The sequence below is a fragment of the Aethalodelphis obliquidens genome, unplaced genomic scaffold (assembly GCF_003676395.1).
Source record: "Aethalodelphis obliquidens isolate GAN/ISIS:26980383/991018 unplaced genomic scaffold, ASM367639v1 scaffold4, whole genome shotgun sequence".
NCBI classification, from domain to species: Eukaryota; Metazoa; Chordata; class Mammalia; order Artiodactyla; family Delphinidae; genus Aethalodelphis; species Aethalodelphis obliquidens.
Genome location: NW_020837948.1, coordinates 27,525,665 through 27,597,753, shown reverse-complemented (window position 1 = coordinate 27,597,753; position 72,089 = coordinate 27,525,665).

Sequence of the window (72,089 nt, the reverse complement as noted above, 5' to 3'; positions counted from 1 at the left end):
GCCAGGGTTCAGGAAAATTCGTGTGGATTTCAGCTTTTCAAGAAAATAATTCCAGATTGAGACCCAGAAAATTTAACAGAAGTTATTGGCTCTCTTATCCAATTCCTTGACAATAATTATTGAAGATAAATTAGTTCTGCTTGCTTTTGTCTTCTTTTTCCAAGAGATTTTCCCATTCTCACTGCTAGAAAATGTATTAGGAAGCAATAAGAAAAAAACCAAAGGATGAACAAAGCTTCATTGGGTAACTGGGAAATAACTCTAAAATTCTTACAGAGAGCTACCACAGTGAATGAAAAGAATAAATAAACCACAGCTAACATAAAAAACAGCACCTCTATTAAACATAACTGTACCATGGAGCTATTGTGCTATACACTTTCTTTCCTCTTAAAAGAAATTTATGTTAAAACAGAGTTTTAGAAGTCTAACGAAGTCCTTATAAACACAACTACTCTCCAGAAATTTAGAATCCATGTCAATTTTTGAAGTTTTAGTTTTTATTCTGTAGCTTAGTACCAAAAGCATCCTCTATACCGGCTCTCACGACCTTTATTAGTCTTCCTAGGAAGTCTCTGTTTTGGGGGCCTCAGAGCAAGTGGTAACTGGTAATGCTACTTCTCTAGTTTATAGCCCATTGCCCTTCTAGTAAAAATGGTCAGGCATTATCAAATACACTTAGTTCTATTAAGTCATATAGCAACAAACAATACAACCAGGACAAATTCAGATGTAAACAAAAGTAGTATAAAAGAAACTAAGAGTTTTATGGAGCTCAGCTTGTTTATTTTATTTAGGTACTATTGCACAAATGATGACACAAAAACATTCTCAACTTTGAATGAATTGGACTCTGGGAGCTGGAACATTGTTAATGTCATATAAAGACTGTATTCACTTTATGTTTAGGTGTGTAGGGGTCAGCTATCCTATATTGTTTAGTACATAGATCTCCAGATTAAGAGTAGTTGCAAAGATCTGCATTTGGACATGATGTAAATCATGAGATCCTTGCTATATTGGCTTCTTTCACTTAGTAATATGCATTTAAGTTTCTTCCATCTCTTTCTATGTCTTGATAGCTCATTTCTTTTTAGCACTGAATAATATTCCATTGTCTGGATGCAGCACAGTTTATTTATCCATCCACCTACTGAAGACATATTGGTTGCTTCCAAGTTTTGGCAATTATGAATAATCTGCTGTAAACGTCTGTGTGCAGGTTTTTGTGAACGTGAATTTTCAGTTCCTTTGGATAAATACCAAAAAGCATAACTGCAGGATCTTATGGGAAGAGTATATTTAGTTTTGTTAGAAACCACCAAACTGTCTTCCAAAATGGCTGTACCATTTTCCATTCTCATCAGCAATGAATGAGAGTTCTGTTGCTGTACATCTTCACTAGAATTTGGGCTTGTCTAGTGTTCTGGATTTTGGCCATTCTAGTAGGTATATAGTTATATCTCATTGTTTTAATTTTCATTTCCGTGATGACATATGATATGGAGAATCTTTCATATGCTTGTTTGCCATCTGTATATCTTTTTTCAACTATATTTTTATCTTGAAAAGCATCCTTGTATTTTAAAACTACTGACCTAGGCATATTTAAAACTACTAAGCTAGGTAATACTACTTAGATATTAGAGTTAGACAGTGCCCACGATTCAGTTACTTAATTCATGGGTCAGAAAGGTGTTAGTGTTAGAGAGATGAGACCAACAGTGGCTGTGGAGGACAGTTGATCATGTTCTTGGGACATGCCAAGTCCTTTGACACAGTGGTAGGCTGCAGGCTTATTGTTACCTCATTCCTCCTGGGAGGGGGTCTCTTGGCCATATGGAGGAAAGGGATAAAAATTCTGCTAGAAAATAGGATTAGGACATTCTGAAGAAGACCATCACTACTAACATGGGAAATGCTCGTTTCCTGCCATAGAAAATTTCACTTCGAAGTTGCTAAAGCCTCCATCAGTGATGTATAGGCTCTGAAGGGCCTACCCTTGCCCCTCAGAACTGAATGTTAAGAGTTCGGATCCTGACAGTGATGCCAGTGGAAGGTGGGGAGCAGAAGGTGCACGTAACTTCTGGAGGGGGAGAGAGATTAAGAAGGAGCAGAGATTCATAAATTTCCAGCTGAGATTGAATTTAATGAGCTGAAAGGTGATTTGACTGAAAAAGTAAAGAAAACTTTGCACCAACCTCTGAACTCTAAGATTTTAGTACCATCTAGTAGCACTGTGATAGAGTAATATTTTCAAAATGTTAACTGACATTCCTCCTCCCTTTCAAGCAGATAGCAGCCTACACACATCGCCACAGGGAAGAAATGCAGAGCAGAAAGCCCATCAATTTTAAGTCTCTTTCTGAATTGTAGGTTTAAAAATCCTTGGGCTTTAAGGTAACGTGGACAAAAATATTCTCAATAAATCTGTACTAGATAGCCAAAAGTTTAAGGAGAGTGGGTCTTCTCCTGGAGATTTAAAAATAAATTCCCAGGTAAAGGAAAGAAAGGACTAGAGGGAAACTGTTGAGAAAAGAGATCTGGGTGGGTCCCAAAGAGGTGTTCTGGTAGTCATTAGAGCTGTTCATCCCAGGTATCCCATTATATCCAGTCTCTAATTCCATCCAATATATCGCCCCTACTCGAGGAAACATAGTAGGATTGCATTTCTCAGTCCTCTTCAAATTGCACGTGCCCGTATGACTTACACTGACAAGTACAGTGTGAGTGGGAGTGATATATGTAACTTTAAGAGCCACGGTGTGACTTGCCACCTTCCCTTCCCACTGGAGTGGTTTTTGTGGGAGCGTATCTTAAGAGGAAGCCTCCATCAGCCTGAGTCCCTGAGTGGGTACAGGAGCAGAGCTTCCCTAACAACCTGCGTGGGACACAGAATGATTGAGAAGCTGACATCTGTTGTGTTAAGCAGTTGAGGTTTGGGATGTGTGTGTGTGTGTGTGTGTGTGTGTGTGTTAGATTTCAGCAGGCCTTAAAAATAGAGCCTTAAGTTTCTATCAGAAGTCTAGCTGATGGAGTGCGTAGACTCTGAGGTCAGATTTCCTGGGTTGGAATCCCAGCTCTGCCACTGACCAGCTATGCAGTCTTGGGCAAGTTAATTGCCTTTCTGTACCTGAGTTTCCTTATTTGGGAGCAAAATAAAGAATACTTAAATGGGAAGAATAATAATATTCTGCACAGTGTTATGAGGATTAAATAAGTTAATATTTGTAAAGTGTTAAAGACAGTTTTTGGCACACAGATAACATATAAATGTTAGTTTTCTCCCTCTCTCCCTCTTTCTCTCCCTCCCTCTCACGTCAGGCCTTCCCTAAGAGATAATCCATGACAAAGAAATGAGCAAAATACTAACCTGCAAGGATTTTAGATAGTAGCTTAATTCATTTGAAGTTTAAGAAAAGTATCAAATGAGAGCCTTAATTAGAATAATAGGAGGCCTCCTTTCATCATAACTGCTTAAGTGCATTGATTGTAGTTATATCTGTGCCCCTGTGAGGTAACTAGTCTTTTAATATTACCCGACTTCCAAATAACTAGCTTCATACGAGTTCCCCTCCCCAGTCATGCTCTTCCCGCCCCCCTCTTCCCCAGGCAAGGGACCACCAAACATTCAGGAAGAGAGCTAACTAATTAACTTTTCAACTTGGTTTCATCTTCTTACCCACAGCGAATCTAGAAACATCTCTATGCTATCTGGGTGAGTGCTGCAGGTTTTAAAGCCACCTTTTAATATATTCACTTGATTTTAAAGACAAAAACCTCCCTGGAACATTTAACCACGGGCACCACTTTTGCTTTTCTCAGTGGCTGCTCCCTGAACTTATCTGAAGCTGCTGTTAGAGGTAGTTGGGGTATATTTCCAAAGATTCAAGTTCTGTGCCAGACCATTAAGCCTTTGAGGTCCAAGAAAAACCACAAAGGACTGCTGGTGTCGGGACTGAGGGAGAAACAATCTTTGAAATGTAGGAGAGGATAAAAAGCAAAGCCTCTGCGGATGTATGTCTTTCCCAATCAGATAAAAATACAACCCAAGTGGACAATAAAGGCGGGCTTTGCAAAGCTGCTGCCCCATGGGGTGGAAAAGTAGTCGGGGGAGGATCACAGAAAGGGGGATAAAAACCATCCTGGTGCATTGAAACCTAAGCCTGGTGTTTAATTATAGTGTTACCACAAAGTTCTTTCCAGTCCGTGTTGGTGACCAAAAAGGAACAGAGTGACAAGAGCGCACAGGTGGACATTTTAGAGGATTCTGGGTACAGAAGCTCTGTTCTCTGTTTAGAAAGTCTCTCAAAACCCTCAGTTCTAAATCACAGGTTTCATCTGCATGGCTCGTCAAAATATCACAAATTTCAGTTTTTCCTCCAGGATGCTGACGAGAACATTCAACCAGAAATAAGGTCACTGGCAAAGTGATTCAGGGTTTATTGGATTCTTAAGGTTGTTTTCCAGCGATATTTATAAGAGAAATGTAGTTTTGGAAAGAAAAATATGTTGTGAATTGATGGTAGTTCTTTCTGGCCCCAGATCTTTATTAAGGCAAAAGCATTGCTGCAATACAGAAGAATTTGAGTCTCAGCTTTAACTTTTTTTCACATAAAAATGCACCAACCACAGTGTTCTGTAGAAAGACCTGGAGTTTTTAATGCCTTTAGTTTTGTGGTTTCCTGATTTACATAGGGCATTGTGCATAAATATGCAGCGCCCCACTTCCTTGATAAGGATAGCCTTTCCTATTTTATGGGCCTGCATACATGGTACTGAATTTCTCCACAAGAGTCCAAATTTATGTTGAAGGCTGATCCAAGGAAAATTGACTTGAAAGGATTTCTCCAAAAGTAGCAGAAGTGCCACTTTAATTGTAGTTTCTGATAGATGAGCTGAGTAGATAAGGTCATAAGACATATATTAATGACAATGATATGGGCACTTTTATTAAAAATCAGGAAATTATAGACCACAGAGAACACTATCCATTTATCATGACTTTTCGTATAGAATTGTCTATTTACTTCCACTCAAGAGATTTGTCATGATTCAAAATGTCTTCAAAAACAACTTTAGGAGATGGCCTATACATTTTCCATAGTCTCAGCCTTGCTTTCTGAGTATGGGCATGTGAAACACAGATCTTTTTTTTTTCAATTTCTTAAATTTAAAAAATTTTTAAATTTTTAATTTATTTATTTTTGGCTGCATTGGGTCTTTGTTGTTGCATGCAGGCTTTCTCTAGTTGTGGTGGGCCGGGGCTACTCTTCGTCGCAGGGCGCGGGCTTCTCATTGTGGTGGCTTCTCTTGTTGTGGAGCATGGGCTCTAGGCGCGCGGGCTTCAGTAGTTGTGGCTTGCGGGCTCTAAAGCACAGGCTCGGTAGTTGTGGTGCATGGGCTTAGTTGCTCCAAGGCATGGGGGATTTTCCTGGATCAGGGCTTGAACCTGTGTCCCCTGCATTGGCAGGCAGACTCTTAACCACTGTGCCATCAGGGAAGCCCAAACACAGAAATTTTTTAATGGAGTCTAGTCAGAACTGTATATGACTTCATTTTGCCCAATTCCATGTTTCGTCTCAGCTCTTATTATAATTCCTTTGGGTAAGATATTGTTCAAGCTCTTCGTAAAAGTTTTACATCATACTTACTTTCCTTTCATCATCCTTCGTTCCTTCTTTGATCTCTTCCTACTCCTTTTCCTCATCCACTGCATTTAATGCTGCTGTTGAGTACCTTCTAAAATAATAAAATTCCAGACTAAGAATCTTCCATCTTTTTAAGTCTCATTGTGGACTCATGACATAGCAGCGGTGGTATGGAGGCTATTAGAGTAGATTTATGCATCAAACAAAAGCTTGTAGGCAAGTGTCTGAGGTCAGTAGTGTTGGGAAACCTAAAACACACCATCTGCATCCAAAGAATTTACGGACAAGTATGTTGTAAAGACAGGATAGTAGGAGAGTAGGGTAAATTGTTCAAAATCCTACACGGCTTTCTCCCTTATAAAGAGTTACCTTGGGCTTCCCTGGTTGCACAGTTGTTAAGAATCCATCTGCCAGTGCAGGGGACACGGGTTCGAGCCCTGATGCGGGAAGATCCCATATGCCGCAAAGCAGCTAAGCCCGTGCGCCACAACTACTGAGCCTGCGCTCTAGAGCCCGTGAGCCACAACTGCTGAGCCCATGTGCCACAACTACTGAAGCCCGTGCGCCTAGAGCCCGTGCTCTGCACAAGAGAAGCCACCGCAATGAGAAGCCCATGCAATGCAATGAAGAGTAGCCCCTGCTCACTGCAACCAGAGAAAAGGGCATGTGCAGCAATGAAGACCCAATGCAGCCAAAAATAAAATAAAAATAAATAAAATAAAATTTGAAAAAGTTACCTCACTCCACCCATAACCAAAAGGGTGGAGAGTTTAAATGTTTCATTTCTTTCTGTCTGTTTGAAATTTCTTTGTTTCTAAACAGAAATGATCTTTCAGCAAGTGGGAGTTTATATTAAATTCATTCTATTCATAATGCATTAGAAATCTAAAATATAATTTTCCTAAACCACATTGGGAGAAATATTGAAAACCAGACATGGGATGATATGAAAATAGTATTTGAGTGAAAGAATCACCATGGGAGACTGGTGTGCATGCGTATGACATTTCTCATTTGACCAGAGTTGACTGTAGAAACTGTTAAATTGGGTTTACATGGTGCAACCAGAACAACAGTTTAAAAACCAGTTGGATTTAATGCTTTTTTTTTTTTTTAACTGAGTTTATTTTTTAAGCAAATAGACGGGTTAAAAGGGTCAGGGTGGTTGTGTGATGCACGGAAAACACCTCCAGACCAGACCCATAGTGAGGTTTGGGCACATGGCCCTTAACTCGACCCCATGTAACTTTGACCGCACTTTTGGTTTTTTTTTTGTTTTTTTTTTTTGCGGTACGCAGGTGTCTCACTGCTGTGGCCTCCCCCACTGCGGAGCACAGGACCCGGACATGCAGGCCCAGCGGCCATGGCTCACGGGCCCAGCTGCTCCACGGCATGTGGGGTCCTCCCGGACCGGGGCACGAACCTGTGTCCCCTGCATCGGCAGGCAGACTCCCAACCACTGCGCCACCAGGGAAGCCCCTGACTGCACTTTTGATTTCCCTTTAGTTCTTTGAGGTTGTTTGTGTTTTTCATGATACTCTGTATTGATGAAGCAACTCGAAACATATTTGCCACAGTAAGATAGTTTTCCTTAACCAATTTACTTTTCCAGCATGGTATTTTTTTGTCATCTGCTTAAAGAACCCTATTGTTTTTAAGGCTAAGCCTCTTACCCTGGCTTTCAATGATTTATGGAACTATCTATGATAAATGTCTGGGGAGGGAGTTAGAGACTCAGCACTCATTCTTATGCTTTTTCTGCTTTTTCCTGTGTGGCAGAGGAACTACTTTGACACCTGTGTTTTAGACAGAGTGACCTTTTGCCTAGTAGTCACACAATGCAAGATTTAGAAAGAAGAAGAGAGGCAGAAGCTATTTTATTCTTACTCTGACACTAGACTATGGGTTTTACAGAGATGAGTTTTTTAATGGTCTCTGTTTTTGTTTGCTATTCACCTGCCACAGGCGTGTGGAGGAACTATGAAGTGCTGCTGGTTTTCTGCATGTTCTTAGCCTCTGGACGTGAGTTTCTGACTCTGTCCAATCCATTCCGTAATTTGTAAGCTCTTAATTTCCTGTACTACTGTATTCTTTTCTGTTTTAAATACATAGAACGGCTTCTCTTTTTCTAACTGAACCCTGACTATGTAATATAAACCCTCCTCTAATGAAGATGTCTAAAACCAAAGGTAAAACATGGACTTAACTCCACATGACGGTGGACTATCTTGTCTCTCCCTTTTTTCTACCCATTCAAATCCATCTAAGTCTGTCTCCATGCAACATTCCCTGCTTCTGAATCCCCACTAAATCCATATTTCTTAACTCTTCCAGTGGTAGTAGCCTGCAGAGAACAATTTCTCGGTTTCAATTTTATTCCTCTTTTGTATTGTTCCTTTTTCTTTATCACATTTGTCTCTTTAGTATCCCTCTTTAAATTGTAAGCTCCAAGAGAATCAGTCTATTTAAAATTTTTTTCCTTCTGATTGCTTTATAGAGACAACACAGTATGACATATATAATGTAATTATAATACTAAAAAAAAAGAAAAAGAAAAAAAAACCCTTTGTGGTTTTGTTTTCTAATCGTGAAAGTTATATATACTTATGATACACATATATAAGAAAGTAACAGACAATATTCTTAATTTTCTAATTCAGAAAGGATCACTATTAACATATCAGTTAATAATCAATTTATTCATGAATATTTAAGTATAACTTGAATTAGGAATAGCAATAAAGTTTTGTATTTCATTTTTTTCTACTAACATCGTAAAACAAATATTTTGCCATCATTATAAACTTCACATAAGCATTGAGATGGTTTTATAGCACTTTACTGTACACGTGCCATCATTTATTTAACAAATCCTCTATTGCTGAATATTTAGGTTGTTTCTACATTTTTAACTACAAATAATGTTGTAGTAAAAATAATTGCACAAAAATCTTCTTAGCATCACAAAAAAAATTCTCAGCATATTATTTCCTTAAGATTAGAGATATTTAGGGGTTATCTATTAAAATACATCTATTAAAATATGTCTATTAAAAATAAATAGTATTATAAGTGACTTGTAGAGAGCTATGAGAGTGCAGAGGAGAAAGCAAAGAATTCTTGGTAGGGTGGCTTTCCTCAGATATTGATTTAGTAAATAGTAAATAAATAAATGATTCAATGAATGAGCAAGACAATCCTGTTGCAAATCCCTTTCATGTACGGCACATAAATAAAATAGTTGAATGCTGTATTTAGAAATGTGCTTGATATTAACATGTGTCATTTATACCTACACAATTAGTTTTACTCTATCCTGAATCTACTATTGATTTTGAAGCTTCTCTTGCATAAAAAGTTGATCAAAGTCTAGTACATATTAGCACTATCAAATAACGAATCCAGTCAAGGACGTTATCTCACCACTCATTTTAATTTAAGAACAAATCACTTAAGCTCAGTGAAATCCAGACTAGGGTAGATACTGAGGGCCCTAGAACGACAAGTAGGTGGCACTTTGGCCTTGTGGTCTGCCTGAGTAGAACAGATTGCCTGCCGGAAAAGCAGGAAGGGCAGCACCATGGTGTGTTGATGTGGGCAAATGCAAATGTTCTGGGCTAAAATGGAATTACTTTGCAACTTAATCATTTTAGGGGCCTGCTCTCTGGACTCTAACCTAGATGAGCAATATAATGAGATAATTTCTCAATTGAGGGAGTTGCAGTCGGTAAACAAAGACAGCTATTTCCAAGTTAGCCTCTAGGCAGTCAATTCCCAGAATTGGCATTTAGCATATCAGATACTGATAGTTTCTTTTTACCATATTGGTGCTTTTAAAAATGGAAAACCACATCAACTACCAATCTAATATGGCAGAAAATAAAGGTCAAATTTCATATAATAAAGGAAATCAATTTGTTCTGCCGACAATCCCTAGAACTTCGGCACTCAGGATGTTGAAAGATAGCTGCGTGATGAAAAACATGAGAGGGAGAAGCTTCTTAAAAGTTACAACTAATCTGATAAGCAAGATTTCTTTAAAAAAATGTTCCAGAAGGAAAAAATAAAAACCATGTTCCAGAAGGAAATCCTGAAGGAAGCAAAGCACAGCATAAAATAATCTTGGTTTAGGTAATGAAGTTAGGGTTCACCTTGCAGAAACTTGTAGACAGCCTTCTCTTTTGTTTGGCATGAGTGATTAATAGCTGGTTCGACCCATAATTTGTCATCTCACACGCTGGGCTCTGGGCACACTGATGTATGTGCAGCCAACACAGCTCTTACCTTGGCACCGGATCTTGACAGGAACAGTACCCAAGACAGAGCATATATTCTATTGGTGCGCCGCTCTGGGTGACCTAGGAGTAGGAAAATGGTAGATCTTCCAAAATGCCGTAACAGTGGGTCACAAATGAGAAGTTCACTCTTGAAGACAATAATAGGAGATATTTTTAAAGACTGCTTAATATGAATCTGGCACTGTTTTAAGTACTTTGCATGTATTAACTCATTTAGTCCTCACAACAACCATAAGAGAGAGCCACTGTTATGATCTCCTACAGATGAGGAAACTAACTCATAGAGATAGAACTCAAGGAACCTTCCCAAGTCACAGAGCTGAAATTTCTGGGATGCAGCACAACACTCTTTTCCTTAGAAATCTCTCTAAACCTTTACCAATCTGGCTTCAACCATCTTCGCTGTCTCATCCCCTGTTACTACACAGTACACTCTATCCTAGGAACTCAGATGACATGCCATTTCCAAAATCTGTTTTGTCCCACCCTGTCCACATCTATCTGACATACTCCTTCACTCTTTCACTGCCTGGCAAGCTTCAACTTCAGAGTTCAACTGAAATATCTCCTATTTCTAAAGTGGTCATAGATGTCTCCTTTGCAGGAGAGCAGAATTATTCTCTCCTCTGTTCTCCGATGCCTTTCTTCCTTGCCCTGATTAGCACTTACCATGTTGAATTATTTGTCATTTTGAATATCTCTATCTTTCAAGTGGCATTCCTTCAGAACAGGAGCAAGAACAATGTGCTACTCATTTTGTAAAAGTTGCCCCATCTGTGGCAGAATGTGTGGTATCAAATATGTACTTGATAGGCTTATGTTGAGTTAATAATAGCAAATAAATGGTTAGCAACACAAATGGATTACCAAACACCAGAAGAGTGGGAACATTACCAGACAAATTAGGAATAAATGGTACTTATTTACTTAAACTTAAAGGTAATACCTGTGTTTCTCATCTAATTACTTTATATATATATATATATATATACACACACACAGATATACATATATACATATGTGTGTGTATATATACATATATATATATGTATATATACACACACACACACACACACACACATATACATATGTATATATCTGGAGTTAGTACCCAAAATTGGCCTCAAACCATTCTTCCCAGAATGCATTCCCCTGACTTTTGCTTAATTGCTACCTTCAACTTTTGCTGATACTTTCAGCAATCCATGTCCCTCTGGTGTAGTCATTTTCCATATTGATCATTGACCATGAGGCCAGAAGAACAGCTACTGGTGAAGGCTCAGCACTCAGTCCTCATCCTTCTCTCCCTCACTGGCCTCTGCTTCTCTGTGCAGTTTATTTCATCCTTCCATGAATATTCATGGCACCTTCTATGAGACATCATTCTATGGGTTTGGTGCAGAGATTAGAACAAGAAAGACACAGTTCCCTACCTCATGGGGTGGGGGGAGTGGGCATTGGAAAAGTGCACAAGTAGCCACTGTTTTGAGGTCTTGGTTTCTCCGTCTCCACTCTTGGTGAGATCAGTTGCCAAGAGTACGAACTTTGCTTGTGATCTGTAAGTGTGAAGGGGTTAGGAGAGCGTCTGGTGTGGCTGGTGTAGCAAGCAAAATCAGAGGGAAGCAGTGTGAGAGGGGCCTGCCTAGCAAGGAGAAAATAAGGAAAAATTCAGCCAGAATCTAGCTAAGCTCTCTTCTAAATGGAAATACTCATCATTTTGAGAACAGCGACAAACAAAATGCAGCAAAGAAAACTAAATACAATAACAAACAGCATTTATCGTACAATACTGTTCTAAATATTTTGCAAATATTACCTCATAAAACACTATTAGATAAACAGTAGTAGTATTCCTATTTTACAGGTGAAAAGACTGAAGTACAAAGAAGAGATGTAAGTAAATGAATGATGAAGGTAGGATTTAACAAAGGTAGAACAAGAGTCCTTGTCCTGAATTATCAAATGATATTGTCTCTTAACAAAATACTTCTTTAAGTAAAAGCAGATGTAAATTATCTTACTACATTACAGGAAATCAAGGACATTTTATATGCCTTGAAAAATGGTTCAGCTAAATTTTAGTTACTATGCGTTGATTTTCTGGAATATGGATACTTGAAGTATTTCAGCTTTGCTTCCTCTCCCATGTCTTTTGCTCTGCTGATATGACTTATAGGAAAGGAAACAAAGGAGAAAAACTAATTGCACCATTTCGTAGAGGTCTAACCACTCAGTACTCCTCCATGTCCTGCTGCCAGGCAAATTTTTAAAATTGATACCATATATAAAAAACAATTTTGTGTGAAAATTTGTAGAATTTATTAATAGAATTCTGGATGGTCACTAGGGTGGATTATGGGGCGAGGAGGTGGTGAAGCTGAAGACTGTCCTCACATGGGAAACAGGCACTGAGGTTGGGACATAGCAGCTGTAGTAGGGAGTTGGGGAGAGTTCCAAAGACTCTAAGCAGATGGGCATTTACTATAGAATAAATGTAACTACAGAGAAAAATCAGTCTTAATAATGGTTTAGCAAACGGGCCAACCAACTTTCTCTGTAAAGGGCCATGTGGTAAATATTTTAAGGTTCTGGAACACATGTTCTCAACTCGTGGGGACAACTGCTTAACTCTGCCACTGTAGCACACATGCAACTGAGAAAATGCTTGAATGAATGAGAGCGGCTGTGTTCCAATAAGACTTTATTAAAACAGATAGTGGACCAGATTTGGCCTGTGGGCCATAGTCTCTGGGACCTTGGTTTAGGACCATAGGTGAACGAAACACTTGCCACTGAAGAGTATAACTTGTCTGCCTACCATTTATTGTGCTTCTCTTAAACAGTGCTGAATAAAAAGACATTGGTCAGGGTTCAAAGAAGAACTTCTCTGATTGGAATTCTGAGAAGTTCTACTTTGAAGAAAGGTATCAGGCCAGGTGCTGGAAGTAAATATAAAAATGAAGAAGAATGGCCTAAAGTCCAAGAAGAGGTATTGGGAAGCAGATAAGGAAGGAACTTTCTCTTTTGAGGGCTCAGGGCCTAGGATCCTGACTGTCAGTTGTAGGAGACAGGGAAGATGCATAGCAATGGCTTCATGATTTAAGGCCTAAAGACCTGATCCATGATTCTTAGAGGAGAAAAATGGAGGAGCCTCCATTGCTAGCTGCAGTGCCATCCCAAGTCTGTCCCAGGATCAAAGGGAGATAGGATAGAGGCCAGGAAATTTTCTGAGACTTAAGTGTCTGGTAAAATATGAGGCTGGCCTAACTTAACTACCTTAGGATACATAGTATGTAGACTTATTGGTTTCTATATTTTTATACTTTATCTTTCTTTCACTTTTAAGTATTTTCCTCATTTTTTTTTTCCAAAAAAAGATTCTTTTGGAAAGACTTCAAGTTTCATCTTCCCTAAACATATCTTTGCCTAGTCTCCTCTCTGTCTACTACCACTGCCTGCATTCAGGTCCTCAGGTTTCTAGCCTGGATTATTGGAACAGGTTCATAGCTGATCTTGTTGCCTCTGGCCAGAGACTTGGATGACCTCCTCCACTCTGTAATCTATCTAATATGCGAAATCTGACCACTTCTTGCTTCAAGACCTTCAGTGACTCCCCACTATGTACAGAAAAGAGCTCAAAGTTATTAAAGTGAAAGAGAGGTGCCTCACTATTTTGCCTTCGTCTACTTCTCCAGAATTCCTTTGCCACTGACTACTTTGAACTTCCTATTTGAGTAACATCAAATGGTTTTTAGTTTCTTTCCATGCTGAGCTCTTTCTTACCTCTGTACATTTGGGCATGCCAACATCCTCACTTCTTGACATGTCTGCCTGACTCTCATCCATCATTTAAGACTCAGAATCCATTAGTTTCTCACAGTCAGTGCACATTTCTATCATTGTGTTAAAGCATTATTTCCTTACCTTCACCTCAAGTGGATTGTGAGCAGGACCTATATTCTTATGTCTGTGGCATAGGGCCTGGCATATACTATATATGTCACAAATCAGTCACAAATGAATATGTATCTGTGATAACTAGGTGAACAGAATGCTTTTATGGATGAGATTCACAACAGGGAAAGAGGAAAGAAGTCAAAACTTGGAACAGAGAAAATAGATTGAGCTTGGATACTAACTGCTTTCAATCTAGGATGAACTATGGATTAACAATAGATGCAGGGTATATAAGTAAATAAAATACAAGTCCTTCCACATAGCTTCTTCCTATTTTTTTTTTTTGGGGGGGAAAAATAGCATTTAATATAAGAGTCTGTATGCTGCAGTTTAAGGAGATTTTGGCATCTGTATTAGTCCTGAGCAACACAGGTACTTAGAGGAATGTACTCCTAATTTTCCCCCTGTCTTAATGCTGTTAACTTTTAATGTTAACCTCTGCCTTGGGTCTGCAGGCATTCAAAATAATTTGTTTGGGCATTTTAATGTGCAGAAAAAGTATATATGGACTCATTTCAAAAAGCCTAATCCTTAAGCCTTTTCTGCTTATCTGTAGCACTTATCTGTAGCTGTTGCCGTGCTAGATCATTACCATGGTGATAGTTGGTGGTGCTATCCGTAAAGTTTCCTGTGTAATTCAATAAAAATATCAATAATGACTATTTGTTATTGTTTATGTCTGACATCATGCTAAGCACTTCACATGCATTATTCCAATTAATCATAATAGCTCTATGATGCAAATTAGGAGTCTGAGGCCCGGGACCACCCAGCGGCAGAGCCAAGATTCTGACTCCGGTGACTGTGCTCTTTATCATCACACTGTACATTTGCTCTAATTTATTAATTCCCTTAGGTTTTCCTCTTTCAGATGGCTTTAGTTAACACAGCCACTGTGAGATCTGCACACATACTGGAAATAGCATGAGCTGCTAATCCCAACCCTCCACTGACTAAGTCAGTTTCTCGTTTCAAGCTCAGGCTCAAAGCATAGACACTTTTATGCGATTTCCGACGGCAAGCAGGTGAAAGGAAGAATTCAAAACCATGTCCTTTGTTGGGAGAAACACATCAAGTAGTTGGGAGGAAATGGGGCTGCCTTTCTGACATAGTTCTATTCAGCCCATAGTGTAGTCTCTTAGAGAGCAGCACTGAAGTCTTTCCCATAATTGCCTGCCTGGAAAGTGGAAAATTGGAATGTGTGATGTCACAGCAAATGCGGGCATGCCGAAGCCAATATTCCACAACAGTGAAATGGCTCAGGGATTAGCTAGGCATCCTCAACCCATTTTCACATTTAGTTTTTCTTCAAAAGGATATTGTATAAAATATAAAACAATAACCCACATCTTAGTTTAAAGTGCTTTCTTCTGACAGTGCTTATTAGCACATGATTAGAGTTGAAAACAGAAAATAATCCTTCTTCAGTTGCTGAACTGCAGTGTGAGATGCAGTCAGGTAACCTACCCCAGGACTAACCAAGGCACAAGTATTTATTAAGCATCTATTAGCAGCCCAGCATGAATTTTTGTACTTTGGATATCAAAAGAGTACTGAGAACAAGGTTTTAGCTTAATCTGAGCAATACACAAGTCAAAACAATGCATTTCAGTGCTTAAATAGCTTGTAGAAACTATGGCAATTGAGAAGACAGATGAATGACAGCTGGACTGGTCGGGCATAGTGGGCAATTGCTCTCACTGCCCACAATCTACTTATTTTTTTCTAACAACATGATGCAGATTTTGCTCTGAGGAATCATACATCCCCCAATCTAAGGCCGTTTAGTTTGGGTGATGACTGAGACGGGAATGGGCACATAACTGACTATAGCCAATGAGATTTTTAAAAAATTCCTAGATTGCTGGTAGCTGAAGCCAGCCTAATACATGAACTTTTCAGTTAGGTGAAAAAATAATTTCCTTTTCCTTAAACCAGTTTGCATTGGGTTGCTTGCTACTTGCAACCAAAAGATTCCTAACTTGGGTTTTTCTGCTTCTAGATAGAGTATAGTAGACGTCTGCTTCTAAGTAAGATACAGTAGATGCTAACGGGGTAATGTTCCCACTGCAACAACTTGAAATAAATAGATAAATTGTGAAATTCATAATTTCTGATTGCATGAGAGAGCTGTAGCAGGAACAGAGATGAGGTAAACCATAACTTCTGAGAGGGGAGAAGTAAGCTGACTACCTCCAGTCATTTTTCAACCTGAGTCATCTGCCAATTTGGGGCATGACTCAAGGACTAGTCTTGCTGATGCAGCAGGGCTCTGCTGGGGGTAAGAGTAACCACCTAAGCTTTTAGCAGTTTAATGGGGCTGATGTGACAATTTGGAAACTTGAAGGGACTCAGACATTTGTTTTTCCCAGACAAGTTCTGGAGCTGCAGGGGAGCTAAGCTAAAAGCTTCTAAAATACAGAGGAAAGTATCTAGAGTTTCTTGGTGCTTAGGAGCTAAGATCTGCCAGTGAGAGAGCTTTCATCAACATCTGTCAGGAGCTCAAAACATTTGCTCGGGGGCTGGATATATTGACTGAAACTTACAAAGAGCAGAGGTGGAAACCATTTACTGTTCTGGGTCTCAGTAGGCAGAAGCCTGTCAGGGTTCTATTAAAAAATCTGAGCGGTTTATGCCCTTGGAGCCGTGAAAATCAGAAATGGACTGAATATTATAAATATTGAAATCTAGTTTTGTCCCTAATAAATTTCTAAATGGGTTAAGATGATCATATTTCACTATGTTTGCTTAATTGTGGAGAGAACACTCTACGGTGAAAGATAAAATGATCTGTACCCTCTATGATTCTTTTTTTATTGAAATATAGTTGATTTAAAATATTGTGTTAGTTTCAGGTGTACGGCAAAGTCATTCAGTTATATATATTCAGATTATTTTCCACTGTAAGTTATTACAAGATATTGAATATAGTTCCCCATGCTACACAGTAAATCCTTGTTGCTCATCTATTTTATGAATAGTAGTTTGTATCCCTAGTCCTAATTTACCCCTCCTCCCTATTCCTCTTAGGTAGCCATAAATTTGTTTTCTATGTCTGTGAGTCTATTTCTCTTTTGTATTGATATATAGATTCATTTGTATTTAGATTGATTTAGATTTGATTTAGATTTAGATTCATTTGATTTAGATTTAGATTTAGATTCCACATATAAGCGATATCATATAATATTTGTCTTTCTCTGACTTACTTCACTTAGTATGATATTCTCTAAGTCCATCCATGTTGATGTAAATGGCAATATTTCATTCTTTTTTATGGCTGAGTAATATTCCCTTATATATATATAACTTCTTCTTAAACCAGTCATATGTTGATGGGCACTTGAATTGTTTCCATCTCTTGGCTATCATAAATAGTGCTGTTATGAACATTGGGGTACATGTATCTTTTCCAATTAGAGTTTTCATCTTTTCTGGATATGTGCCCAGGAGTGGAATTGCTGGTTCATATGCTAGCTCTATTTTCAGTTTTAAAAGGAACTTCCATACTATTTTCCATAGTGGTTGGCACCAGTTTACATTGCCATCAACAGTGCAAGAGGGTTCCCTTTTCTCCACACCCTCTCCGGCATTTATTGTTTGTAGACTTTTTGTTGATGGCCATTCTGACCAGTATGAGATGATACCTCATTGTGGTTTTGATTTGCATTTCTCTAATAATTAGATATGTTGATTATCTTTTCATGTGCCTGTTGGCCATCTGGATATCTTTTTTGGAGAAATGTCTATTTAGGTCTTCTGCCCATTTTTTTTATTGAGTTGCTTGTTTTTTGGATATTGAGTTGCATGAGCTGTTTGTATATTTTGGATATTAACCCCTTGTCAGTCGCAGCATTTGCAAATATTTTCTTCCATTCCATAGGTTATTTTTTCATTTTGTTGATGGTTTCCTTTGCTGTGCAGAAGCTTTTAAGTGTGATTAGGTCCCATTTATTTATTTTTGCTTTTATTTCTTTTGCCTTGAAAGTCTGACCTAAGAAAATATAGCTGTGATTTATGTCCAAGAATGTTTTGCCTATGTTCTTTTCTAGGATTTTTATGGTATCATGTTTTATATTTAGGTGTTTGAACCATTCTGAAGTTATTTTTGTATGTGGTGTGAGGGAGTGTTCTAATTTCATCAATTTACATGTAGCTGTCCAGCTTTCCCAACACTACTTGTTGAAGAGATTGTCTTTTCTCCATTGTATATTCTTGTCTCCTTTGTCATAAATTAATTGACCATAGGTATGTGGGTTTATTTCTGGGCTCTCTATTCTGTTCCACTGACCTGTATATCTGTTTTTGTGCCAATACCATGCTGTTTTGATTACTGTAGCTTTGTAATATTGTCTGAAGTCTGGAAGGGTTATGCCTCCAGCTTTGCTCTGTTTCCTCAGGATTGCTTTGGCAATTCTGGGTCTTTGTGGTTCCATATAAATTTTAGGATTATTTCTTCTAGTTCTGTGAAAAATATCCAAGTATTTTGATAGGGATCACATTAAATCTGTGGATTGCTTTGGGGGTAGTACAGCCATTTTAGCAGTATTCTTCTAATCCAAGAGCATGAGATATTTTTCCATTTCTTTGACTCGTCTTCAGTTTTCAGTTTCCTTTATCAATGTTTTATAGTTTTTGTATAGGTCTTTTACCTCCTTGGTTGAGTTTATTCCTAGGTATTTTTTTTGATGTGATTTTAAATGGGAGTGTTATTTTATTTATTTATTTATTTTACTTTCTATTTCTGATATTTCATCATTAGTGTAAAGAAATGCAACATATTTCTGTATATTAATCTTGTATCCTGCTGCCTTGCTGAATTCACTAATTAGTTATAATAGATTTTGTGTGGAGCCTTTAGAGGTCTCTATAGAGAGTATCATGTCTTCTGCAATTAATGACAATTTTACCTCTTCCCTTCCAATTTGGATACATTTTATTTCTTTTTCTTATCTGATTGCTGTGGCTATGACTTCCAATACTGTGTTGAATAGAAGTGATGAAAGTGAGCATCCTTGTCTTCTTCCTGAATTTAGCAGGAAGGCTCTCAGTTTTTTACCATTGAGTATTATGTTGGCTGTGGGTTTGTCATAAATGGCTTTTATTACGTTGAGGTGTATTCCCTCTGTACCCACATAGGTGAGAGTTTTTTAAAAAGTTTTTTGGCCACGCTTCACAGCATGTGGGATTTTTGTTCCGCAATCAGGGATTGAACCTGCACCCCCTGCATTGGAAGTGCAGAGTCTTAACCACTGGACAGCCAGGGAAGTCCTTGGTGAGAGTTTTTATCATGAATGGATATTCAATTTTATCAAATTCTTTTTTTCCATTTATTGAGATGATCCTATGGTTTTATCTTTTCTTTTGTTAATGTGGTGTGTAACATTCATTGATTTGTGTATCTTGAATAATCTATGATAAGTCTATTCATTATATCTGGCATACAATTAAAAATTAATAGCAGGGGGCTTCCCTGGTGGTGCAGTGGTTGACAGTCCACCTGCCGAAGCAGGGTACATGGGTTTGTGCCCTGGTCTCGGGTGATTCCACATGCCATGGAACGGCTGGGCCTGTGAGCCATGGCCACTGAGCCTGCACATCCAGAGCCTGTGCTCCGCAATGGGAGAGGCCACAACAGTGAGAGGCCCGCATACCACAAAAAAAAAAAAAAAGAAATTAATAGCCCCATGAAGAGGCAAGGTAATATGACCAATGATTAAGAGAAGAGCCAGAAAATACATGTCAGTCCTCTGATGATCACAGTAACAGAGTTAGCACACAAAGTATTTTAAATAACTATTGGTTTGGCCAAAAAGTTCATTTGGGGTTTTCCAGAAGATGTTATGGAAAAACCCAAACGAACCTTTTGGCCAACCCAATGCAAACAATATATTAAAGAAATTAGAGGAAAGGACCCAATACATAAAGCGTATCTTAAAAAATCACATAATCATCCTAGAACTAAACAACAACAACAAAAACAAACCTGAAACTCTCTGGATACAATAGAACACAGAATTAGTTAGTTTAAAGCAGGTCAATAGAAAACATCCAAATTGACACACAGAGGAAAAGAAATGGAAAGAACAGAATAGAGGGCAAAAGACATATGGAATTTACTTAAAAATATATAGTATATACCATATGTGTAAAAGGAGTCCTAAAAGGAGAACACAGAATAGTATAGCAATAATATTTAATAAGATAGTGATTAAAAATTTTCAAAATTTAAAAACATCATCAACCCAAATATTCAAGAATTTAGCAAATCCAAAGTAGGAAAAATAACTGTGCATACACAATTAATCTGGTAAAACAAAACAAAACAAAAACTAAAAAGAAGGAAAATAATCTTACAAGCATTCAGAGAAGAAAGTCCCATTACTTTCAAAGAAAATAAAGTTAGATTGTTAACTGACATCTTTACAAACACAATGGAAGCCAGAAGCAGCGGAATAATATGTTTAAAGTGCTAAATGAAAATAACTGCCAAACTAGAATTATGTATGCTGAAAGAATATACTTCAGAATAGCACAATGTTTTTAGAGAAAGACTGAGAGAACTTTTCTTCAATAAGCCTGCAGTTAAAGAAAATAAGACTTAGAATTTATAAGGCAGAATGATGATCACAAACAGAAACAGAGAAATGTAGGAGTGAATAAAAAATAGCAGAAAGGATAAAAGATAAAATATGTTAAATATATTGATAGATATATTAATATATGCATATTCATTATGTATGAATATTGATTGTGGAGTTGCATTTATATGTAGAACTAAAATGTATAACAACAATAAAAGTTAGGTGTTTAAAAGTCTTGAGGAAATAATAATACTACAAAGTGGTAAATGTAATAAACTGAATTGAACTATATAACTCAAGAGTATTTTTGTAGCATCTATGGTTACTGCTAACAGAAGAGTATAAGAATATATGACTAAAGTTAAGAAAGTGTAGAAGTATATATATATATTTATATATACATATATATGTATATACATATATATTTATATTCAATATATATGACTAACCCCAAAGAAGTCAATAATGGGGGAAAAGTGAACAAATGGGAAAAATGGAAAGTGAATAATAAGATGGTAGATATGAACCCAACTATTATTAGAGATTACTTTATTTATTTTTTAGAGATTACTTTAAATATAAATGGGCTAAATACTCCAATAAAAATCTAAGAAAGACTGAGTAACAATTAAAAATTCTTTTTGCTGCTGACCAGAGACACACATTACCTATAATAACATAGAAAATTTTAGAGTTAAAGGTTGGAAAAATATTGTACCTTACAAACACCAACCAAAAGAAAATAGCTGTACTGAGAGATAACAAATAGCAAGAAGCAAGGGTATTTTATCGTAATAAGAAGGTTAATCTAACAGAAATATATCCCAATATTTATATGTATTCAATAGCACAGTTACAAAATAGATAAAGCAAAAATGAACAAATACACAAAGCAGAACTAAAATGACATGCAGAAAATTCATTTAATTAAAGTTGATTTAATAAACAGACAAATCTCAGTAATGGTATGGGAGATCTGAACAACATATATAGAACACTGAAATCAGCCCTAATAAAATTCAAATCATTATCATGTGCACATGCCAAAACTAATTATATTCTGGACCAAAAAGAAAGTCTCAAAAAGTTCAAATAATTAAAAGTATTCAGGGGACTTCCCTGGAGGTCCAGTGGTTAAGACTTTGCCTTCCAAAGCAGGGGTATGGGTTCGATCCCTGGTGGGGGACCTAAGATCCCACATGCCTCGGGGCCAAAAAAACCAAAAACACAAAACAGAAGCAATATTGTAACAAATTCAATAAAGGCTTTAAAAATGGTCCACATCAAAAAAAATCTTAAAAAAAATTAAAATTATTCAGTTTCTTCTATGACTACATTGAGATTTATCCAGGGACCAAAACCAAAAACATAATGAGGAAAACCCTATGTTCACTGAACTTAACAAATTTTTAAATCATCTATGGGTAAAAAGCAATCAAAGTGGAAATCAGAAAATATTTTATATGGAATGACAAAGTATATTAGAGTACCCAAACTTTTGGAATAAATCTAAATCAGTGTTTGCAGGAAAATTCTTAGCTTAAGTATATTTAAAGAAAATAGGAAAGATAAAAATAAATATGTTCACCTTTCCTTTCAAGAAATGAGAGAAAGAAGAGCAAATCAAAACTATGAAAAATAGAATAAAGAATACAGTAAGGGCAGAAATAGCTGATATAGAAAAAAATACATGGGAAAATCAACAAAGACAAATTGTTTTTCAAGATTACTGAAATTGATAAACTTTTAATCATCAAGCATGATTAAGGATGGAAGGAGGGACGGGAGAGAGAGAGAGAAAGTGAGCTACAGATTTTATTTTACAAACAAAGGAAATGTTATAAACTTTAGGCAAAATATTCATGAATTTGAATAAAATGGACAATACCTGTGAAAAATTTCCAATCACAATGCTAACAGAAATAGAAATAGAAAATCTGAATAATCTTGTTCTGTTAATGGAATGGAAATCTGGTATTTAAAAAAAATTACTTTTCAATGATGCATATGGCTTTACCAGTGAATTCTTCTGTTCACTCAAGCCCACGCAACAGTGAAGTTGGGCATATAGTATTTCTTTAATGCTGAAAAACGTTTGCTGCCTTGCCACCCAATTACAGAGTACAGCCTGCAGCCCCATCAGACCACAGAGCTCAGACAGAGACCCCGAATGACTGTGTAACAGTCTTCAGCCCCACTCAAATGTGGGACACAGCTGGGGGCCCTATCCAAACAGAGAGCCTGGCTGGTGACCTTGCCCAAAAGTGGAGCACAGCCAACAGCCTTCCTGAGAGTTAAGCCCAGGCTGTTCCCCGCTCCCCAACTTCAGCCACAGCCTGTGGTCCCACTTAAATGCAGAGTATAGCTGGCAGCACCATCGCCTGGGAGCACAGTCTGAGGTCCTACCAGACCAGGAGCAATTGTGGAGCACAGCCTACAGCCCTGTCCAATCGTGGAATACAACCACCACCCTGCTAGGGAACATAGCCTGCAACCCCACCAGGCTAGAGGTGATTACAGAGCCCAGTTAGGTGAGCTGCTAGCCTCACCTAACAGCAGAACATAGTCAACAACCCTGCCTGAGCAGGGAGCCCACCCAGTGTTCCCACGTGAACATGGAGCCCAGCCAACTGGGGATCTAATGTGCAGGATGGTGACTACAGCTAACAATACTGTATTGTTTACTTGAAAGTTGCTAAGAGATTAGATCTTAAAAGTTCTCACCACAAAATATGCACTTGTCAAATCATCATGATGTACACCTAAACTTATACAGTGTTATATGTCAGTTATAGCTCAGTGAAGCTAGAAAGAAAATAAGAGAAAGAGAGAAAAAAATTATATGATCATCTCAGGTAAGCTACAGTCTGATTAAAATCATTAAAAGAAATTCTGACTCATCCACCAGGGAGATCTTCGTGCAGGAACTACCTCTTGATTTGGATCTTGAAGCATTACTAAGAAAAGGAGTGTCTGTTGCCTGAGCTACTAGGATTTTCCACTGGGGATGTTACAGATGGAATTCCTGGTTGGATCCAGGGTCCTACAAGAAGATGGCTAATGTGGCTTCTAACTCCCTGAGCCAATGATTCACGATTTTAAAGACAAATCAAACTACAGTTTATTGACTCCCTCATATGCCCCAACTTTAAGAAAATTTCCCCTTCAAAGAAATACAGCAAAAAAAAAAAAAAAAAAGAAATACAGCAATTATCTATTTATCTGATGGTAGTTGCCCCAAATATACACAGTAAGAGACTTTTAAAAAAATGATCTATGTATGTGCTTAACATATGAACTATAATATCCCCCATTGTTGATTTATCCAAACAGTGAAACAACGTAAGAGACGATATAGGGCACTCCTGAGGAACATGAGTTTTGGCATCACCATACCAGTGTTTGAGTCCTTGCTCTGCTTTGCATTAGTTGTAATCTAAGCTGTCTGATTCTCAAACTTTTTTTGCCTTGCTTATTTTATGAGGGAGATGTGGGCCCTGGTGAACTCTGTTACGTACAACTTCTTATAAATCAGTGGAATGACACTCTCGAAAAAAACCTCCAATTATCTTTCTCATCTGTAAAGTTAGAATAGTAAAAGTAACATACTCATTGAATAATTATGAAAATTAAAAGAAAATTTACATAACTCTTTAACGCAGTGGCCAGCGCATACATATTGTGTGCTCAGTAAATATTAACTTATATAATAATCATTATTCCCGTTTACTTTCTTGAAAACAACAAAAGAAGCCATCTCAGGAGTATTGAGGTCATTTTTATTTGGCTCCAGTAACCACTACTTTCTCAACAAATATTTTCTTTTTTCCAATTAGATAAATTAAAGGTCATTTCATCTTGTTGGCCTCCTTACCTAGTCCAACCACCAGGCTGTTCTAAAGCACAGTGACATTGACCACAATAGCAAGGCTCCCCTTCTACTTAAATTTAGTTAGATTTCTAACAAATGAAGACAGAATGGAAAGGGTGTTAATTAATATTTATTGTTTTCCTTTGGTGACTACAGGCATAAAAACCTGCTTTAATTTGGAAAAAAGCAGGCTTTGCATGTGGCCTAGAGCTGGGTAGATGGAAAATAACTGTGGTAGGGTTTTATGGAGGCCAGTTTCTCCATGGGCCAAGACAGTCCCCAGCCCAATAAGGAGGCAAATGTACTAATGATTCCATATAGAGGAATCTGATCTTCTTTCATGGATCCCTTGGTGTATGTTTATTTTCTTTAAACAGTTTCACTTTATGCATCAACATTCATTGTGATTTATGTGCCCAACATTGATCCTAAGATAGTATGTTGACTTAAATTTAACCCAAGATGTAAATGTCTATCAGCTGCTAAATTCCTGAACCACTTTTTATATGTGGATGATGGTCCATGGGAGCTGACAGTAAATAGATTGCCCTCAAGAGAGAAAATAGTAAGATCTCTGAAGGAAACATTTATCATTTAATTTCATCCAGCATCGGCCTCAATATTGGCTAGAAGAGTGTTTCTTAAAGTTTAGAGGAGCTTTAAAAATTCACATTTCTGAGTCCCATCGCACAGGTACTGAATCAGTTCTCTGATGGGGGTGGGCAGGACTCAGAGTCTGCATTTGTGTAAGTTCCCATGTGATCTTTTGAACACTCAAATTGGAGCATCTCCATCTTAGAGAGATCAGCTCTATGATAGTGTGCACAGCCATGGAGAGAGAGGTTACTGTGCAGGCCTGCTGGGAGCAGACACGTGTTCACACCTTGCCTGCCTGCCTGCCTGCCTGCCTGCTTGGGAAGGATGCCATTTAGGAGGTTGCCTCTGCTCTCCATATTTATAGCTCCCAGCATGGCTCAATGCAGCCGCCAGCTCCTTCCTCATTTTAATATTTTTTCCGGACTCCCTGCCCACTGATAATATTTTTCTGTTCCAAACTTTTAATTTATGAATGCTTCCCTAAAGAATGCAGCAACTGTTATTTGCTGCACCCAGGAAAACACACACACACACACACACACCAATGCCACAAGCCACCATATTAGAGATATGATTAATACTTGCTATTCCCACCCTATTTGAAAGCCTGGTGTTCATTTATGTTAGTAAAAATAAGATGCCACTATCATCTCCACCCTTTCAATTATGCTTGCAGGTGCAGCTGACATTTCCCTGCAATTTTTTCAGTAACAGCCATGGGGTGCTGCTCCCAGGTCCAGCTGTACTCTCTGCTTTTGCATTAGCTGGTCTGCACACATTCAGACCTCAGTTGCCCACAGCACAGCTCTACGAATCTTCAGTCTTAGTTCTAACCCTTTCTTTGAAGGTCCTGGAGAGCAAACCTTAGTGGCATGTCTGTCCCGCTCCCTGGCTCCTTTCCTTTAAGTACCCACTCTCTCAGACCACACTTTCTCTTTGTCTCTCTTTCTCAGTGGGTATCAGCTCACAGTGCCCACCCCATAATGGACTGAATTAAGCTTTGGGAGAGGTCACTTTAGCTGTGGGGAGTCTGGCCTTGGGACTAAGCACAGACCTTACATACTGGTCCAAGGGGATGCCAAGCGTTTGGCACAATCACTTCATTCAGGTCACTCCTGCAGCCAGAGGAACATGGCAGGCCCTCACAGCACTCTCCTTGGACCGCCTAGACTCTGAAAAGCACTTCCTCAGAGCCTCAGATGTGGAGAAGAAAGTTCACATGGGACACCTTTATTCTTCAGCCTCATTGGGCTGTGCAATAGCTATTAACCAATTGCACACACTGGCTGCCTCTACCAGCCAGGGCCTGAGCGTCTAAGGGCAAACGGCAAGCGGTCTGGCTCATGCAGGCTTTTCAAGGTTCAGAGAAAGAGCAATGTCAAAAGCCAGAGGATGCACACAGGGCTCACTCTGTGCGCAGACATTTTAAAATGTATAAATCTTTTTTCATTATGTAGCTTTTCAGAAGGAGAGGAGAAGCACATGCACAGTAACGGATCTTTTGAGAATGTGTATGTGTGAAAGAGACAAAGAACTATGAAAACTGCATTTCTCTCTTTGGCCATACCAAGGGTATCAGCCTTTCCCTAATGCCATGTGGTCAGGGCAGCAGTGTCCTGGGCAGTCCCCCCACTTCCCATTGCCCTCCCAAGACAAACTGGGGCCTCACATCATTATATGACATTGACAATTTGGGGAGATAATTAACATCCTAAGCAATGTTTGAGTATGGGCAGTAACGTAGCTTACTCAGTTCTAAGCCATGACTTGAAATAGGAATCTGAATAGCTTTTAACTTTTCAAATATCCTGAGAACATTTAGCAGATCATCTCTACTACTGATATCATAGGTTCCTCGATCTACTCTCTGATGTGAAATTAAATATAACATGTCTGAAGAGATCAGACGGTTCAGGTGAAGTTTTATCTAACACTGGATCAGATATACTTTTTATACTTAGTTATTTTCACTTATTTCTGATACCAATTTATGCATTTTGAGTGTAGTTGCTGTGTTTGCTCATTTGGTTAAAAGATTCTCCATGCGCACGTGCACACGCAGAACTAATATGCTGGCTGTTTCCATTACAGCCAAAAGCAAACGTGTAATTGAAAACACTTGATCTCTGCTTTTAATTGACCCTTGCCCCTCAGACTACTCTGGGCCCTGGAGGACAGAGATATCATTGAGAGTTTTTCCAGGGAGAGGAGATTTAGGATGGTTACTGGGAGAGATGAAGCGAAAACGTAAAGTGGAAAAACCAAGAGTTCAATTGCCAGGTGAAAGATGTGGAGGTGAGAGGAGGTCTGCTCTCAGGACAACTACAGAGGAGAAATGGACACAGAAGTTAAGAACAGGAAATGATCAGAGGCAGGAATTGGAATAAATCTACTAAGCTGTTGATCAGGTGTGGACCTGCTTTAAAGAAGCAGATAGCTTTAAGGGGTGCAGAAATGCAGGGATAGAAAGATATGTTACCTTCTTCCAAGTTCATTTGTTGGCCATAGCTGGAAAAAAGAGGTATGTACACAAAAACGTTAATTAAGACAAAGGTATATGCCCGATAGCCTCAGAGCAAATAGCTGGGGGTTGTCAAGAGCTAGCAAATGATCACCATTTGGAAACAGCTACCTATCACAGGGAAACCCATTAGACAAAGCAACAACTCTCTCACATAATGTTCTGCATCACCTGCAAGTGTGACAACTACTGCCACATCCTGAACCGTTTTAACAGCATCAGCATCCTTCCTTAAATCCCCAGAAACTCTGACTCGTGTTGCTAAGTGCTATGGACTGAATGTTTTTCTCATCCCCCAAACTGATATGTTGAAATCCTAACTTCCAGTGTGGTGGTATTAGGAAGTAGGGCCTTTGAAAGGTAATGAAGTCAGGAGGGTAGGTCCTCACGAATGGGATTAGCGCTTTTATAAGAAGAGATGCAAGAAAGCTTGCTTCCTTTCTGCTCTCTCTGCCAAGTGAGGATACAGTGAGAAGATGGCTTTCTTCAGTCAAGGCACCAGATATACTGGCATCTTGACGTTCGACTTCCCAGCCTCCAGAACTGTCAGAAATAAATTGCTGTTTAAGCCACCCAGTCTGTGATAACTTGTTATAACAGCCTGAAATGATTAAGACACCAAGATTAACTAGTCATCTGTAGTTGTCTCTAGGCCCGCAATAAAATCTCTTCACATAGTAACAAGCTACAGGGCCTTGGACTGGCAAGCAGGCTGAGAACAATACCCTTCTCTACTAATCAAAAGGCTGGAAATCCCTGGGCTAGAGCTCCCCCATTATGAATGCTGTATATCAGAGATGGGACCAAATATGGTAGAGAAACAGAATATTCTTACGGAACCATACACTTTTTATGTACACATTAGTAACCTGTATAGGAGCCCCTGTATATACTGGCTCCAGGGTTAATGCTTCAGGTTCTCAACATATTTTCCCTTATTATTGGAAAACAAAAAGATCTTTGTTTTTCCAACTAGCATCCAAACTTTCTTCTTTTTACTACTTAGCTGTGACCCAGTGCTTTGCTTCTTATCCATCTACCACTTACTTTAACCTCTGGAGTCTGATTTTCACCCTCATAACTATATTGAGACTTCTCTCTTGAAAGTCACCAGTATAGTCCTCTGTCTCATAAAATACAATTCTCCTTAACTGCACTATTTGACTCTTTGAAATCTGTTTCTTCTATAAACTTCTTGTTTCCTTGGTTTCTATGACATGGTACTTTCTGAACTCTTCTATTTCTCTTATCCTTTTTCTGTTCCTTATTCCCCCGTATTGTTTTGGCCTTCTTGCCTCTCCTTCCCTGATCCTCAAAGATGGCGGCTCTTTAAGATTCCTGATCTTGCTCTTTGCTTTTCTCTCTTTGAAAGTTCCTCTTTGATTAAGGTCATTTATTTTGTATCTGCAGCATCACTGTGAAGATGAGCACTTCGAAATTGGAAATTAGCAGCATAAGTTTTATGCTATAGTATAGGTCTAATATTTCCAAAGTAATAAACGTCAGTTTACCTTAAAGACAACATGTTATAATTCTTTTTTTTTTTTTTTTTTTTTTGCGGTACGCGGACCCCTCACTGTTGTGGCCTCTCCCGTTGTGGAGCACAGGCTCCGGACGCGCAGGCTCAGCGGCCATGGCTCACGGCCCCAGCCGCTCCGCGGCATGTGGGATCTTCCCGGACCGGGGCACGAACCCGCGTCCTCTGCATCGGCAGGTAGACTCTCAACCACTGCACCACCAGGGAAGCCCTCATCTATTCTTACTTTGGGCCTGTAGCTGGGTCCAACCGTTCAGTAAATGATTTTCCTCACAATAGCACTGCTGCTCTCTGCCTCAGGGTTATTTTCCCTGAGGACAGAGATTTCTAGGACAGCCTCAGTCTGGTGCCATCTTCCGCAGCTGTTGGTTGTCTTAGACTCCCCTCCTCTCCTTGCCAGAAATTAGGAGGATCTATGTGATACTTGTCTCCCAGTTATAGCTGCCAGTGGAATGAATATTCACTGGGGAAAGAGAAGCCTTGTTACCAGACTTTGGAGTCTTCTTTCAAAATATTTGACAGATTAATTCCCAGGAACCTGCTTGCTCTGAGATAAGAAGTGTGTGAGTATGGGGGCAGGTGGTGGTGTATTTACAGTGATGGCCATTTCTCAGTCATTCAACAGCAAGCATCGGCTGAAAATTATTGTAAAAATGACAGTGTCACAATATTCAGGGCTACAGAAGGTCTGGGAAGGGACTGATCCAGAATGAGGGGCCCAAGACAATCCACGACAGACCCCAAATATAGGCAGGGAAAGAGGCAGCCCTGGGCTCTGCCTGCCCCCTTTGGCGTTGCACCAGGGTTAGGGTCCTTCGCCTTTTCACCCTCTCGGTCATACTCAAGTTCAAAGAGATTCAGAACACAGGCTAACAACGGAATCTTCACTTGGACCTGAGCTTTCTGCTTGAATCTCTTTCTGTTTCTCTGTGATAAACTGTACTAGAAAACACCAACAGTGACCATTTAAAGATTGTCTATTTACTTTTAATATATTCTACCTCACTATGTCCATAAGTGCATCTGTTTTCGTCAGAACAGGCCCCAGATGAGCTGGGTGCTCCTCTTGCTACTTTAAGCTGTAGGTTTCCAAGAGCCAGCTCCCTCTTCTGCCCTCCTTCCTCCCTTCTCAAAACACGGGCACATGTGAAATCCTCTGGAAGCTTCTAAGCATTTTTATATTTAGAGTTATTATTGTTATGATCCTGTTGCCAAACATACTGGTCCCTACTGGGATGAAGCCAGTAAATGGGCAATGGGCAATAGTCTTCTTTGCATTTAGCTGACTCAGGTGATTAAGTTCTTGCTAATGAAAGGTAAGCAAATGTGTTGCATAGAAATCCTGGGAAGTCTCTTTCTTCCTTTCTACTTTTCTTATACTGATGCAAAAATGTGGCTGTGATAGCTGGAACTCCAGCAGCCTTTTTGGACTATGATGATGAGGGCTGGATCCTAATAATAGCAATAAGAGCCTGAGTCTCTGGTGACCATGGAGCTATCATTCCAGCCCAGGCCTGCTGAGTTCCATGCTTCTTTTCTTATGTGTATGAGAAATAAACTCTTATTAGCCCTTTCACCTCCAGTTGGAATATTATTTTTAATCTTATATTAACTACAGTATGTCAGCATGTGCTAACATACTGGGTTTACTTTTCTCCTATTGTTATTAAATTTCTCCTATTGTTATTAGATTTCTATGGTAGCTCTTAACATCATTACATATCTTCTTCTATTTTCAATTTTCCCTTAAACAAACTTCAGTGGAAACCAGTGTTCCAGAAACTATGCCAGACTACTGGAAAACAAAGATTAGCAATGTAATATTTCATGGGTGTGAGACATTCACCAGATCCCCCATTCTAAAGAAGTACAGGTGAGTGATATCAGATGAATATCACTACCATACAAATCAGACTTGCTGTTGGCATCATAAAAAGAGTAGGCCTGGTCTCTGGCTTTGGAAAAAAAATTAGCCTAATAGAAAGGGAGAACAGAAGGACATGAAATAATGAATGTTTACAAGCAGCCAGGGAGAGCTAGATTAGTGCTTCTTTTCCTTTCAGGCTTATTGTTGAAAAATTAATAATCTCCTGGAGGTCTGCTATTGCAATAGAATCAGCAATGACCTCACAGGGAGCCCATCTTTCAGACTGGGCTCCATCTTCCCTTCACTGGCTGGGTGCAATCCAAAAGCAGGATGATGATGAATGGCCAGACATCTGCAAAACAGCTTTTCTTTTCTCTAATTCTTGCAATTGTTTTAATATTTATTTGAAACAAATGTACTTTCAGTCCTTGAGCCCTATTAGAGTATTCTAAAAATATGGCTGAAAGTATAAAAAGGGAAAATTACACTTTTTTCTCACTTTCTCTAATTTAGGGTTTTTGAGGTTGGTTTTAGGGGACAACATGTCCAGTAAATACACGCATTCTTTTTTTATAATTGAAGTATAGTTTATTTACAATATTGTGTTAGTTTCAGGTGTACAGCAAAGTCATTCAGTTATACATATATATTTTTTCAGATTATTTTCCATTATAGGTTATTACAAGATATTGAATATAGTTCCCCATGCTATAGAGTAAATCCTTGTTGTTTATCTATTTTTTACATAGTGGTGTGTATTTGTTAATCCCATACTCTTAATTTATCCCTCTCCCTGTCCATTTCCCCTTTGGTAACCATAAGTTTGTTTTCTATGTCTGTGAGTTTGTTTCTGTTTTGCATATAGAGTCATTTGTATTATATTTTAGATTTCACGTAAGCGATAGCACATAATATTTGTCTTTGTCTGACTCACTTCACTCATTATGATAAACTTTAGGTCCATCCATGTTGCTGCAAATGGCATTATTTCATTCATTTTATGGCTGACTAATATCCCATTGTATGTATATACCACACCTTCTTTATCTATTCATCTGTCAATGGATGCTTAAGTTGCTTCCATGTCTGAAGCCAAGTGTTCTTGATGCTTATGAATGGGTACTGGGTACCGAGCCTGTGTGTATTACTATGATACTGACTTGTCCGTCTTTCTCTTCTCCTTACTGCTATGGCTGCTGGCTTTGATCAAGTGCATATTGTGTGCTAGGTAGTACATGTGTTCTGACTTTACATGAATGATCTCTTTTAATCCTCTCAGCCACTCTATGAGGTTATATTTTACAGATGAGGAAAGCCAAGCTTGGAGAGAGGATGTAACCTATTCTAGGTCACTCAGCCAGAAGTGTAGCCAGGGTTTGGATCCAGGCGGCATGACTCCAGAACTCTTTGTTTTTAACCATGACATTGAAGTTTATATGAGCTCACAAGTATATGGAAGGATCAGAAACTTGTCAGGTCAGAGAGTTAGAGCCCCAGGGGCAAGCTGCCTCTCTGTCTTCTCCCTTCTGTCACACCTATATGGGAGGTTACAATGAGGGAGAAAACTGGAAGAAAAGTTAATTTCAACTTGGAACATGAGAGGCCATCTCTTTGTGTTGAACTTGGCCCAGGCCATGCTGTGATTCCCGTGGTGGGCTGTGTTCTATGACCAATAAAAGCATCTAATACTCTGTCACTGATTGACCTTTGCCTCCTGGATGCTTGAAGGTAATTTTCATTACCTCAGGACTGCAGGGACCATTACTACAAGGACGAGTAAGAGATATGCCCTGGCCTGTTGTGATTCTTCCTCTTCTGATGTTTTCTCTTTTCCTTGGAAGCTGAGAAATAGTCTCTCTGCTGGGTCCCTGTCCTCTGCCCTCATGCCTTTGGGCCAGCTGAAAGGATAACCCATCTGAATGGAGGCCATGCTAACACACAGTTTTATCGCTGTGGAAGACTGTCTGGGTCAGGAATCAGGCTGCTCGTCTCACAAGTAAATAAAGAAAACTGACAGCCTTTGTGTTTGCTCTTCTCCCTGCCAGGAATGTTCTCCCATTCTTATAATTCAGCTCTCAGTGCAAACGTTACCTCCTCATTACCTCCTCATCCAGGATTGCTCTGGGCAACCTCCTTAAATATCTTCCTCCAATATCATCCCACAGTGTTAATTTCCTTCAGAGAAAGTGCTTTTATTCTCTGAAATCACTAGTTATAATGATATATCACTAGTTATAATGATATATACTAGTTACACCACTAGTTATAATGATATGACTAATGGTGTATAATGATATAACTAATGACTAAAACTATAACTCGTTATAGTCTCCTTGAGGACAGGGGTCTTTTGTTCAACACTATATCCTCAGCTTCTAGAATTAGTGCCTGGCATACAGAGGGTAGGTATTAACTATTGGTTAGATGGATGAATGATTGAGTCCCATTATTTTCTTTGGATAGGACTAGCAAAAGCAGTCTGTAAAATGCAACTAGAGTTGACAGAACTTGTGCATAGTTTTAGTATGCATTTCCCTTTACAATAAAGTTCAGAAAGTGGGGAGCTTCTTTCCTCCACCTGACCAATATGTGCGTTATATCGTGTGGCCAACCAACTTTCTTCTAAGAGTTCTGAGAGAGGGGCTATTGCACTCCCTGCACGCTTGCCCCCCATTCTGCCGGAGGAAAAATGACAAACTCTCTTTGAGCTAATTGCTCTGTTTGATACCATTGTCTTGTACTTTCCTGTGTCACGTGTGTGTGTGCGCCCATGCATGCACACACAGGTGTGGTACCATCGAACATACTCTCTGTGCTACAAGGTGCTTTCCTATCTGTCCTCCTGACAGATGAATCCAGCAGGAGAATGCTTGTGACATGGGCCAGAGGCTGATAACAGTAGGCCAGGAATATTGCCAAGCAACTCCCTACTGGAACACTTCCTTACCAGATAGCACCCAGGCATGAGGGGAAGCCATCCTGCAGATTTCAAAACAGGAAGGCAAAAACAAGATAAACTTCCTTTTGCAACCCAGAATGAAGTTCTTTGTATAAGCTACTGCCATTTTCCACCTGGTGCTACCTCTAGGGCTACCAGGGGACCTAACCCATGAAGAAACACAGGCATTTTAGGTTCCCAATTGATTAATCCTACAAACAGTGCATTATTCTTTGCAGACCTGCAGTGCTCAGCTTCAATGCTACCATGCTCTAGGGGATACAGATGACATGGACCTGCACTCTAGGATTTCATATTCCGAGAGGATATATGAGACCAACTCTATTTAACACAGAATATAATTAAGGCTAAGTTGGTTTTCAGGACAATATTGTACTGTTAAAGCATTGTTTCAGGTTTGTAAATCTTGTGTCCAAAAAAAAAGATTGTAAATTACAGGGGTGCCGTGAATTACTTCTAAATTTTTAGTGACAGCAACTTGTGCGGTCCTGGGTACAAAATAGACCCTCATGGGAAGAAAATAGTGGTTGGAATGTTATGGAGCCCTATAGAAGTTGGTCCAGGCTGCTTTACTACTAATTGAAAGGAATGGTCGGTGGGGCAGAATTTCTGTTCTAACCCTAGGGCACCTTTCAAGAAAAGAGTCACCTGAGCCATCCCTAGAAGTGCCACTGAATTGCTGAAGGAGATTGGCTTCGAGTTGACCCAGAAAGTTTCAAGGTGTCCCCAGAAAAGGTGACAGCTATGAAACTGTCCGAGTCATGCCTGGGAGACCAAATAGTGCTTTGACACTTGGTATCCTGAGCTCCCTAATTAGTTACACTGTTGCCAAACTCTCGGGAGCCCTAGCTCTGTCAGAGGCCTGGGAAGCTCCGCCTGACCTCGGTGCCATTGTCTGCCTGCTTTTGTTGTTGGTATGCCTGCTCTTTTAGTGAGTTTAAGTTTGCCCTTCTTTTGTTCAATTCCTTTTTCTGACCAGCTGCCCTGAACTTCATTCAAATGCCATGTGCGTGTTTTTGAAACCTGGCCATTTAATTCACAGAAGAGCCTCGGGTCACATTGCTTTGAGTTGCAGCTTCCAATTGATGTTTAAAAAAGACTAAAAGCACGACTCCAGCTGCACCTTCAGAGTTTCACCAGGTGTGTTAGCAGAAGACGGCGAGAAAAGGAGTCAGACAGATTGGAATCATATCACAGTATTTCAAATGGATGTACTGTACTTGTACTATGGTATTTCATAGGTGGTTATTAGTGTTCATCACAATAAACTGAAAATACAGGAAGAGAGGAATAAAAAAGCACTAGTGAAAATGATGGATCATGTGTTCCTGGGATCCCCAAGCTGAGAACTGGAGAGTTCAAGATTCTAACAGTCTCTGCTTTGGACTGTCCTTCCCACTGAGGCTTTTGTAAGGCCCCATAGTTTCTGCAGACCTCTACACCCTTATCTGTCTAAAAGAAGGAAAGAACCCAACCCAAGTTTCCAGAGCCTTAGGCCTATGAGTGAATGACTCAGCGGAGAGATCTGGAAGTTCATACTGTTTTGAATCTCAGTAATAAAAGTAAGGAACATCTCAAGTGGTCTCACACCATTTTTTTTTCCAGAGCACTGTTGCAACCAGCCAACCAGAAAGACAGTTATTTACTGTTTTATTCTGAACATGTTTCTTGGAAATTAGATTTTTTTTTTAGTCAAACCTTATTTCCCACTACCTCTTGTTGAACACTGGGGTATATGTAGGACAACATAGGCTAAAAGCTAAGAGAAGTAGATGGAATGAGCGTCCCTGAGTTACCGTTCCAGCCGGAGACTCACTGGTGTGCACACCTGGGGTTCCTCTTCTGTATTGTCCTTGGGATCTGCTCCCTTGGGTACAGAGTTGTCCCTGAAGAATTATGCGATTGTTACAAAAGATGTCATGTGCATGAGGGAGTGTAAAAGTTTAAGAGGAAAAGGGTTTTCCCTTTGAAACAGAGGAAGCTAGCGAGCACGGCACTCACGTTTGCAATCAGATCTTTTTCCTCACCATTTTAGGTCTCTCTTGGTTCATGGTAAGAGTTGTGCTTTTAGTTACATCTTCTATACTTCATAATGAACCACTAGACCTTGAAGCCAAGCCATGTCAAGTTGAAAGTATTTTAAGCTCTTCATTCATCTAAAACCTCATCTCAACACAGAACTTGTATTTTCCCTGAAGCTTTTCAAATTGACTTCTTTTGCAGGGGAAAAAAACCTTTGCATGCATTAAGTTCTTTGGACTTCCCTATTTTTATTTCCTAACTAGCATATTGTCATTTCCTCTGTCATACACAATCTGGCCTTATTGTATTCCTTGCCATTTGGTCTCCTCAAGTAGCCCAGCTTCATCAGCCTCTTCTCTGACTTTGAGAGTTTTTGCCTTATGCTGAATATAAATTACCACATTCCAGTTCTATGAAAAACTAGAGAGTTTCAGATTTTATCTGATTTGCTCATAATATTAAACTTCAAGAACATACTCTCAACAGCTGAGGTCCAAAAAAATGATCAGAGCTAAATCTGGTGAAGACCAAATTTGCTGGCTATTAAATTCTTCAGTTGATTTTATATTTTGTAGTTTATGCATCTTATCTTAGTTATCCTTTCTTGGGTCTCTGACATTCCATCCAGCAAAAGAATAGATGCCCTCTCTGTTTAAGTGACTTCATTTATAAACTGGAGAAATTAATAGTACTTACTTCATTGGGTTGTTGATAGATTAAAACAGATACTAGATGTTCAGTATTTAGAACAGTGCTTGACATATGGAGACTGCTCCAAAACATTGTTATTATTGTTGTTGTAATAATTATTCGATCTGTTATTGAAATGACATTTGGTTCCAAATATCAGATGTTAAAAATATTGAGATCATTTATGACAGAAAAGGACTTTCTGAATATACCTAAGTGATACTGAGGCCCTGACGGCATATCCTGCTGGCATCTTGGACTAGTCACCATCATGTGACATTAGTTTGCCCTCTCTCTAATTAATAGCCTTGCTTTATTACTCTTTTTTTTTTTTTTTTCACTTCATGCTCCAAGTATGTTTCCTTGCTTAGGCTAATTACATTGCGTTACCCTAAAAATGCCTACTTTTTTATCAACAACTTTCATTTTCCCTGTTTTGTTTGTATCACAGGGTCTAAAGGAGTCTGAGATCATTTAGATCCTCCCTACCATCAGATTGATGCCAATTCAGCCACCTCAAACAGGTAACACGCTCTTTTAGAGTACCTCGAGGGAAGGGCACTACACAACACCCTTTGTAATTTATGTCAAAATACCAAATAAAATTTTTGTTTGACAATTATCTTCAAGTCTTATTAGCTTTGCTACTCTTTGCTCTAGTATGATACTTTTAAGACACTTAAAACAATTTCTCCAAGGAGCATCCTGTGCTTTTTTGGTCTTTAAATGATATCCCCACTGATTTTTCCATGGAGTTCATACTATCTGTTAAATTCAAGTGACAGAAAACACAATTCAAACCTACTAAGAGATTTAATATATAATTTAACTGAGAAGAGCAGAACTAGGGTGGCTTCGGATCCTGTTTAAGCCACCAACAGCACCAGGATTGGTTTCTCCTCTGTGTCAATTCTCTACACTCTTCCTGTTGGTACCATTCTCCTCCAGGTTCCCTCTTCATTTCCATAAGATACTACAACAGTTCTGCACTTTATTCTCAGCTGGCAGTCCAGAGGGAAAGAGAGAATCTTAGTGAAACAAGTTTAGATATTTGCAAACAGCATTAAGCATAGAAGTGTGATAGAGAATTGGTGATAAGGTGAGCTGGGCAAGGTGGTGGGGTAGGGACTTTTGGAAGGTGTATTTTGACTTCAGGCCTAAATGAGAAAACAGCCATGAAAACATCCTGAGAAAGATTGTTCAAAGCAGAATAAACAGCAGGTGCAAACGTCCTGAGACAAAAATGGGCTTGACCTATTCTAGGGGCAAAAAGAAGGCTGGTGTGGCTAGAACTGTAAATGAGGAGGTTTGGAAGAAGATAAGGTCAGAGGTGGCAGGGTCACATTTTGTGGATTCCTGCAGACCATCACAAAAAGAAGTTTTAGGGCTCCCCTGGTGGCGCAGTGGTTGAGAGTCCGCCTGCCGTTGCAGGGGACATGGGTTCGTGCCCCGGTCCGGGAGGATCCCACATGCCGCGGAGCGGCTGGGCCCGTGAGCCATGGCCACTGAGCCTGCGCGTCCGGAGCCTGTGCTCCGCAACGGGAGATGCCACAACAGGGAGAGGCCCGCGTACCGCAAAAAAAAAAAAAAAAAAAAAAAGAGTTTTAATTTTTAATTTGTAGTAAAATAAAGCCACTGGAGTGTTTTTAGCCAGGGATGAATTGATTTCAAAAGCTAAATGTGGCTGCCCTGAGGAAGATGGACTATGATAGGTATGTTAGCCTGCTGCCCCCAGGCTCCCCCATGCTCCCCAAAGTAAGGACTAAGGCAAGAATGTGCACATAGTGTATATAGAAGATGATGATCCCAGGGAGCCTGAGTGAGAGACCTAAGTTAAAGAAATAGCTATATAGAAACTAATACAAGTTCCAGAAATAGCCACCTCATTTCTCACCACCTCTGATTAGGTTACTTGCCGGTTCTCTGTAGCAATCACTCAGGGAAATCCTCTGATTGAATGTGACCTAAGGCACATAATAACTCTGGAGTCAACAGCCAAGCCTTTCCCAAGCGTGGGAGCTAACCATGGGGGAAGGGTGATGGCTCAGAGAGGACCTGAGGCACAATTACCAGAAAAGTGATGAATAGGTAATAGATGCCATAAATAATGGATCATCTTCATAGTTCCTCTTCCTTAAAATCCATAGAAGGTTGGGTCCCCAAATAATTGCATCTGGGTCTTATATATTGGAATTTCTTTATATTATTCTTCTATGATATGGAATGGTGGGCTTTTGATTTTTATTGTATTTAAGTAATACAGATGAAAAAACACAGATACACAGCATCGATGGTAGAAAAATGTTGAAAATAAGAAACCTGATAGCAAGTTTTAAGATACTCTGCAGGACTTGATTAGATGGCATTATTACAGTAATTTTTGCTGAGCAATCTGTTATAGGGAAGGATATTTATTTAGCATTTTATGCATCTGTGAAAGGAGGCTTATGTTTTGAAAGAAGCACTTTAAATATTTCATATCTCTCCGTTAATTGGGATCTAAATATATCATAAAATAATCTTTGAACTAATTTCAATTTCAGATTATTTTCAAAGAACCTACCTCTTATTCTCAAAAAGAAAAGAAAAAAAAAAAAAGCGAGCTCAGAGAACACAGGAAAAGTTCTGATACTGGAGGGCCTGGCACCGTAGTTGAAGATAAAAGAGTGACACATCTGTGTGTTTGTGTTTGGCGATCACTAACAAGGTAAGGCTCGAGAGAGATGTGCCTATCTTTCCATGAAGCAGAGGGTCAGCAAACACAGAGAAAGAACTCAAGCCAGGAAACATTTAAAAGGATCCTACTAAAAGATAAAAAAAGGGAGATCCCAGACTGTGAAAGATAATATTGTTCAAGGTATGTGGAAGCAGTCCCAGTAAAAGGAAAAAAAAAAATCAAGAAATAAAGACACCCTAAGTAGAGAGGAATAATGTCTCACACATAACTCAAAGGTCATATGGCTGTGCTCCATCTACTTGGAGAGGTGAAAGAGGAAGGAGAAGAAATTATTTGAATTTGGACTAGTGCCCATAGGCTGTCCTGCAGGGACAGTTCTCCCCTGGAAGACTGGTCAATGTTTTTTTGTGGAAGCCTGATTTTCTAAAAATTAATTTCTTTATCCTGGTCTTATTTGCCACTTCCTTTAGTGTCACTATTCAAGTATAAAAACTTGACATGTTATTGTTGAAGGACATGCTTTCCTTCCTGTGGTATCTAAGATTTCCCACTTCCTCTCTCATGGCCCTAAGGAATTTCATATCCCCAGGCTTGGAAGCTGTTTATCCTAAAAAAAAGGCTGTCAAACTCCAGGTGGGTTTGACATATAATTTGTTTTTCAATATAATTTTCACTCTGTGGGGGCTTGTTTAGTAAGATCCATTGCTCTGGCCCCCAATCTTCAATACAATCTCCAAATTGGAGCCTAAGCCTAAAGATGTGATAGAGAAGCAATGAAGATAGATACAAAACACAGCTGAGACTCTCAACGCAGAACAAAACAAAGCAAACAACAGGAAACTCTGCGCTGGTTTTGTATTTGTTGAGGTAAAAAACACTAGTTGCTGTGACAGCCAAGACCTGAAATGTCTGTAATTTAACAAAGTAAAATGTTTTTCTTGCTCATCTCGGGACTATTCTAGTCAGCACGTGAATGAGTGGGTAGGTGGAGGAGTCAAGTGGGAGGTGATTCTGTTCTACAGGACTATTAGGGAACCAGGTTCCTTGCTTCTTGTGTCTCTGTCTTTTGGGATCACTGAGTCTTCTCCCTTAAGCTAGCAGATGAGAAAAGAGAGCTAACATCTCATTTGGGGAGAGGGGTGGGTGGGGAGGGCCATCAGTTAGGCCTGAAGGTGATGCACTGCACTCCCACTCATATTCTATTAGCCAGAACTCAGTGCACATGACTGTATCCAAGCGCAAGAAAATTGTAGTACCATTGTTTTCCCCCAGGGGTACCAGCAAGCTCTACCACAGGGTGCTGGACTGCTTCTGCTCCCACCTGTTCACTGTCACTCAGACCATCCTCCAGCTGGTGGGCTGGAGAGGACTAGTTCTAGACCAGAAGAGCCAATTGCCAAATTTTCAGGAATTTTGAAAGCTGGTTGTTAAACACAGCCATTATTAAAAACTAAATTATACAAACTTACTATTTTAAAATGTTTAAACCTACTATTTAAAGGTTAACTACTACTTTAAGATTAAAGATAAATACTGAAAACCCATCCGTTTTAAAATTATGCTACCACTTTGTTTCTTAACTCAATTCTTGAGGTGACTAATCTCTGAAGTATCTGCGTGGTGGAAGCACCATAGAACAGTGTGTTACTGTGTATATTTCCCCAAATTCACATTCATTGACTTTACATTGGTAGCTTGAAATCAGCCAATATGGGAGTATGTTCAGTCTGGCAATAGGCAATGCTACAGATCAGGGGATGATTTATTGTTCAGTTGATTGTCTGGACTTAAGAAAATGTTAATAATTCAGATTAAATTTAAAAGTATCTTATGCTTACAGCCTTTACATAGTGGATAGGATAGCACCTTTATTTGAGGAAATATTCTTCCAGTATTAAACACGATCATCTAATTCAGCAAAGAAGTTGTTTGCCTCACTGATGAAAGAGTGAAGTTTGAAATACGGTAGCGCTGAAGCCAAAAGAGTTTTCTATTTAATAAATCAAATTTGTATAAGGACGAAAAATAGTTTAAAAGTAAGTCACACATCAAATTTAGTGGCAATAAATATATTAGGTAAAGTTAGTGGATTGGGATGCTACTCTCATTGTCAAATCATGGTTAAATTGAAACTATAGGTTGCTCAAGCATATAAGAATTCAGTAAAAGTTTTTTTATTGAAGTATAGTTGATTTACAATACTGTATTATTTTCAGGGTACAAAAAAGTGATTCAGTTATACATATTTTTTGCACATTATTACCATTGTAGGTTATTATAAGATATTGAATATAGTTCTGTATACGTGTATGTATGTATGTGTGTGCATATATATATATATATATATATATATATATATGGCACATCTTCTTAAGCCAATCATCTGTTGATGGACACTTGCACTGTTTCCATGTTTTGGCTATTATAAATAGTGCCGCTATGAATATTGGGGTGCACGTATCTATTCAAATTAGAGTTTTTGTCTTTTCTGGATATATGCCCGGGAGTGGGATTGCTGGATCTAGTTTTAGCTTTTTATGGAACCTCCATACTCTTTTCCATAGTGGCTCTACCAATTTGCAGTCCCACCAAGAGTGAAGGAAGGTACCCTTTTCTCCACACCCTCTCCAGCATTTATTTATTTATTTATTTTTAATTTTTTTTTTGCGGTACGCGGGCCTCTCACTGCCATGGCCTCTCCCGTTGCGGAGCACAGGCTCAGCGGCCATGGCTCATGGGCCCACCCGCTCTGCGGCATGTGGGATCTTCCCGGACCAGGGCACAAACCCATGTCCCCTGCATCGGCAGGTGGACTCTCAACCACTGCGCCACCAGGGAAGCCCTCCAGTATTTATTATTTGTAGACTTTTTGCTGGTAGCCATTCTAGCCTGTGTGACATACCTCATTGTGGTTTTGATTTGCATTTCTCTAATAATCAGCGATGTTGAGCATCTTTTCATGTGTATGTTGGCCATCTGTATGTCTTCTTTGGAGAAATGTCTATTCTGCCCATTTTTTGATTGAATTGTTTGATTTTTTGATATTGAGTTGCATGAGCTGTTTGTATATTTTGGATATTTAACCCCTTGTCAGTCACATTGTTTGCAAATATTTTCTCCCATTCCATAGGTTGTTTGTTCATTTTATTAATGGTTTCCTTTGCTGTCCAAAAGCTGTTAAGTTTGATTAAGTCCCATTTATTTATTTTTGCTTTTATTTCTTTCTACTTGGGAGACTAATCTAAGAAAATATTGCTACAATTTATGTCCAAGAATGTTTTGTCTCTGTTCTCTTCTAGAAGTTTTATAAGGTCATAAAAGACCTTATATTTAGGTCTTTAAACCAATTTGAATTAGTTTTGGATATGGTGTGAGTGAGTGTTCTAATTTCATTGATTTACATGTAGCTGTCCAGCTTTCCCAGCAGCACTTGAAGAGACTGTCTTTTCCCCACTGCATATTCTTGCCTCCTTTGTCATAGATTAATTTACTGTAGGTGTGTGGGTTTATATCTGGGTTCTCTATTCCATTCCACTGATCTATATGTCTGTTTTTGTGCCAATACCATGTTGTTTTGATTACTGTAGCCTTGTAGTATAGTCTGGAGTCTGGAAAGGTTATGCCTCCAGCTTTGTTCTTTTCCCTCAGGACTGTTTTGGCATTTCTGGGACTTTTGTGATTCCATATAAAATTTAGGATTATTTGTTCCTTTAATTTTAACATTTTAACAATATTAATACTTAGCTATATCAAGTCCTCTTCCAGGGCCTGTCTGCCTGAAATAAAGTGCTTCACTGTTACACACTCTTGTGGTGCCACCCAGTACATGCGCTGACAGTATCTGCCTGGCTAGACCCATCATCCCTGTGCATGCGCTGACAATGGTCATCACAGTTTAGCCTGGATCACACCCCAGGTGCCCTGGTCTGTTTCTGCACAGCTGGACCAAACATCTGGTTGGGAAATGTGACAAGGCTGCAGCCACCAGCAAAGGTCTCTTTCTGCCCTGATTGTTAGCAAGCCAGCACACGTGCACTCCTCTTGAGGAGATTCTAGGCTTCTCCAGCCCCTCTGTCCCAGAAGATTTTGCACAGTCAAGGGGGCTCACCAGGGCGAGGGTCTCATTCCCTTACAGATTCCTCCCAGGGGCATCGGTCCTGTCCTGGTGCCACCCCACTTTCTTTTCCTGCCCTACCCAGTTATGTGGAGATCTTTCTTGCAGCGTTGATTGCATAGGATATCTTCTGCCAGTTTCCAGTTGGTTTTCTGTGAGAATTGTTCCACACATAAATATATTTTGATGTGTTTGTCGGGGTGGGGGGGGGTGGTGAGCTCCACATCCTCCTACTCAACCATCTTGATCCCCTTCCCCCAGCAAAATTTTTGAGAATCTCTTGGCTGTAAGGAATTAGCAATAAAGAGTATTTAATATTATTGTTATTTGTAAATTGTGGGCTACACATCATTCATATTAAACTTTACAATAAACTTACATATGTATATATTATATGTATATATAGATATCCATATATTGTGTATATACACATTTTTTCCCCCTAGAGACCTTTTGTTAAATATTTACCAGCATAACTGCACCTACCTCCCATCACAGTGGGTGAAATTCTCAGCACTTTTCCTCTGTTACCTGATCTCCCTCTCACTTCCTTGCTGTTTACCCTAGTTCCTTCCTTTCTTCTCCCTTTACCCATCATTTGCACATCTTATTTCTTCAAAAATCACCTCAAGTGTTTTCGTCTTCAGGGATTCTTTCCTGGGTGAGTTTTCACCTTACCCTACCACAGTGAGTTCAGGTATCCCTTCTTTATATTCCCACAAATGCCTTATGGACTAACTGCTATTATGATTTTCATGTTTAGCATTGTCTCACTTTTTTTATAGTTGTAACTAATTTAAATATATATCTAAGGAATATATTGTTTTAAAATTTATGTAAATTATATATGTGGATTCTTCTAAATCTTGCTTTTTTTTTATTCAACATTTTGGGTCTGATATATATCCAAATTGAAGCCTGTAGCTATAACACACTTATTTTCACTCCTGAGTGACATTCCATTGTATGAGTCCACCTCAATTTATCCATCCTCTGCCTACACACATGTAGATTTTTTTTCCAATTTGTCACTATTAAAAACATTTGCCTGTCAGAAACCTGAACATTATGACATGAGTTTTCTATAGTTTTCATGCAAGTGAAGCCAAAATTAAACTTTGTAAGATGATACCAAATAATCTTTTATATTGTTTTATTAATTAATACTTCTACCAGCAGTCTATGTGCATTCTTATTGATCCACATTCACTCATTTGCTTTGACCATTTTTCTACCAGGTTTTCTTTTTCTTATTGTTTTTATTGAGCTTCCATTTTCATTTTCTTTGTGGTATATTTTGATAACCAGAAGTTCATAATTTTAGTGTATTCAATCAGTTATTTATTTTATGGGTTATATACTTTAGGAAATTCTTTTGACTCTTAGTTTATAAAGATGTTATTTTATATTTCTTCTGAAAGTCCTTAAAGCTATGCTTTTCTCTTTTAAGTCTAATCTAATTTTAGATGACTGATTCTTTCCCCAGTTCCATTTATCAAAGGGTTTATTCTTTCCACCCTGATCCATCATATATTATGTTTCAGTATATGCATGGGTCTGATTCAGGGCTATATATTCTGGTTCATTAGTCTTTATCTGCCTCTGCACTAATACTATGTTATAATCCTAATAAGTTTTTAAAAATCATTATATTTAGAAAGGAGAGCTGTTTTATCTTGTTCGTATTCAGGATTGTCTTGGTTATTTGGGGCCATTTTTATTCTAGATCCATTTATAAGAAGCTTGTCAAATTTCATGAAGTACTTCACTGACAACTGTTAGTACTTTCATTTAATCTTTAGTAGAATTGTAAGAAAAGTGACATCTTTACTTTATTAAATCTTTTTCTATGTGGACATAATCCGCTTTCCTTTCCATAAGTCTGAAAGAGTTACCCCATCCTGCTCAAAGCCCAGAATTACCTGGAGAGTGCACTGTGCTCTTTATAAGATTTTCAGGGCCCTCATGGTCCAGCAACCCCAGGTCTAAAAGACAATTTCTCTCATATGGGGATTGTAGGGATGATCCATTTTGCCCTCCATTCCAAATCATAAGACTCGTTACCCCTGATGTTGGGAGTGCTATTGGATGACAGCCCTCAGTCGCCTTACCCAAGATCATGACACCTTCTGAGGTCTAGTGACAGTTCTGTGTGAGAATAAAAGTCCCAGTTCTCTCAACCCATCTCAGTGCTGAAGAGATATCCCATCTTTTGTATCCCCCACTGGGAGGCTGAAGCTTTCCATAAGACTGTCCCTCTTCATCTTCTCAGTCCTATTCCTTAGCTTTTCTCCACAGGTGGTGTTCCCAAGAGCATGTTCTAGTAAACCTCCTGGTGCAACCTCTGTTAGAGTCTGCTTCCTGCAGAAAACATTCTGTGACATTCTCCAAAAGCAGAATTAGGGTCTAATTAAAGAAGTTGTTTCACTGCTAGGTGGAGGGACCTCAGAAAACTCACCCTGTAGAGTTACTTCATGGATTAATGTCTGTGATGTTTCTCATGCTTCCCTTTTCTGAATGGAACTTTATTTGGCTGTTATCCTTCTCCCACTGCTCCACTGTAGAGTGGCTTGTCTTCCACAGGGGTGAAGGAGAGTGTGACCATAAAAGGGTATCATGGGGAAGTTTCTTTGGGTAAATGAAACAGTCCTGTATCCTGATTATGGTTGTAGTTACATGAATCTATACATGTGATGACGTTTCATAAATCTAACCTTTATTTTATTTCATAAAAGAACATATAAAAACAAGTGAAATCTGAATAAGGTCTGTAGTTTAGTTAATAGATTTGCACCAAAGACAGCTTCCTGATTTTGATCATTTTATTATAGTTATGTAAAATGTTATTTGAGGAAGCAGGTTAAAGGGTACACAGGAGCTCTGTACTATTTTTGCAAATTCTATGTAAGTTTAAAATGATATCAGAATCAAAAGATTTTTTTAAAAAGCTTCTTTTCTCATTGCCTTTAAACTCAGACTCATGGTAAATATTAATTTAAAAATTATCCAAAGCTTTTTTTTTTTTTTTGGCGGTACGCGGGCCTCTCACTGCTGCGGCCTCTCCCGCCGCGTAGCACAGGCTCCGGACGCGCAGGCTCAGCAGCCATGGCTCACGGGCCCAGCCGCTCTGCGGCATGTGGGATCCTCCCGGACAAGGGCACGAACCCGTGTCCCCTGCATCGGCAGGCGGACTCTCAACCACTGCGCCACCAGGGAAGCCCTATCCAAAGTTTTTAACGAGAGTGAGAGAAGTCTTTTTCCACACTCTTAGCTACATAAAAGGAGGTGTAGATTGATGTGTAAGAGGGTGCCATTGACTGTCTCGGTGTCAATCAATTATCATGGTAGGACATTCACTTCATGTCTAACACTACACTTTGCTTCCAGTTCCTCGGCCACTAAGACTCTACCATGTTTGACCGCCAGGCCTCCCATAGACTAGGTTTCCTATCTCTGAACTTCCCAGAGGCCACAGATTTGGGGACACTTGGGGATGGGAGATAGGTATAGGAGAGAAATCAGTCCTGTTCCCAAACTTATCATCTTGTTTGGGAAGTAGAAGATGGCCACCTGAAAGGATTTGGCAATCTCAAAATACCACATGAAATAACTATAAATGAGTAGGTAAGTAAATAAATGTGGGAAAAGGAAGAAAAAGGGGTGAGGAAGAAATATGAGGGAAGGGCCTAATTCTAATCAAACTAGATGTAATGCTTAAACAAGGCCAATTTGGTCTTGTGGTGGATTTAAGATGGCTGAAAATTCTTTGGCATCCCTCCCATCAAGAGGTTGGGTCTCTTTCTTTTCCCCTTCAACCATCTAGTTTGTGACTGCTTTGACCAATGAGGTACAGTGGATATGATGTTATGCCAAGAGGACTGGCAGCTTCCTGCTCCCTTGAGGCCCTGAGCATCCTTGTAAGAAGTTCATATATCCCGTGGAAGAGACTGCACGGTGATGTAAAGGGGGTGAGTGTAGTTCAGCTTTCCAGATGCCCCTGCCAAGGTGCCATTCATGTGATTGAAGCTGTTTTGGGCCCTGAAGACTAGTCCAACTATCAGCTGAATACCACCCAGCGACCCGATCAGCACCCGAGGACATAAGAATCATCTAGCGGAGCTCTGCCCAAGTTCCTGACTCACACAGTTGTGAAATGGGTTTGATCAGGGAATGAAAGACCTAAAATAAGTGACTTATTATAGAGTTAGACATTACAATACTGTGAGAAAAGTTGGGGAAGTAAGTCTGGCAGGGATGGTTAAAGGATCAGAGAAGTCACTAGGGGACACGAAGGGAAAGAAGTCAGAGAGTCTTAGTTTGTTCACACTGCTATGACAAAATCCCACAGACTGGGTGCCTACAAAGACATATTTATTTCTCATAGTTCTGGAGGCTGGGAAGTCCGAGATCAAGGCACCAGCATGATTTTATTCTGCTGAGGGCCCTCTTCCTGGTTCATAGCCAGTGCCTTTTCGCGGTGCCCTCACATGGCAAGGCTTCTCTCTGGGCTTCTTTTACAATGGCACTAAATGACCTAATGGGAGCCCTCATGACCTCATCACTTCCGAAAGGCCTGGCCTCCTATTACCAACAGCTTTGGCCATTAGGATTTCAACATATCGATGTGGGGTTGGGGGACATAAACATAGAAACCACAGCACTAAGGAAGGTTCTTGCTTCTGCAACTGGGAGGGGGTATAATCACTGTTGGTCCCCAGGACAAGCAGTGGGAAGGAAAAGCTAGATGTAAAGCAGGGACAGACTGGAATCTGCAGAGCGAATTGAATCCATAAGGACAAACTGGAACTCGCATGAGTCTCTCCCTATATCTAACCTCGGTGATGGGGATGATCTGCAGAAAGATCTGGGGCCCTTTGCTGCAGAGTTGCACAGGTACCTGAAAAAAAAAAAAAAAGAAAGATTATGTAGCAGTTGAAGGGCTACAGTCCCAAGTTGCTGCTGTCTGATGCAGTGAGGTGAACCATCGAATCAGCAGCAGAAGGGCATGAGTTTTAGAGACTCCGCATGAGCCTAATGGCTGCTACTACACCCCACCTCCACAGCGAGTGCAAATTCTTCTGTGGCAACACTAACGTGAACCATACAAGGAAGGGAGACCTGAGAAACATATTGGGTTGGCCAAAAAGTTCATCTGGGTTTTTCCATAAGCTGTTACTGAAAAACCCGAATGAACTATTTGACCAACCCCAATAGGTCTCACTTAAGCTAAAACACCTGTTTTATATTTTGGTTTTCTACTTACTATTTAGGGGCTTAATGATGGTCAGAATAGGGCTACGTGGGCCTCTTGGAAGAACTGAGTGACTTGGGAACTACCACAAAAAGACACATTTTAGAATTTAATCAATGGAAACCAAGACAAGGAAAATGAGTTGGATGTTTTAATGAGCCAGAGGTATAAATGGAAATGACAGCTAGGGTCCTTGGCTCTGAGTTCCCTTTCCTCCTTTATACCAAGTTGAGGAAATAGCAAATTCATTCATCTCACTGTGTCTTATTTCACAGATCCCTGAGAAGCTCAAAATTATTTAAATGGCTTCTTTTCCTTCTCAGAGAAATGTTTGTTGCATTACCTATTTCCTTCCTGGCAGGACTAAAAGTTGCATCATTAGCAGATATCACCATTTTCATTTTTTCTCAGGGGACTTGATGGGTTGGAACTTAAGCATGAGTATTCAGTAGAGACCATACCCTGTGATTCAGGTTAAATGTGACATAATTCCATACATACTCAGCCTCTTCACACTAAAGCAGCGTTATCAAATATAGAAGGTTTGCCTTGGCTTTCTAGGATTCAGTGTGACCTCAGAATCTTGACACTTCATGTTTCTTTCGAGGGCAAGCTTGAGCTTTCCTCCCTTGTTGTGTTCATGTCTAATGAATGTGTTTTTCTTGAGAGACTTTGATGTCAAGTTATTTCTCACCCAGAGCTACACTTTAATGTGTTATCTGCAGAGTGCAACTACCAGAGCTTTACAGTGTCATTAATTAGGTAGGTGTGGGAGCTGCTGCAGCAGAGCAAGGCTGGAATCTTTTCATTTTACTGTTAAAGAATTCCCATTGGAAAAGGAAATGGGTTGTTTTTAATTTTTATTTGGTCTGTGGCCTTATGAAAAAAGGAGAGAAGAAGGTTTTCCATTAACATTGTGCCATTATGGGATTTCAAATAATATACTATACAAAGGTGATTACAGTTAATTTTAGTCTTTGTGAGAACTCAGCTACCAGGGCCCGTCTCTCTAAAGAGGTTGGATTGCACAGAGAACAAGAGAAATTACTGGGTTCAGAATGGCGGGAAAGTAGCAACATCAAGGAAGACAACTTCCCCCTTTTCTTCTTAATGCTTTGGGAGAGGATTCCAACACCGTTCTTGTTATTCCTAGTGCCAGTGGGATGACTGAAACAGACTTTCAGTTCTTGGGATTTCTGAGCTCCTACAGGTTAATGAGCACCTAGACTAATTGCTCTGTTGAGAATTTAATTTAGAGTTTTATGTAAGGTAATATCCACTTCCATGGGAATAAATATTTTTTATCTACATATAGGGTTTAGCTCTTAGGATTAAAACAAAGTCATCTATTGAGTAAATTTCTTCTGAAATTTCTTGCCCAAACTAAAACAGCAGCAAAATCCAGCCCAGCCTTGTGATAATGATGATGATCATTAACACCTTCATTTTTCTTTCAGTTCAGAATAGCTTATTCTTTAGAGCAAACATAAAGTGATTTGAGTCTATGCATAGGAGTATCATAAATGCCAAAAGAAATGCTACTCTGCATTAACAAATGCATTGCATTAAAGTCAGCTAGTAGTCTCTTGGCAATAGAAATGTTACTGGATGTCATTATATCTGGATTTAGCTTTTGTGACCTTTAGAGGCTGCCTAACATGGAGGATGAAAGAAAGACATATCTTACTGAGCAGACAGTGCACAGTGTAAGACAGGTTGCAAAAAGCTATTGCTTTCATCACATAAATCTCTCTGCCTCAGTGAGGTTGGAAAGATCATAGTGATTCATGGCCACAAACTTTAATTTACTATTTTTCCTGGGTGCCACTGAGGGATGGTAGGAAGGAGAAACCTTCTGACAAGGAGCACTGTTCTTCTATTAGGAAAAAAACGAATGAAGAGAAGATTCAAAGGTTGCTCTCATCATGCATTTGCTTGTTATCAAGAAGACTAAATAAAATCTTTGTGCATAATTGTTTGAGAAGTCTTGCAGCATCATTCATTTTCTTCTGGATTGCACAAATACACCAAAGAAATAGGCTGGTGTCTTGAATGGTTAAGTTCTCTATTATGTCAGGATAAACTGAAGAAAATCATTTCCATGGGTATACTGTTTTATAAGCACCCGCTGTTGTGAAGTATCTCGAAGTAATATGTGTAATAGATGAAACGGGTTTGACAATCTAGTGAGCAACACAATAAGCAGAGATGTGTCACGTACCCTCCTTTTTACTTGGGGGTTTGTCACGATTCTGGGAGGAGATGTTTCAAAATTTGAAAACTAGGTAGAAAATACCACCTCTTCGGACTATGATCTCACCCTTGTTTGCTATGTGCTAAAAAAGTCCCGAGGCATATGGACTGTGGTTTTATTTCTGATAGTGCTGTATGGTCCCATTTCCTAGCACTGTGGTAGAGCCATTTTATTATTATTATGCCCGGTTTTCTATGGGGTGCAACGTAAGTCATCTCTGGCAGAGACCAAACCCAAAGCACAGACACTTTAACATCTCATTCAGCACTTGAGATGGCACCGTCAGACATTCGAAGCCATGGCAAGTTCCTTGGAAAGTGATTTCTCGGTGTTCACAGCACTGCTACAAGTCCTCACACCTGCCCTTAATAGGTGTCCCTGGAACTGTTTTGCAGATCATAAGCCTGCTTTCACAAGGCCCTTCCTAAAGAGAGGCTCTTGAGGTAACACTCTAACACTGGTGTACTCTAGGATGCACCCGGCATCTCAGAGCACAAATCGTGTTGGTAAATAACGTTTAATATATAAATCAAATAACATGTTCATTATCTCCAAGGACCTTGAAATTAGCACTGGAAATTAAGTTGAGTTTCAGGCTGCCTCTGTTCTGCTTTGAGGAAAACAGCAGAGAATTGGAAATCTTTTCATGGACACCAATAATACTGTCATTTGGGAATGTTCACCCTAGTGAAACTAGTGATTTATACATCTTAAAAATCGTAATGATGATTAAAACAAAAAATAACTGTTACTTTTTTCTTTTTAACATCTTTATTGGAGTATAATTGCTTTACAATGGTGTGTTAGTTTCTGCTGTATAACAAAGTGAATCAGCTATACATATACATATATCCCCATATCTCCTCCCTCTTGCGTCTCCCTCCCTCCCACCCTCCCTATCCCACCCCTCTAGGTGGTCACAAAGCACCGAGCTGATCTCCCTGTGCTATGCGGCTGCTTCCCACTAGCTATCTATTTTACGTTTGGTAGTGTATATGTGTCCATACCACTCTCTCACTTTGTCCCAGCTTACCCTTCCCCCTCCCCATATCCTCAAGTTCATTCTCTAGTAGGTCTGCGTCTTTATTCCTGTCTTGCCCCTAGGTTCTTCATGACCTTTTTTTTGTTTTGTTTTTTAGATTCCATATATATGTGTTAGCATACGGTATTTGTTTTTCTATTTCTGACTTACTTCACTCTGTATGACAGTCTCTGGGTCCATCCTCGTCACTACAAATAACTCAATTTCGTTTCCTTTTATGAACTGTTACTCTTTTTTCAGTAATATTTACAATTGGACAGGTAGAGCATATCAATGGAACTTAGATCATGAAGGAAGTTTTCTCATATGCTCTTTTTTCCTGGCACAGCAGGAGGAATATTCTAGGTTCAGTGCCTATTTCTCAGGAACTGATATACTCAGGACAGCTCACAGTAGGTACGAAGTGGGACGTGCTTTAAAACAGGCACATTTGCCGTTTTCCACTTCCATTTCTTTGAATATTATTAAATTGTTCTATACCCATAGGCATTGTATTTGTGTGACAGGACCGTGTGCTAAATAATAATATTTGTTTGATTTTCTGAAGTTTTTTCCAAGCAGGTAGGCAGCCTCTTAGTATTTTCCCACTTCAGGATGTTTTTGTAGAGCCCAAAGCAGAAGCCACCTAAAGGTTGTTTCTGTCCCTTTTGTAACAGCATAATTTCTTTGAAGGAATGATGGTTATGCCTCAGAGGGAAGAAGGAGAAAATGGGTCTCAGGAGAAACCAGTGCAAACCTTGTGTGTGCTGTGGCAGGGCAGATGACGTTTGCAAAACCCTAGGGGAAGGGAGAGCTGCAATAAGGACTGCAATGGAACTCAGAATTGGATTTAAATGTACTCGTAAAGAATACATTTAATATCTCCTACACCCTAGGTTATGGGATAAGATTCATACCCTCTCATCTTTTATGTGTCCTAGCAATTATGTGATACCTTACATAATAGTTTGCTTAGGTCATTCTGCTAGAGTGTAAGCCGCAAGGGTGTACTAATTAGTAAGCCTCTATCTCAGCTTCAAATGTACCCTTTCATGTTCTACCTTGTGCTGAGACTCTACAGTCAAGGATCTGCTTTGCCCTACCGCCTCTCTGTTAGGTTCTGCCAGGAAGGAAACTGGAGGGAGATGGAAGGCTGGAAAAGGACGAAGGCGCACTTACTTTACTGCTTCCTTCATGTTCTTGTCAGTGTCACCCCAGGAACACTTCTGCATCTTAGCTGTGGTGGGTCATTCTAGCAGGAGCACTTGATTTACATTTTCACTTTCCCAGAACCAGTGGCATTGTGTCCTCGCAGAGATCCAGCTCCCGTCAGCCAAGCTTCCCTCTGCAGAAGTCTGGTCACCAGCCTCACACAGCCTTTCTCTGAGTTGAGACACTAGCACCTGCTGGCTGACCCCTCCTCAGAGGTCTGAGTGGCAAATCTGTGGGTCCCCATCTTCAAAATTCTAAGTTTTAAAAATTCTAAACTTTTTCCTCTGATCCTTCAGTTCTAGGGGCAGAATATGTGTCCTACTACTACATTTGTGATACTCAGACATTTATTTTATTATGATTTTTCGGTTCTTCAAGAGCTAGTTCACCGTTCTATACACTGTTTATATGATATTCTCTCTGATAAAGTAACCCATGTGGTTTCTGTCTCCTGACAGAATCCTGACAAGCACAAAGGGAATTTCTCCTGCATCCTCTACCTTTGCGCTTCTTGTCTAGAATGGTGTCTTACACTTACATGCTCAGTAGTTTTGCCTTGGTTTGATTTAATTCGCTGCCATAATATGGCAAGAAATTTGCCTTTAAAGCAGCGTGGTGAAGACCAGGAGCTTTGGAATTTGATGGTGTTGGGTTCAAATCTTGGTTCTGCTACTTAGTAACTGTATTATTTTAAGTGAACTATTTCATCCTTCTAAGCCTTAGTTTTCTCATCTGTGAAATGTACACAGTAAAGTGTCCACCTCTTGGTGTTGTTACGAACATCAAATGGGCCATTGAATGCAAACATCTGAGTAACTAGTAAGTGTTCAATAAATGATTGTTATTATTATTTGTAAAAAAAAAGAGGTGAAATTCAGAAGAAGAAGAAAAGTGAGTTTGCAAAGTACAGAGCCTTGGAGGAAGGTGAAAGAAGGGAATAAATGGGACAAAGTTAGGAAAACAGAAAAGAGCTGAGTGTGTGTTGGGGTTAGGGGGAAGGGGAATAGGTGGTAACATAGGGAGGAAAGTGAGTAAATGTGTAAAGGTGCCTGAACTGATTTTTAGCCACATTTTTCATCCTATCATGAAGGGTCCATAGTGTGCTTCATTTTGTCCTTTGTCCATTTAAAAAACCATGACAAGTCACAATGATGTTTAATTTAGTCAGCTTAAGATAATTGAATTTTTGAACATCAAAACTTTTCTCATGTTTAACTGCTTATGGTAGAAACCTTTCTAATGGAGATTACATATCTCATTACCTTCTTTTATTCTTTTCACTGACTTACACTTTAGGAGAGAAATGTTACTTCATACCTTGATAACATGTCAAATGTTTCTTCTTATCTCTTCTCTAAACTGTTCCCTTTTTTTCCTGTTGAATTTAAGAGTCCATGTCCTTAAACATGGATCTCGTAGCAATTCTGTCACACCCTTAAATTGTACTGTGAAAGCATAACATTCTTATTCGCTCAAGCGGATGCTTGGAACGATCTCACTTTTGTGGAATGACAGGCTACAACTTGCGAACAGTGTTCACGAACCGATAATTGGGCTGAGCTCATGTCTCGTGATCTTTCCCTGGTATGTTTTCTAGTGTTTGTATGTTATGCTGGATGCCACGTATAAGTTAGTCTCTGCCCTTGCAGAGCATGCTGGTAAGTTGGACAATAACATTTCATGTCTTCAGAAGAGGTCTCATATGGACCAAACCACTCAGTGCATGTTGTCGTTGACAAGTTAAGTCAGTAAAGGATGACACTAACTTGAGTTGACCTATAACAATTGCTCCGGTTTGTTTGTTTTTTTTTAAAAAAAAAGCCACATGCTTGGTGTGACACATGCACACCATTAGTGCTGGTCAATATGAACGTTATACCGATTCGTTTGTCCCTACACTGAGTGGTTCCAGGTTGCTGTGAGGTATGACAAGGTCGGTGGTGAGAGCAGACACAAAAAACTGTAAAATAAAACCCAGCTCATGCTTGTTTATGTCGTATATATGGATCTATGTATGTATATACACATATACATGATAGATATAAAAATATATATGTGTGTGTATCACACACGTTTTCTTCACTTTTTTCTGTTGTTGTTTTTTAAGTGTTCATGGACTCCTTTCTCCCTGTTTGCCCATCAACCCTTTCTCTCTGTTGTAATCTGTTGTCCCCTACTGGAAAGAGAGGGAAAAAGTATGCTGACTGCTGTGGGTCCTGAGAAACTAAAACCAGAGATGGGGCTTTCTCTTATCTGCAGTCCTAGTGACGGTACAAGGAAAGGAAGCACCAAAATGGTGTGTGTGTAGGTGTGTGTGTTTGAGAAAAAGACAGAGAGAGAGAAAGAGTGGGTGGGGATGTAATGGTCAATCCATAAGACTGTTAGAGGCACCAGGGCAACAGGAGATGGGTATCAGGATGGACAGAACCAGTGAAGATACAAGAGTCAGTGAACTGAGGCAGCCTGGTTAAATGTAAGTGACTGTTGATGACACTGGTTGGTCATTTAAGAACAAAGGATAAGTTTGTGTGAATGGACACAAACAATTTAAAGGACCTAGGACAGAGCAGGGTGCATTTGCCAATCTGCCTTTTTCCAGAAGACCCCCCAAACTCTCTTCAACTACAGTTTTCTGTTTAGGGTCTGCTAGGGATTAGAGATCTAGATAATAAAATTGTTAGACTGCTGTTCACATTAAAGATAAAACAGCTGTGAATGAGACTATGTTTGTAGAAGTGCACGGGATTTAACCCACAGATGGTTTGATATGTACAGTGAGTTCTCACAGGTTGTCATTTCATGTTCTTTCAGGAGAGTAAGGATTTTCAGGTATGTGACTTTCATATACGGAAATAGTGAATTATTATATATAATTATTAAAGATGTTTGTTGAACAAGACTGAGAGGACTGCGGAGAATTATGAAGCTTTTACAACACAAGTAAAGTATAATTTCATAATTACTTGGAAATTTTACATTCAAGAAGTTATAAAATAATGGCAGTGAGATATTTTGTTAGGAAGCATGTATATAACCACATGAAGAAAAAAGTACATTTAAAATAGTAGCCTTTATTTAGAATTTTATGTATAAATTATAGCAAACACATAACTAAATATTTAATTAGAATTAAATAAAAGTATTATACTGTAAGAGCTCTGCACTAAGCAAGAGTTTAAAATTCAATATGTCAGTTAAAAAAATCAAAGGGTAAAATTTGCACTTATATGAAAATTATTAGGAATACATTTCCAATTAAGGAATCTATGAGTCCTTGCTCTGAATATCACCTTCTCATTCCCTCTGGTTGTGCCCAAATTCACACTTAATAAATTTCATTTAATTTATTTATTAATTCATTCAAAAGACGTTAGTAAGGTGTCCACCACATGCCAGAACTAGTCTAGCCGCAGCTGATAGAGCTATTAACAAGGTAGCTTGTTATAAATACAGTATTGTTTTTGTCCTCCTGGAGTTTTGTCCTCCTGGAGTTTACATTCTTGTGGAGGAGACAGAAAATAACCTCGTAATCCAAGAAATACATCATATGTTTTCAAAATAAGATCTCAAGAAAAAATAAAGTAGAAAAAGGAAATGGAGAGGGGACATACAGGGACTGGTCTGTTATATATCAGAAATGGTGGTGAACAAAGGCCTCCCTGAGGAGATAGTAGTGGCTCAGAGTCTTGAATGCAATGAGGAAGTGAACTGTGAAGCAATTGAAGCTTCCCAGGTGGAGGCAACACCCAATCAAAGGACCTGAGGCAGAAATAAGCCTGTCATGTTCAGGGAAGAGCAAGAAGACCTTAGGCAGACATGGAATGAAGGAAGGGAAAATGGAAGGAGATGAGTTTGGAGAGAAATATCAATGACCTCGTACTATCTATTACACACACTTAGTCTCCTAAAACGGCAGCCAAATGTTTGATCACAGTTCCGCAGTTGGGCTGGTTTAGCTGAGGGGTTCTTCTGCCACCTGTGTCTAGGCTACAGTCGCCTGGTGGCTCAACAGTGACTGCTGGTCTGAGATGGTCTCACTCACATATCTGAAGGTTGGTGCTGGCCCTTGGCTGAGTTATATGTCCCCAGCCAAAGTTTCTTAACATGGTAGTGACAGTATTCCAAGAATATGAACCCCAATTCCCAAGCACTTTCCAAGCCTTTGTTTCTTGATGCCCCAAAGACCAAAGCAAATCACATTATCAGGCATAGAGTCAAGGTGAAAAGAGGATGTGCAGGGCTTAGGATACTTGGAGGCATAATTCATCAGAGTTATGAGTATGAAAATATACCACAGAAGGCATGAAAGGGTCAGGGGACTTTATTCCTTCTTGTATTTTGACTCTTCTATTCCTTTTATCTTCTTTCTTTATGCTCTAGACTGTGTTATGATTTTCCCAAGAGTTTAGATGAAGTCCCTGCCACCCTCTAGCAATTAAAAATGATCCCAAGCCTTTCTACACAATGCAACACACAAAACGTGATTATATTTAAATGTACCACTAGGGTAATTAGATGAAGTATTTGATGCTAGAGATAACAAGCCCTGGTCTCTGGGGGAGCAGCGACAGCCTATACCCCATGTGTGGCAAACTAATGTACTCTGGTATGCTACTTGGGAAGTCCTGAACCCCAAATTCTTCTTCTAATATCTTACTTAAGACCCACCGTTTTTAGATCCGTAATAATAGCTGACACTGATTTGGATGACACTTTATTCCTATCCAATATTCATTATCCTCTTCTCTCCTGCTTCGTAGAAGACAGATGTTGTTTGGGACAGCAATATGCTTTTCCCAAGCAAGGAAGCCTGATAGATCTAAGCCAATCATAGGCATTGTTTCCTTCACTTTCTCAGAGTTTGTTTGAACTCGTAACATCTCATTATTATTGACCCAGCTAAGGAAGAAATAAGGGAAGCCTGCTAGAGAGATTCACTTAATTGAGAATTTTAACTTTCCTAATTAAAGGGACAAAGGGTATTTGTGACATTCTTTATTATTTTTTCTTGCACATAGACATGATATCTGGAGATGTGACACCCATCTTGACAGAAAGAGAGAAGTATTGGGAGGTTGCCAGAGATACTGGCCTTCAAATCTCTATTAGTTTCTTAAAGCTGCTGCAACACATTTACCACAAACTATGTGACTTGCAACAGCAGACATCTATTCTCTCACAGTTCTAAAGGGCACAAGTCTGAAATTAACATGTCAGCAGAGCCATGTTGCCACTAAAGATTTTAAGGGGTATCCTTCCTTGCCATTTCAGCTCCTGGTGGCTCTGGGCAATCTTCAGCATTCCTTGGGTAGCACACATGTCCCTCCAATCTCTGCCTCTGTCCTCACATCACCACTGGTGCTCGACGCTCTAGCCTTGTGTTCTGCTGCTGGGTATCGTGGAAGCATGTGTTGATATCAAGGTGTCATAAGATCAAAGGAGCTGATGTTGGGCTAACACCTGGGGGACAGCTTCTCAGGAACTTGTCCGCAGAGCACATGTCTGCAGAGGACTTACAAAAGGGCTCCGTGAGAGTTGGAGGTTGTTTTGTATCATAGAAAACCTAACCTGTCTTGACTCATACACTGTCTTTGATGGGTAAAGGAGGGGAAGAGGCTTTAATTATTTATATGTTAATATTCTTCACACGTGTGTCTTCTCATTTAATCATATATCTGTTTGATAGACAAGGAGACAACGGCCCAGAGAAGTGAAGTTGCACAAGGGCACGCAGCTCCTAAGGTGACAGGGCTGGGGCTTAAACTCGGGTCAGAGTCCACGCTCCTAGAGTTCATACTCCACTGTCCCCAGCAGTATTCGCTCACTCACTAGGTGGGGCACTGCACTCTTTTCCTCACCAACATCGTGATCCTCCTATACCTGGTTAGTACCAGTTGTGTTCATGGCCTCAACCCAGATGGTAATATGCCAAATTTAGCCATAGAAGAGGTGGTTTTCCTGATTTTATGGAACTTCTGTATTCTTCTTGTTATGATGATGTGAAAAAAACAATTAAAAGAACTATCAGCTTAGATTCACTTTGTTATACAGCAGCAACTAACACAACGATGTAAAGCAGTTACACTCCAATAAAGCTGTTAAAAAAAAAAAAGACCCAATGCAGCCAAATAAATAAATATTAAAAAAAAAAAAAAAAAACACGTGGTATGCCAGATTTGGTCTGCACCATCATTTCTGGCCCTGCTGTGTAACATTGCCCACTTCCTCCCTGCCCTTAATTATTTTCAAGTAGATCCAAGATATCATTTTTTATCTATAAATACTTCAGTATCTCTAAAAGATAAGGATCCTTTAACAATAATATAATATTGTTATATATACTGTATTATATATTATAATATAATCATGACTCCATGATACTTGAAGTTATTCCTTAATATTAAATATCCAGTTAATGTTCAAAAAGAGAGCAATCAGCTTATAGTTAACAATACTGTATTTATTGTTACTGAGAAAATTGATAAAAGAGTAGATCTCATGTTACTTGCTACAGTAAAATGTTCTTACTACAATAAAAACAAAAAACAAGAGAAATTGGCTTTCTCACAAAATATACACAGATATGCAAATGCACACGTGCATAGTGTCATAGGCTAACTGCTCTGTCAAGTACCAAATAGGCACAATATTTATTCCAGTTATTTATAATGTATATGATTTTAATTTCCAAAATGACATTGAGTGGCCACCTTATTTGTGGTTTAATTACATTCCAGTGATGTACACATAACGAATCTATGGAAGGCATGTAAAATGAGATTAGTCCATGTAGAATGAGGTACATTTAAATGACCCATTTCATTGCAATCCCCCTTCCAAGCTGACTGGTTTAGCAGAAATTGTCGTTTGTCCAAACTACGCCAGTGATCCATTCTGCTGATTTCTCTCTCAGTTGCCTTTGGAAGTCACTACATTTCCCTTCAAACAACTCCAACTATTGTAGCAACCACACTTCACAAAGCATTATGTAACACCAAGTTCTTGTCCCTGAAATAAAAGTCTGGTTACATTCCTCGCGAATGCCTTCCTTCAGCTGGGTGGAATTGAAACTTATCTGTTTTCATCTGTTCAAATAACTACCAGGTCACACACAGAGGCCACAAAGGAATCAACAGAAATAGTTGCTGCTCAACACTTCGGTGGCTCCAGCCATTGTCATTAGAAAGTAGAATGCATTTTCCTGACATAAGCCACCTACTTTGTAATTTTCCCTGTGCCTTCCATATTCAAGAAGCTGTGATTCAAAAAACAATGCAATTTCCATGTTTATATTAAAAGTCTACTCCAGATATTTTCATTGAATATTTTATCTTTTCTGAAGTGTAGGAGTTTCAGATGTAGATAAACAGGACTCTAGGCCAGGGGTCCCCAACCCCCGGGCCGTGGACCAGGCCTTGGACCAGTACTGGTCCGTGGCCTGTTAGGTACTGGTCCGCAGAGCAGGAGGTGAGCAAGCAAAGCTTCATCTGCCGCTCCCCATCGCTCACATTACTGCCTGAACCATCCCCTCCTCCGCCGTGGAAAAATTGTCTTCCACTAAACTGGTCCCTGGTGCCAAAAAGGTTGGGGACTGCTGCTCTAGTCTAAGACCTCTGGTCTCTAGACTTGGTTTGCATTTGATAAAAATTAGAGCAGTCAGATCTGTAGCAGTCAGATTTGACTCTAGTTCCTGATAAAGTAAGACTTTACCAGTTTAAATCCTACTTTAAAGGACATCAGGACAACCAACTAGAATTTGTAAAAATTATTAATGTTCTGAATGTTCTTACAAAGCAAAAAAAGGAAACACTTCCCAAATTTCTTGGTGCTTTCACTCTAACATAGGCTCCTTAAGTTGTGCTTAAAATATAAAGCATTGACTGATATTTGGAGACATCTGATTAAATGCTTACTAGCTTAGGGGTGGTGAGCACGAAATTAAAAGTAGCAGAAAATAGCAATGATGACTACCTACTACCAAGAGAAATTTAAGTGGCTTTACGTTACATCCCGACACCAACCTTTTTCTAGTTGTGCATTTCAACAGGATGTGCATTCAGCTTTACTCCTTTGTTAAGTAAAGTAAAGGATTCCTTCCAAATTCACATAGTGCCATGCCCTTGTTTTGCCTATGCCACCACAGAAAGGACCTAAAACTGAGTGTGAAATATTTTGGTCCTGGAATACTACCGAAAACTACATGTACGTGCTTCCTAGCAGAAGCCATGTACTTATCTCATCAGTAGATTATGAAATTGGCATTGTTTATATATTTGAACATCTCAAAGCTCCCAAAGAGTCCAGTTTATAAGAAAGATAATAAATCGTAGGACAGCTGCTATTCATAGAAATAAAATTATACTTTACATGATGTTAACAAGGGTTATTAATAGGAATCTTTTTTTTTAATTCAGACTTTGATGTATGTTTTGGTACTTGATTGCTGCATAAAACCTATTCCAAAACTTAGTTATGTAGAATGAAAAACAGATAAAATAAGAGGAAATATTTGCATACCATGTAGCTGATGAGGGGTTAATATCTAAAATATATAAGGTTCTCAAGTAACTCAATAGCAAGAAAACAAATATTGTCTAGGTCCATCCATGTTGCTGCAAATGGCAATTTTTTGTTCTTTTTTATGGCTGAGTAATATTCCATTGTATATGTATATGAACTTCTTCTTAAGCCAATCATCTGTTGTTGAGCATTTGGGTGTTTCTATGTCTTGGCTATTGTAAATAGTGCTGCTATGAACATGGGGGTGCATGTATCTATTTGAATTAGTGTTTTCATCTTTTTCAGATGAAAAAGATAGAGTGGTATTGCTGGATCATATGGTAGCTCTACTTTTAGTTTTTTAAGGAACCTCCATATTGTTTTCCCTAGTGGCTGCACCTTTACATTCCCACCAACAGTGTAGGATGGTTTCCTTTTCTCCACACCCTCTCCAGTATTTATTCTCAATATTTGTAGACTTTTTGATGATGGCTGTTCTGACTGGTATGAGATGATACCTCATTGTGGTTTTGATTTGCATTTCTCTAATAGTTAGCAATGTCGAGCATCTTTTCATGTGCCTGTTGGCCATCTGGATATCTTCTTTGGAGGAATGCCTATTTAGGTCTTCTGCCCATTTTTTTTTTTTGATTATGTTGTTTGTTTTTGTGATATTGAGTTGTAGGAACTGTTTGTATATTTTGGATATTGACCCCTTGTTGGTTGCATCATTTGCAAATATTTTCTCCCATTCCATAAGTTGTTTCTTCGTTTTGTTGACGGTTTCCTTTGCTGTGTAGAATCTTTTAAGTGTGATTAGATACCATTTGTTTATTTTTTGCTTTTATTTCTCTTGCTTCAGAAGATAGATCTAAGAAAATATTGCTGTGATTTACATCCGACAATGTTTTGCTTATGTTCTCTTCTAGAAGTTTTATGGTGTCATGTCTTATATTTAAGTCTTTAAGCCACTTTGAGTTTATTTTTGTATATGGTGTGAGTGACTGTTCTAATTTCATTGATTTACATGTAGCTGGCCAGCTTTCTCAACACCACTTGCTCAAGAGACTGTTTTTCCTCACTGTATATTCTTGCCTCCTTTGTTATAGATTAATTTACTGTAGGTGTGTGGGTTTATATCTGGGCTCTCTATTCTGTTCCATTGATCTGTATGTCTGTTTTTGTGCCAATACCATGCTGTTTTGATTACTGTGGCTTTGTAGTATACTTTGAAATCTGGAAGGGGTACTCCTCCAATTTTGTTCTTTTTCCTCAGGATTGCTTTGGCAGTTCTAGGTCTTTTGTGGTTACATATAAATTTTAGGATTATTTGTTCTAGTTCTGTGACAGATGTCATGGGTATTTTGATAGGGATCACATTAAATCTGTAGATTGCTTTGGGTAGTATGAACATTTTAACAATATTAATTTTTCCCATCCAAGAGCATGGGATATCTTTCCATCTCTTTAAATCCTCTTCACTTTCCTTTATCAATGTTTTATAGTTTTCAGCATATAGGTCTTTCACCTCCTTGGTTAAGTTTATTCCTAGGACTTTTTTTTTTTTTGGATATAATTTTAAATGGGATTTTTTTTTTTTTTTTTTTTTTTTTTTTTAGTTTCTGTAAGAGAGTAGATCTTAAATGTTCTCACCAAAGGGGCAGGGGGGAAACAGATAACTATATAAAGTGATGATATGTTAATTATCTTGGTTGTGGTAATTATTTCACAATGTATACATATATTAAAACATCCTTTAACATATGGAATTTTTGGAAATTTTACCTCAATAATGCTCAAAAAAAGTAAAAATAAAACAATTATTTACTCATGAGCTTGTAATTGGACAGGATTAGGTTGTGGTCAGTTTGCTTCTATTCTGTGCTATGTCAGTTGGCCCAAATGATGCTGATAGATTCATTTATAAGCTGGCTTACTCATATGGTAAACAAATTGTTTGATGTCAGCTGGTAGGTCAGCTAGGGCTGTTGGTTAGAAGCCTTGATTCTTGTTCACATGGACTTCTCTGTGTAGCTGCTTGGGCATCCTCTGAGCATGGGGGCTGGGTTCTAAGAGGGAGAAAGCAGAAACCACTAGTCTTCCTAAAGATTCAGCCTCAGCCTGGCACAACATCATTTCTGCTGTATTTTACCAGTCAAAGAAATCCCAGGCCAGCTAAATTTCAAGAGGGTGAAGGAATAGACTGCATCTGTTGAGAAAGTGGCATGCATGTATAAGAAAGTAATAAATTGATAGTGTCCATCTTTGCATACAAGCCCTCACACTGTAATTAATAGAGGACAATAGGTTTGAAAGGAGGAATGAGTAACATTAGACATTTGATTTCTGGTCAAATAGTCCCCTGTCTTTATTTCAGGAGATTTTAGAAACTCCCTTTAATTGTTGACTAGTCATTTTCTCCTTTGTAAATGTCAGCTACCAGTGTTTATTTGAAAGATAGAGAAGACTGATGTCTATCACAAAAGTCTATCAGACACAGAGAACACAACTAGTTTGGAGATGGGGTACTTGAAACCACAGCCTGATCAAATACCTTCTGATTTGATAGGGCTCAGGAGTGCCTGAAAATCTGACTAGGTTCCTGGATTGTAATATTTTTCAGTATGACTATAACTAATATTTGGTGCTTTTTTTGCTAGAGATTGAAAAGGAATATTTAGAAATCAAGTTATGAAATAGTGATATGGGAAATACAAAATAGCTGAGTTTGCTGGATTATAACTCAGAATACAGGAATAAATGCCTGCATTCACAAAAGTAATATTTTTGCCTAATTCCTTTAGAGGATTTCATCTGAGAGGGTGGTTTCTCTCTAGGCAAAACTAAAATAAACATTTTGTGGTGAAGCTACTGCTCTCAATGTCAGCTTGAGTATTTCAAGCTTGGTATAATACGGTTAGTAGTCTTGAGAACATCATATCAGGGTTTGTCAGCCTTGGCAGTATTGACATTTTAGCCTGGATAATATGTTATAGGGGGCTGTTCTGTGCCTTGTAGGATGATTAGCAACAACCCTGGCCTCTACCCACTAGATGCCAATAGTTCTCACCAGTTGTGACAACCAAAAATGTCTCCAAATATTGCCAAATGTTCTCTGGGATAAAATTGCACCTTTTTGAGACCACTGGGTTTTAATAAATTGATAATTGGAAAAAAATTTCCCTAAGGCTACTTTCTTTGTCTCAATAGTGTTCTTCTATCTGCCCTTTCATAGTTGGAGGTGTCTTCTTGCCCGAGATTTGTCTTCCATTTAAATGAAAAAAAGCTTTCTTCAATTTAAAGTTTAAATTGATATTTCAAGAAATATAAATGGATGTGTTTGCTTATTTTTATGCATTTACTCCGGTGCTATTTTTGGATGTCCCCAATAAGTGACTTTCTAATTTAATAATTTTAAGAAAGGAATTTATAAAATAGAAAATATAAGGAAGACTTCATGTATCATAGTGCCAGAAAGAACCTTCACTATCACCTATCATAGACTCATATGACAGTAGAGCTAGAAGAGCTTTAGATAGCATGCTGTTCAAAAAATTCTTATTGACAAAAAAAAATCAAGGCTTAGAAAGTCATTTGACTTGGTCACATCTTCAGACTTACTCACAAGTAGAATCAAAAGTAGAAGCCAAAATCTCTCAGTTTTGAGCCCAGCTCTCTTTTCACTATCCCATGGTGCTTTTCAAGGGAGTCCTCCCTTATTATCTTCACGGTGCAGTATTTTTACATAAACATATGCTGCAGTATTTTTAGACAGTACCCTATAGCACTGTGGGTGTAATATTGAAAAGCTGCAGGAAGGGAAGAGCTAGCAAGGAATGCTTATTTTAAGGAAATTTCATGTCTGTGGAGTCTGTTATGATGAGGTTTAACCATACTAATAATCACTTGGATATGTATTTTCTATTTCCAGTGTTTGGCTATAGATATACCTATATATGAAACCACCTCCTGCTCTGCTCTCCCACTCCCAATAGCCCTGAGAGGTTATTTGACGTGCTCTTGAGAGTGTAATTTACCCACCTGTTTAAGAAACAGGCAAGTCTATTTCCAAAGTTTCTCCTTAGGGTGACATTCACACTGTAGCTTGAATATATTTTGACTGGTTTCCTGTAGAAACTAGGCCTGAGGAGCGAAATCAAAAGAGGGGCTAGCTGTAGCGTGTCTTGCCCAGATGGGGAGAAGAGTCCAGAGAAAAGGCTGCCTTGGAGAAGTCTTAGAGCCAGAACTCTCTTCTCCAAGGTTCAACTGTTTCTACTTTCTAGAATCCTCCCAAAACTCTCTGCCCCTGTGCTGCCCTTTTGCTATTCCTGATGCCATAAAAATTTATTCTTTTAGTTCAGCCAATCCATTTTTCATTTGGCCTTTAAAAATTAGGATAACTCTTCTAAACACCCCTTTCTTGAGAGGCAATTTACTGATGCTAGCAAGTGACTCAGGATGGGTACACTCTAAAGGAAGGTAAGACATATTCATCTTATTCTAAAGATGGGAAAATACAGGCACAAGAAATGAGTGCCTCAAACACCTTATGCCCTTAAGCAATAATGCTGATGATTCAGTGCTTTACACTAGACCCTACCCTTCCAATACTTCTTAATGCATGATCCTTAAGATGAACTAGAGAGGAGCAAAATACTCAGCATCTCGTCTGCTGAAAAAAAGAAAATCTGAGATATGGGAGTCAAAAGTAAATGTTCATAGTGTGAGAGGAAGTAGAAGGTATTCTTCACTACCTTCCTCCCTCTTCTCTTCAAACAGTATTTTTAAAGATAACTTACTTTAAAAATAGAAGGATTACATGAGACTGTCATTGTTATTCTCGAACTGGATTCAAAAATATTGGTCAGGATCAGTGCTCTAGTAGAAAGATTGGTATTCATGAATTCTCACCAAGACAGTTTCTGTAACAGCCGGCAAGTGAACCACTTCAAATTCTTTGGGATATAGGCAAGGGATATATGCTTGGATGGGTAGGTGAATGGATAGGTGGATAGATAAACAGATGAACCATAGATAGACAGAAAACTTAGGATTCCTACTACATTATTAAGTATATAAATCTAGCTTTTGATTGGTTGGAACATTCTTCTGAGGCTATATATGCCTTTTCTTACTCCTGTTTTGTCATTGGTACATAGTCTCCTTCCCCCTTCCCCCAAGTGTAATCAGTATCTATTTCCACTTGGGAAGGGGTGAAGACTTTGAGTTTCTAAACTCTTTACTTAGGACACCGAAGAATGATGCTGAACTCTGAAAAGGAGCAAAGGAAGATCACCAAAAAGAGGAAAGTACAGGTTTCTCTATTTTAACCATTGGTACTTTTTAGGGAGTCAAAGCAACTAAGTACTTAAAATTATTTAATGATTACAAAAAGTTTGAATGGATAATAAAGGGTATCTTACTGACCTACTAATGTCACTGACCTATTCTCATTTGGTATCCATTATTTATGTTCATTTTAACTGATAATCAATTTACTGGTTTGAGTATATATATATATATATATACACATATATTTAAGCCCAAAGCATAAAAGCTTCTTTTTTTCCAACAACTTTGAATAGTTAGTAGTTAATATCTTCTCTGTAAAAGGCTTGTTTATGATTGGTACCAAGAGGTTCCCAAACATTAGTTCTCTATGTACTCTTTCCATTTTAAATTTTCTCTACTCTTAACACCAGAAACAATTCTGTTTAGGTCATTTAGAACAATGCATTGTATTTTTAACAGTTTACATAAGAAAAAAATTTGTTGTCAGTTGTCAGAATGCAACAAAATTGTTAGATCATCTTCTGAAATGATGAGGGAAACATTTTTAAAGACTAATGTACATAGACATTTATCATAGCCTTATCTATAAAGAAACAAAAAGTGGAAACACTCCAACACAGTAGATTAAATTGTGGTACATCCAAACAGTGGGACACTGTACCCTGAAAAAGCAAGCCTTCAAACATTCATTAATTGAGAAAATGCTCACCTAAAATGGCATGTGTCGACTCTTGTGGTGAAAGGGGTATGTGTACAAAGATTCTTCTCTACCCATAGGACAAGGCCGCTACTAGCCCACTGACCATTCTGCTGGAGGCTGAAGTTTTGGGTATGGCCAAAGAAAGAGGCAGCAATTCTAGTGTCTACATAGAAGGCTTCTTTGAATTTTCACACTTGCTCTTGGAACTCTTGTCTCTCTAGATTCTCTCTCTTAAAAGTACATGGTAGGAAAAAAAAAAAAAAAGTACATGGTGAGTGTAGGGGTCCAGGAGAAAGGGAACAACAAGTCTGTTAGTCTAATCCTAAACCAAAGGGACTGACATAGCCCCTTGTTGCCTATCAGATGTGGTCAAATTCCCTGAAGATGGGATTCTACAAAGAAGCATAAAGCTAAAGGCTAATAGTAATAACAAGAGTAGCTGCTTTGAGGTTTTGGGAGTTTATGGTCCCTGCTGTCTGTCATTCTCATGCATGATACTTTTACATTAAAAAAAATCAGTCTACCAAACAGCATGCATGACACATATGAAATATCTCAACGATGTGATGGATATAACAAAACATTAAGAATGGTTATCTCTAAACGGAGAAAGCATGGGTAACTTTTATTAGTTTTTCTTTAATCTTTTCTGTATTTTCTATAATGATTTTTTTATCAGAACAATCACATACATGCAGACTTTTACACACAAACATACATGCCCAAAGAATAAAAAAGAAGTAAGTGTAGAGTATATTTCAAATTCTGTGGGTGTAAGTTTCAAGGCAAGATCAAAAAGCATAGCTCAAATATGTTCATTGCTTATCTGAGAAAATAACACACTGTGATTCTGTTGAATATTAGAGTAGATCAGTGTTCATCTGGTCGTAATTCTATGTGACGGGTATATCCTTAGAATTTCTAAACAAAGCATAGCTCATTGTTTTGGGTCTGCCCAACAGTATACTCTTCCTTAAAAAGGTTGTTTGTTTCCTGCTCAAGCATGAAAAGAGCAGCTCACTGAGCAAAGATAAAGATCTCTTTGCTCAGCTCAGTTCTCTCAGGGCCAATGATACAGGAACTGGAAGCCAAAATGTCAGGAGGGCCAGCATTTCTCCCAGTTCCTCACCTTGGTGAAGCCAAATGAGGATTTTTTCAGTTTGATTTGGAGGGGCATAGTCACAGGAGGTAGCAGCCACACACAATGAGAATAGATTAGGCTGGCCCATTGTGGGTGACAGATAATTGTCCCTGCAACAGCTCCTTCAGGGCCTGGAGGTGTTTTCAGCCAGATTCTTAGCATGTATGGCTTTCCATCTCCAAACTCCTGCCCATTAACTCTGTCCTTCCTCTCTTCAGGGGGGTCTCAGTTGAGCTACTGATATAATTCTGCACAAAATCCTAACCCTCTTAGTGTCCAGATGAAAAGCTGAGAACTGAGAGAAAGAAAAAAATGAGAATTGGACCTTTTTGTGTCTCACCACTGAAAATTTCTGGTCTGTTCCCAGAAATGTGTGTCTACTAGTGCCAGATACTTCTGGGTGCTCAGTAACTGTTCATTTTGGTGCTCAGAAATCTAAGCACCAAATTCTATATTTTGGTGATTCTAAGTTGTCTCCAGATCAGTGATGTTTCTGAGGCAGTTATGGAAGTTTGGAGAGCTATGGATGTTGCTTTACAGATTCAGACCCCACTCCAGCCTCCCCAGGAACCTCTGAAGCATCACTCATCTGGAGATGGTCAGGTTGTCTCAGTCAGTACTGAGGCTAATGCCAGACTATAGAAGCAGCCCCAGGAGGCACACTTTGTTAACCCAGAAGACCTTTAATTTAGTGAGAATCTGTGGATGGTCATGTGACTTGAAATCTGGACTTTGTAGCTAGAAAGCACATTGGAGTAGACAGAATTCTGAGATGGCCCCCAGGATTCCAGCCCTCCTGGTATACATGCCTTGTGTAATTCTCTCCCCTGAGTGTGGACAGAAACTGTAAACATAATGGGATATCATTCCCATGATGAGGTTATGAATTAGTTGGCTTTGAGATAACCAAAAATGAAATGATATGGATGGGATTGACCTAATCAAGTTAGCCTTAAAAGGTCCTAGGCCCTTCCTGAAAGGGAATATGAAGCATGAGAATGTGAGAGGGCCTAAAGTGAGTCACAGGGCAGGGACTTAAGAGTAGCCTGTAATAACTTAGAGTCACTCCTGGCCAATAACCAGCCAGAAAATGAGAACGTAGTCCAAGAACTGCAAGGAACTGAATTCTGTTAATAGCCTGAATGCATTTGGAAGAGAACCCCAGGCATCAGATAAGACCCCAGAACTAGTTGACTCCATTCTTTCAACCTGGTGAGACCTACCTAACTCATACCCAGACTCCTGACCCATGAAAACTGTGAGATAATAAATTTGTGTTGATTTAAGCTGCTACTTTTCTGGTAACTTATTACAGAGCAATAGAAAACTAATATATGCCTCAAAGTTCGTTTAGTTTATGATGTAAAAATTACACTGATAACATCCATGAAGGTGATCATGCAGCTTCTCTTTACTTACCTTCAGTTCAAGGAACTCATTCTCTTTCAAAGCAGCTCATTCATTTGTTGGGAAGCTTTTAATTATTAGACACTATAGTCTTTTTCATATTGAGTTGAAACCCACTCTGTAATTTTTATTCATTGATCTTGGATCCATGTTCTGGAGTGTCATAAAAAATCCCTAATTCTTCTATCATATGTTAGTCTTTCAAGTATCTGAAGATTGCTAGTTTGATCTAACTAGTTCTAATGTACTATTAAAACTCTCAACTCCTGAACTACCGTTATCTGATACTTTTCTAGATATTTCATCAACCCGTGCACTCGAATTTGTCAGATACTCTTAAAACATGAGACCCAGACCATTGTCCAAGCTGTGTCCTTATGAGTACAGATCCTGTGCTTTCATCACCTCTTTAATTTGGGTATGGAGCAACTAACTAACAATGTAATAAAATGTATTTAAGTTAGGTGCCCTAGGAAACAGACCGTGACTCAGGGTTTCACTTGTAAACTGTTTAGTGGTGGGTGCTCTTGGGAACAATAAGAGTGAGGTACTGAGGGAAGCACTTAGGCAGAGGAAATGTGGAAGTGCAATGCAGGTACAGCACAGCCCTCAGCCTGCTCCACAGTGAGCTCTGGAACTCTGAGACCTTGCAGAATGGGCCTAAATTGAGCCAAGAGGACTGGGCCTTTATACCTTGACATCGACCAATTATTGGATGTAGCTGGCTCCTGGGGAGGAGGTAAATGCCACTACCATCACCTGAGGCCAGTTTCCAGGAAGGGACTAATCTATGGGCCCTTGGTTGCCAACAGCCTTGGCAGCTGTGGAAGGAGTGTTTCAGGGGGTCTGAGATGGCAACCAACAAGAGTTATTAGCATCCACTTATTGTGATACTCAGATCTGCTTGCTTCATATAAAATTTTCATCCCATCAGGGAACAACATTTCCAGGATTCTGGTTGGTTTCAGTTCCTGGGGAACTAAAGGGAAGAAGTTGAATGGCATGAACTATACAGCCTTCTGCCACTGATACTCATCTCAGGATGCAATTCATACTCATTTTTTGTCCTATATTGCTCAATTTAGATTCTCCCCACCCTCAGCTGTCATCTCTGCAGGTCTGGGTTGATTATTTGATAAAATGACTCAAATAGTCATCTCTGAAAGGTCGGAGCCCCTAGTCAACCTTGCCTGTTCAGGACACGTTTGCTGCAGTTGTCTCTTTACCGATCAAATTGGGCAAGGAGTAAAAAGAGATGCTCCCATGAATCACCTGGCTGTCCAGGTGTTCTTCCCTTCCCCCAACCGTGAAACAGATCACCTACCTCATCCTTATGATTAGGGTCAATTGCCCTGACAGGATGTTAACTCTCCCTTGCTTATTTGTCTCTCTGCATGAGGAACCTGAAATAATCTGGTGGCACACATAGCTTAACGTTTAACTTGTCTCTTTCTGTGTCTCCTGATAAAAGTATTTCCTCCTGAGACTAGGAGCCGAGATACAAAGCTTAGAATCGTGGGGAAAAATATCAAAAATTTCCAAGTAGGTCACTGGGAATAACGCTAAGTAGTCCTATTACTTCCATCTCTTGGTTCCTGGACCTGTGAATTTCACATACTGAGGACACAGTACTTTATAATGGCAGCTGATTCAGGGCATACATTCTGTTCTGATGGCTGGGCATCACAGGGCATCATAACCAAGGTGGCACTTCAACTGTGTCTTCAAAAGGCCATTTGACTTCTCTGTCATACTGGCAGCTTCTGAGGGCTGATATACATGATAGGATTAGTGCTACCATAGTTATATGCCCACTGACATACTTCTTTTGCTGTAAAGCAGGACCCTTAGGCAGATGCTGTGTTATACAGGATCTTGCGTCAGTGAATCAAAACTCTGTAAGTCCTCAGATAAGCTAGCTAGCTAAGACCCTGTGGACAGAAAAGGTAACTCTATACCCAGAATAT